This window comes from Oncorhynchus masou, chromosome 28, assembly GCF_036934945.1.
Source record: "Oncorhynchus masou masou isolate Uvic2021 chromosome 28, UVic_Omas_1.1, whole genome shotgun sequence".
In the NCBI taxonomy this organism is placed as follows: Eukaryota; Metazoa; Chordata; class Actinopteri; order Salmoniformes; family Salmonidae; genus Oncorhynchus; species Oncorhynchus masou.
In genome coordinates, this window is record NC_088239.1 from 70,439,982 (window position 1) to 70,501,772 (window position 61,791).

At 43.6% G+C, this 61,791-nt stretch overlaps 2 protein-coding genes across 4 annotated transcripts; both read left to right on the top strand.

Moving 5' to 3' along the window:
- Window positions 1-47,856: 47,856 nt before the first annotated feature.
- LOC135518169 (protein phosphatase 1 regulatory subunit 26-like) lies at window positions 47,857-57,196 on the top strand. 3 transcript variants are annotated; one of them, XM_064943115.1, is made up of 5 exons: window positions 47,857-47,947; window positions 49,378-53,127; window positions 55,403-55,523; window positions 56,431-56,486; window positions 56,637-57,196. In XM_064943115.1, the coding sequence occupies exons 2-5, from the start codon at window positions 49,418-49,420 to the stop codon at window positions 56,659-56,661; spliced, it is 3,912 nt and encodes a 1,303-aa protein (XP_064799187.1). In that variant the 5' UTR covers window positions 47,857-47,947; window positions 49,378-49,417; the 3' UTR covers window positions 56,662-57,196. The 3 variants fall into 3 exon arrangements, with proteins under 3 accessions (XP_064799187.1, XP_064799188.1, XP_064799189.1); XM_064943116.1 differs by having other exon boundaries at window positions 56,434-56,486; XM_064943117.1 differs by having other exon boundaries at window positions 49,378-52,782.
- Window positions 57,197-57,294: 98 nt separating this feature from the next.
- Window positions 57,295-59,272, top strand: LOC135518170 (small ribosomal subunit protein uS2m-like). The gene is made up of 4 exons (XM_064943119.1): window positions 57,295-57,367; window positions 57,642-57,755; window positions 57,898-58,027; window positions 58,513-59,272. Exons 1-4 carry the CDS (start codon window positions 57,343-57,345, stop codon window positions 59,063-59,065), a joined length of 822 nt encoding a protein of 273 aa, XP_064799191.1. The 5' UTR covers window positions 57,295-57,342; the 3' UTR covers window positions 59,066-59,272.
- The last annotated feature ends 2,519 nt before the right edge of the window (window positions 59,273-61,791 follow it).

Consider the following 61,791-nt stretch of genomic DNA (forward strand, 5'->3'; position numbering starts at 1 on the left):
CCCCGCACATTCCGCAAAGGCGGAAGTGTTGCTGACATTTACGATAGCAAATTTCTTTTGAGCTTCTAGTCATGAAATCTACTCAGCCTACTCAATCACTGTTTATAGCTACTGTTTATAGGCCTCCTGGGCCATATACAGCATTCCTCGAAAAGTTCCCTGAATTCCTATCGGATCTTGTAGTCATGGCAGATAATATTCACATTTTTGGTGACTTTAATATTCGCATGAAAAGTCCACAGACGCAGTAACAAAGGCTTTATAAGCCATCATTGACTCCGGACCTACTCACAGCCACAGTCATACTCTGGACCTAGTTTTGTCCCGTGGAATAAATGTTGTGGATCTTAATGTTGTGGATCTGTCGGCAAACCATTTTATTTTATGGAATCGCAACAAATAATCTGCTCAGACGCCAACCAAGGATCATCAAAAGCCGTGCTATAAATTCTCGGACAACCTAAGAATTCCTAGATGTCCTTCCAGCCTCCCTCCACCTACCCAAGGAGGTCAGAGTAAAAAAATAAGTTAACCACCTAACTGAGGAACTCAATTTAACCTAGATGTACCCTAGATACAGTCGCACCCCTAAAAACAAAAACATTTTTCATAAGAAACTAGCTCCCTGTTATGCAGAAAATACCCGAGCTCTGAAGCAAGTTCCAGAAAATTGGAACGGAAAGGGCGCAACACTAAACTGGAAGTCTTCCAACTAGCTTGGAAAGACAGTACCGTGCAGTATCGAAGAGCCCTCACTGCTGCTCGATCATCCTATTTTTCCAACTTAATTGAGGAAAATAAGGACAATCCAAAATGTATTTTTGATACTGTCTCAAAGCTAACTAAAAAACAACATTCCCCCAAGAGAGGATGGCTTTCACTTCAGCAGTGATAAATTCATGAACTTCTATGACGAAACGATCATGATCATTAGAAAGCAGATTATGGACTCCTCTTTAAATCTGTGTATTTCTCCAAAGCTCAGTTGTCCTGAGTCTGCACAACACTGCCAGGACCTAGGATCAAGGGAGACACTCAAGTTTTTTAATACTATATCTCTTGACACATTGATGAAAATAGTCATGGCCTCTAAACCTTCAAGCTGCATACTGGACCCTATTACAACTAAACTACTGAAAGTGCTGCTTCCTGTGCTTGGCCCTCCTATGTTGGATATAATAAATGGCTGCAAATCCACTGGATGTGTACCATACTCACTAAAAGTGTCAGTAACAAAGCCTCTCTTGAAAAAGTCAAACCTTGACCCAGAAAATATTAAAAACTATCGGACTATATGGAATCTCCCATTCATCTCAACATTAAAAAAAAGCTGTTGCACTGCAACTCAATGTGCTACAGCTTGGTTTTAGACCACATCATAGCACTGATATTGCACTTGTGAAGGTGGTAAATTACCTTTTAATGGTGTCAGACCGAGGCTCTGCATCTGTTCTCGTGCTCCTAGACCTGAGTGCTGCATTTCATACCATCGATCACCACATTCTTTTGGAGAGATTGGAAACCCAAATTGGTCTATACGGACAAGTTCTGGCCTTGTTAATATCTTATCTGTCTGAAAGATATCAGTTTGCCTCTGTAGATGGTTTGTCCTTTGACAAATCAACTGTACATGTCGGTGTTCCTCAAGGCTCCGTTTTAGGACCACTATTGTTTTCACTATATATTTTACCTCTTTGTGATGTCATTCGGAACACAATGTCAACTTTCAATGCTATGCGGACAACACACAGCTGTACAGTTTGACTGACCATGGTGAATCCCCAAAATTGCCCTCACTAGAAGCCTGTGTTTCAGACATAAGGAAGTGGATGGCAGCAAATGTTCTACTTTTAAACTCTGAAAAAACAGAGATGCTAGTTCTAGGTCCCAAGAAACAAAGAGATCTTCTGTTGAATCTGACAATTAACCTTGATGGTTGTACAGTCGTCTTAAATTAAACTGTGAAGGACCTCAGCGTTACTATGGACCCTGATCTCTCTTTTGATGACCATATCAAGACTGTGTCAAGGACAGCTTTTTCCCATCTACGTAACATTTCAAAAATCTGGATATTTCTGTCCAAAAATGACGCAGAAAAATATATCCATGCTTTTGTCACTTCTAGATTAAACTACTGCAAAGCCATACTTTCCGGCTACCCAGATAAAGCACTACATAAACTTCAGTTAGTTTTAAACACGGCTGCTAGAATCTTGACTAGAACCAAAAAATTTGATCATAATAATCCAGTGCTAGCCTCTCTACGCTGGCTTCCTGTTAAGGCTGTGGCTGATTTCAAGGTTTTACTGCTAAACTACAAAGCATTACATAGGCTTGCCCCTACCTATCTTTTCGTTTTGGACCCGTCGTACAAACCTCCATGTACACTATGGTCACAAGTTCCTTGGTGTCCAACAAATCACCAACAAACTATCCAAACTATACCAAGACAGTCATGAAGAGGTCATGACAAACCCTTTTTCCCCTCAAGAGACTGGAAATATTTGGCATTTGTCCCCAGATCCTCAAAAGGTTCTACATCAGCACCATCGAGAGCATTCTGACCAGTTGCATCACCGCCTGGTATGGCAACTGCTCGGCATCTGATCGTAAGGCACTACGGAGGGTAGTGTGAATGGCCCAGTCCATCACTTGGGCCAAGCTACCTGCCGTCCATGACCTACATAATAGGCGGTGTCAGAGGAAAGCCCATAAAATTGTCAGAGACTGCAGTCACCCAAGTTATAGACTGTTTTCTCTGCTACTGCACGTCAATCGGTACCGGAGCACCAAGTCGAGGACCAAAAGGCTCCTCAGACAATTTACATTGACCCCCCCCCTCCCTTTTGTACACTGCTGCTACTCACTGTTTGTTTGTTACCTATGAATAGTCACTTCACCCATACCTACATGTACAGATTACCTCAACCATACTGGTGCCCCCTGTATATAGCCTTGTTATTGTTATTCTTATTGTGTTACTTTTTATTTTTTCCTTTAGTCTACTTGGTAAGTATGTTCTTCTTCTTGAACCATGCTGTCGGTTAATGGCTTGTAGTAAGTAAGTATTTCACCTTAAAGCCTACACTTGTTGTATTCAGCGCATGTGACAAATAAAATTTGATTTGATTTGATTTCCTGGTCAATAAAAAGCTATAACTAGGGCCACAAGTGTTTCCTGGTCACTAATAAGCTATCACTAGGTGTTTCCTGGTCAATAATAAACTATAACTGGGGCCCAGAGTGTTTCAATAATAAGCTAAAGCTAGGGCCCAGAGTGTTTCCTGGTCAATAATGAACTATAACTAGGGCCCAGAGTGTTTCAATAATAAGCTTTAACTAGCGCCAAGAGTGTTTCAATAATTAGCATCATCGAGGGTCCAGAGTGTTTCATGGTCTATAATAACCTGTAACTAGGGCTCAGAGTCTTTCAATTATAAGCTATAGCTAGGGCCCAACGTTTGTGCTGGTCTATAATAAGTTACAGTATAACTAGATCCCAGAGGGTTTCAATAATAAGCTTTAACTACATCCAAGAGTGTTTCCTGGTCTAGATCAGCTATAACTAGGGCCCAGATTGTTTTCTGGTCAATAATTAGATATAACTAGGACCCAGAGTGTTTCAATAATAAGCTATAACTAGGAACCAGAGTGCTTCCGGGTCTATGATAAGCTATAACTAGGAACCAGAGTGCTTCCGGGTCTGAGATAAGCTATAACTAGGAGCCAGAGTGCTTCCGGGTCTATGATAAGCTATAACTAGGAACCAGAGTGCTTCCGGGTCTATGATAAGCTATAACTAGGAACCAGAGTGCTTCCGGGTCTATGATAAGCTATAACTAGGAACCAGAGTGCTTCCGGGTCTATGATAAGCTATAACTAGGAACCAGAGTGCTTCCGGGTCTATGATAAACAATAACTAGCAACCAGAGTTCTTCCGGGTCTATAATAAGCTATAACTAGAGCCCAGAGTGTTTCCTGGTCAATATTAAGCTATAATCAGCGCCACTCCTTCCTAAGGAGGGAGGTGTCTAAATTGGATGGGGAAATGGCAGGGGTTGATGGCTGCCTCCATGTCTGAAATAAACAAGATAATGATAAGGAAATAGATACATGGAGCCACTCCAGCTCAGCCAATTAGCTTACAGATAGAGCTGTATTAGCCAATGAAAACATAACTCCCCAGGTGACTTAAATGAATGTGTTTCAGTGCCAAGTAGTGAGTAAATTCTGCAGTGAAAGTGTTTTCCCCCTTCCTTTCTCTTCCTATGTTACTTATAGGGATGCATTATAGGGATGAATCATAATCTGTGAATAGAGGATGTGTATATTGGGGTAATCGTGTATATTGGTAATGTGCCATTTGCCCTTGAGGGATGGTTATAAAACTAGTTTCTAGTTTCTGAAGTTGGGAAGTGAATCAGTCAGTTGCATTCATATTCAGAAACCTCGGTCTACTCTGTTTGTTTGTATCGGGGGACTTGATACTGTGTGATATGTGTCAGGGCCAGTAAATGAATGGATTGTCATGGTAATCAAACATGACTCCTCAGATACATCCCAAATGCCTCTCTATTCCTTATATAGTGCAATACTTTTTTTTACCAGAGCCCCTATGGGCCCTGATCGAAAGAAGTGCACTAAATAGGGAATAGGGTTCCATTTGGGACACATCCCTCATTTCAGTTCCACTCAGCCTGCTCCAGGGAGAGAGAGAAGCCATCCCAGCGTCCTCTCTTATTTACATATTTTTTAGATGGATCACTGACACACACCATACCTGAATAACAACTGAGAGAATTCTTCAAATGGATCATATACACGCCAGGGCTTGGGTTGGATGTTAACAAAATAATGGAGGTTACTATACTGTAGGTCTAGTTTTAAAGGCACTTTTAAAGGGGAAAGATCCATAGGGGGTGTCATGTTTTATGTGTGAGGATAAGAAATGGATGTGAAATGGAGGGATTGTCTCCTTTTTTGTACTTCTGAGATTACATAAGTATATAAAGCAGGAAGTCACATTGATGTACAGTATGCCCCAGAAATTGAGAATGGCTGACAACTTTCAACAATTTCCTACTACTCCTTCAAAAGGTCACTGTCCTTATTAAATCTAAACAACTTACGTTTTCCGTTGCATATATTGGTATATTAGGGGATTGTTCCTGCATTATCTTTGTGTGTGCAAGCCCTGTGGAATAATTGATGCTTGCAGTAAACAGATATAGAATACCACCACTACCATCAATGTTGTCTATCTCAGGATCCCTCTTGGATGCAGACATCAGAACGAAGCCACGGGGCAAAACCCATTAACCTTGTCATTACCTTCTCCTCCTCCCTGAGAGAGCGACAGAGACAGGGGGGGGGGAGAATAGCTCTTCCTCTCTTCCTCTGAGATAGCTGGGCAAGCTTGAGAGAGGAGAGAACAGAAGAGAGAACTCCATCTGTGGATCGGGGGGCCTTCAGGCCAGAGTAGCCTGAGGGAATGAGAGAGGCAAAGGAGGAGAGAGGAGAAGAGATTGAGTACAGAGGAGAGCGAGTAGAAAGAATGGGAAATGTGAAAGGGAGAGATGGGAGCAGAAGTGGTGCAGTAATGATGGCCATAACTAGATAACTTCACTACGGTTTTCCATTCACTATGGTTTTCCATTGTAGATTTCAGTAGTTCCCTTTGAATGGTTACTGCCAGTTCCACAGTAACGAAATTACGCTGAGACTTTGATTTTTCACTTAAAATGTATGCCAGGCAAAAACCATTGATTTCAAAGTTTAGGAAATGATACAATATGCGCAAGGACTACTATTAACAAAGAAAGTTTTACAAAAACACATTTACTGGAAGAACTAGGCTGATACAGAGTTCTGTAAAATCTCCCTCAGTTTGTTATGTGACCACGTGTTAAATATCTGCTCTGAATGAAGATTGAAACATGTATACAGAAAGAATGGGGTGTCAGATGTGCCATGACAACTTGAGTTTGAAAAAATCTATTTTGGTTATTGAACTACAGTAAGTGAAGTGAATTTACACCCGGTTATAGAATTGCGGTAACGGAATATTATCATTGGTCCCTGATCTGCACAACACAGAAATGCATCATGATGGATATGAATGTCATCCTCTTCATGGTGAAGTATCCTAAACAGGTTCACACAGGTAGAAATATGCAATATCCTTCTTTGCATATTTTGGAATTATTCTACATACTGGCAATTATTTTAATGACCAAACAAAGACCAAATTTGGTTGGTCCGAACCGGACCAAATCTGAAGCAATCACAGTCTATGTTTTCCAAATTTGGACATCAAAGTACAGCATACTAGAGCTCAGTAGAGTAGAGTACAGCACAGCACAGTAGAGTAGAGTTCAGTTAAGTATATTACAGTATAGTTTAGCAAAGTAAAGTACATTAAAGTGTACTCAACTCTAGTGTGCTCTACTGTGTACTGTATTAAACTCCACTCCACTCTATTCTATTGTGCAGTACACTACAGGACTGTACTGTACTGAACTATACTACCTTTATTTACTGTACTGTACTGTACTGTACTGCACTGTACTACCTTTATTTACTGTAGGATTGGAAAGCTGCCGCAGTCATCCCCCTCTTCAAAGGGGGAGACACCCTGGACCCAAACTGTTACAGACCTACAGTGGGGCAAAAAAGTATTTAGTCAGCCGCCAATTGTGCAAGTTCTCCCACTTAAAAAGATGAGAGAGGCCTGTAATTTTCATCATAGGTACATTTCAACTATGACAGACAAATTATGGTGGCAAATAAGTATTTGGTCACCTACAAACAAGCAAGATTTCTGGCTCTCACAGACCTGTAACTTCTTCTTTAAGAGGCTCCTCTGTCCTCCACTCGTTACCTGTATTAATGGCACCTGTTTGAACTTGTTATCAGTATAAAACACACCTGTCCACAACCTCGAACAGTCACACTCCAAACTCCACTATAGCCAAGACCAATGAGCTGTCAAAGGACACCAGAAACAAAATTGTAGACCTGCACCAGGCTGGGAAGACTGAATCTGCAATAGGTAAGCAGCTTGGTTTGAAGAAATCAACTGTGGGAGCAATTATTAGGAAATTGAAGACATACAAGACCACTGATAATCTCCCTCGATCTGGGGCTCCACGCAAGATCTCACCCCGTGGGGTCAAAATGATCACAAGAACGGTGAGCAAAAATCCCAGAACCACACGGGGGGACCAAGTGAATGACCTGCAGAGAGCTGGGACCAAAGTAACAAAGCCTACCATCAGTAACACACTACGCCGCCAGGAACTCAAATCCTGCAGTGCCAGACGTGTCCCCCTGCTTAAGCCAGTACATGTCCAGGCCCGTCTGAAGTTTGCTAGAGAGCATTTGGATGATCCAGAAGAAGATTGGGAGAATGTCATATGGTCAGATGAAACCAAAATAGAACTTTTTGGTAAAAACTCAACTCGTCGTGTTTGGAGGACAAAGAATGCTGAGTTGCATCCAAAGAACACCATACCTATTGTGAAGCATGGGGGTGGAAACATCATGCTTTGGGGCTTTTTTTCTGCAAAGGGACCAGGACGACTGATCCGTGTAAAGGAAAGAATGAATGGGGCCATGTATCGTGAGATTTTGAGTGAAAACCTCCTTCCATCAGCAAGGGCATTGAAGATGAAACGTGGTTGGGTCTTTCAGCATGACAATGATCCCAAACACACCGCCCGGGCAACGAAGGAGTGGCTTCGTAAGAAGCATTTCAAGGTCCAGATCTCAACCCCATAGAAAATCTTTGGAGGGAGTTGAAAGTCTGTGTGGCCCAGCAACAGCCCCAAAACATCACTGCTCTAGAGGAGATCTGCATGGAGGAATGGGCCAAAATACCAGCAACAGCGTGTGAAAACCTTGTGAAGACTTACAGAAAACGTTTGACCTCTCAATGCCAACAAAGGGTATATAACAAAGTATTGAGAAAAACCTTTCTTATTGATCAAATACTTATTTTCCACCATAATTTGCAAATAAATTCATTAAAAATCATACAATGTGATTTTCTGGATTTTTTTTCTCTCATTTTGTCCGTCATAGTTGAAGTGTACCTATGATGAAAATTACAGGCATCTCTCATCTTTTTAAGTGGGAGAACTTGCACAATTGGTGGCTGACTAAATACTTTTTTGCCCAGTGTATATCCATCCTGCCGTGCCTATCTAAGGTCTTCGAAAGCCAAGTCAACAAACAGGTCACTGACCACCTCGAATTCCACCGTACCTTCTCCGCTGTGCAATCTGGTTTCCGAGCCAGTCACGGATGCACCTCAGCCACGCTCAAGGTACTAATTGATATCATAACCGCCATCGATAAAAGACAGTACTGTGCAGCCGTCATCATCGACCTTGCCAAGGCTTTTGACTCTGTCAATCACCATATTCTTATCGGCAGACTCAGTAGCCTCGGTTTTTCTGAAGACTGCCTTGCCTGGTTCACCAATTACTTTGCAGACAGAGTTCAGTGTGTCAAATCGGAGGGCATGCTGTCCAGTCCTCTTGCAGTCTCTATGGGGGTGCCACAGGGTTCAATTCTGGGGCCGACTCTTTTCTCTGTATATATCAATGATGTTGCTCTTGCTGCGGGCGATTCCCTGATCCACCTCTACGCAGACGACACAATTCTGTATACTTCCGGCCCGTCCTTGGACACTGTGCTATCTAACCTCCAAACGAGCTTCAATGCCATACAACACTCCTTCCGTGGTCTCCAACTGCTCTTAAATGCTAGTAAAACCAAATGCATGCTTTTCAACCGTTCGCTGCCTGCACCCGCACGCCCGACTAGCATCACCACCCTGGATGGTTCCGACCTAGAATATGTGGACATCTATAAGTACCTAGGTGTCTGGCTAGACTGTAAACTCTCCTTCCAGACTCATATCAAACATCTCCAATCTAAAATAAAATCTAGAGTCGGCTTTCTATTCCGCAACAAAGCCTCCTTGTGGGCATTGGGCCTAAGGGAGAGGTGCGAGTAGTATGCACCAGATCTCCAGTGCTCACCTACAGCTCGGTTCAACCTGTGCCTGCACTCTGTATGGATCGGGCTAAAGTGGTCATCCAGCCTGGAGGAGTGGTGCCAAGGCTGCGCACCAGAGCTCCAGTGCTCCCCCGCAGCCTGGTCCATCCGGTGCCTCCTCCATGCAACAGGTCTCCTGTAGGTCTCCCCAGCCTGGTGGGTCCTGTGGCAGCCCCACGCACCAGGCTGTCTCTCCGTCTCCTCCCTCCAGGTTCTCTCTCCAGGACAGAGCCGCCCGTCTGTCCTGAGCTGTCGGAGCCGCCCGTCAGTCAGGAGCTGCCGGAGGCGGCCGTCAGTCAGGTGCTGCCGGAGCCACCCGTCAGTCAGAAGCTGCAGGAGCCGCACGTCTGTCTTGAGCTGCCGGAGCCGCCCGTCTGTCTTGAGCTGCCGGAGCCGCCCGTCTGTCCAACAGTGCAATAATATCTAACAATACACACAAAAAGTAAAAGTAAAAGAAAGGAATTTAGGAATTATAGAAATATTAGGATGATTGAAAATGTATATACAGTATATACGCCTTAATTTCAACAACAATATAGCATTGTAGCTTTCATTTGACACCCAATGTGTCATGCTCCTATGAACTTTGCATGTTTGTGCTCATGGGTCCTTTAACATGGAAATGTTACTACTTTATTTCTGTTTGTGCTCCAATGCTATTCATAAAACCATTCATGGATATCTCGAGCAAATAGCTCTGGTCTAGAGTGTTCGTGCAGCTTGAGCCCAACATTGGCAAGCTGCACTAACGCCCTGGACCAGAGCTGTTGAGCCCAGTGGTTCACAAACGGTTGCGTGATCAGCCTGCTGTCTCCATCTATACCCCCTTGACAAATATATGTCTGCTGTACTGATGACACCTTTGCTCAGTTCAATAGAGTTCACTAGCCACAGTAGACTTCTGCCTGTGCACTTCTGCCCTTAGTTCCAATAACACTGCTCTAAGCCTTTTCTCTGTATAGCTAAGCAGGTGTAAACTCCACTTCTGTACTGTGAACTGCTTCTCGGTTTTAATTGTTCTTGGATACAATGAATCCTGCAGTGCTTTTCTGTTCAGATTAACGGTTCTCTACCCCTGCAATATACTGTACTCTATGTCACGTTGGCATGAAGGATCGGGAGACAGACGCAGGAATACGAAATAGTTTTTTTTATTTAGCCCAAATTACGGCGTGCCGTGTAAACGCACGGGGACGAAGACCAAACAAACACGTAACAAAAACAAACCCAAATATAAGTTCGAGGAGTACCTCGAATACATAACACGAGCACAATGATTAACACACGGGATGAGACCCGTAATCATCTGCGCAATCGACAAGGGCACAAAAGCCCAAAACACAAAGCACAGGTACACTTTAATTAAGTAATTTTTCCAACAATTGTTTACAGACAGATTATTTCACTTATCATTCACTGTATCACAATTCCAGTGGGTCAGAAGTTTACATACACTAAGTTGACTGTGCCTTTAAACAGCTTAGAAAATTCCAGAAAATTATGTCATGGCTTTAGAAACAAATCAAATCAAATTAATTTATATAGCCCTTCTTACATCAGCTGATATCTCAAAGTGCTGTACAGAAACCCGGCCTAAAACCCAAACAGCAAGCAATGCAGTTTTAGAAGCACGGTGGCTAGGAAAAACTCCCTAGAAAGGCCAAAACCTAGGAAGAAACCGAGAGGAACCAGGCTATGAGACGTGGCCAGTCCTCTTCTGGCTGTGCCGGGTGGAGATTATAACAGAACATGGCCAAGACGTTCCAATGTTCATAAATGACCAGCATGGTCAAATAATAATGATCACAGTATTTGTCGAGGGTGCAGCAAGTCACACATAAGCCCCCCGACACATAAACTACTGCGGAATAAATACTGGAAGCTGAGACAGGAGGGTTCAGGAGACACTGTGGCCCCATCCGATGATATCCCTGGACAGGGCCAAACAGGAAGGATATAACCCCACCCACTTTGCCAAAGCACAGCCCCCACACCACTAGAGGGATATCTTCAACCACCAACTTAACATCCTGAAACAAGGCCGAGTATAGCCCACAAAGATCTCCACCACAGCACAACCCAAGGGAAGTTTCTGATAGGCATCATTTGAATCAATTGGAGGTGTACCTGTGGATGTGTTTCAAGGCCTACCTTCAAACTCAGCGCCTCTTTGCTTGACATCATGGGAAAATCAAAAGGAATTAGCCAAGAACTCCAAGTTAGCCAAGAATTAGCCAAGAAAAAAATTGTAGACCTCCACAAGTCTGGTTCATCCTTGGCAGTAATTTCCAAATGCCTGAAGATACCACGTTCATCTGTACGCAAGTATAAACACCATGAGACCACACAGCCATCATACCGCTCAGGAAGGAGATGCGGTCTGTCTCCTAGAGATGAACGTACTTTGGTGCGAAAAGTGCAAATCAATCCCAGAACAACAGCAAAGGACCTTGTGAAGATGCTGGAGGAAACAGGTACAAAAGTATCTATATCCACAGTAAAACGAGTCCTATATCGACATAAACTGAAAGGCCACTCATTAAGGAAGATGCCACTGCTCCAAAACTGCCATATAAAAGCCAGACTACGGTTTGCAACTGCACATGGGGATAATGATCGTACTTTTTGGACTTATGTCCTCTGGTCTGATGAAACAAAAATAGAACTGTTTAGCCATAATGACCAACTTTATGTTTGGAGAAAAGGGGGATGCTTGCAAGCCGAAGAACACCATCCCAACCTAGAAGGACGGGGGTGGCAGCATCATGTTGTTGGGATGCTCTGCTGCGGGAGGGACTGATGCACTTCACAAAATAGATGGCATCATGAGGCAGGTTAATTACGTGGATATATTGAAGCAACATCTCAAGACATCAGTCTGGAAGTTAAAGCCTGGTCGCAAATGGGTTTTCCAAATGGACAATGACCCCAAGCAGACTTCCAAAGTTGTGGCAAAATGGTTTAAGGACAACAAAGTCAAGGTATTGGAATGTCCATCACAAAGCCCTGACCTCAATCTTAAAGACAATGTGTTGGCAGAACTGAAAAAGTGTGTGTGAGCAAGGAGGCCAACAAACCTGACTCAGTTACCCCAGCTCTGTCAGGAGGAATGGGCCAAAATTCACCCAGTTTATTGTGGGAAGCTTGTGGAAGGCTACCCGAAACGTTTGACTACCTGAAACATTTAACATTTGGGAATGTGACGAAAGAAATAAAAGCTGAAATAAATCATTCTCTCTACTATAATTCTGACATTTCACATTCTTAAAATAAATTGGTAATTTACAGGGAATTTTTCTGGGATTAAATGTCAGGGATTGTGAAGAATTTAGTTTAAATGTATTTGGCTAAGGTGTATGTAAACTTCCGACTAGTACTAATTTCTCCCAAGAAATATATTTCTAACTGAGAGTTGTGTGAGAACTAGATGTAGAACACTGTTATATTGTCGATGGTGCTAGCCCTATGTGAGCGGTGTGGGGCTCAGAGTAGCAGTAGCATGGTCTCCCGTGCTAGCCCTATGTGAGCGGTGTGGGGCTCAGAGTAGCAGTAGCATGGTCTCCCTTGCTAGCCCTATGTGAGCGGTGTGGGGCTCAGAGTAGCAGTAGCATGGGCCCCCTTGCTAGCCCTATGTGAGCGATGTGGGGCTCAGAGTAGCAGTAGCACGGTCTCCCTTGCTAGCCCTATGTGAGCGGTGTGGGGCTCAGAGTAGCAGTAACATGGTGTCCCTTGCTAGCCCTATGTGAGCGGTGTGGGGCTCAGAGTAGCAGTAGCATGGTGTCCCTTGCTAGCCCTATGTGAGCGGTGTGGGGCTCAGAGTAGCAGTAACATGGTGTCCCTTGCTAGCCCTATGTGAGCGGTGTGTGGCTCAGAGTAGCAGTAGCATGGTGTCCCTTGCTAACCCTAGGGCAAGTGCATTAAAATAGTTGCTTTTTTCAGTTGCAAAAGCAGCAAGGACTTTCACAAAGCTGTGTTCAGCAATTGACAGAATTCCGAGAGCTAGCTATGTACTGTCCCACAAAATTGCTTAACATAGCAAGCCATTCGCTGAGGGCGAATTCATTAAAGAATGTTTAAGCGACTCTGCAGTAATACTTTGCCCCGACGAGAGAGAACCGTTTGAAAATGTTTCCCTGTCAAGACGAAGAGTGACACAGCGGGATTATTCGTGTCATGTTGCTCGTTAAGGTTGTGCCTTATTTATTTTCACATATTATACCAAGTGTGTATAAGTTTAGGAGCGTTGTTTTTCCACCTTCCATGAGTAACTGGTGTCTCTTTTGTCGAGGGCGTTTATTTTGGTATTGTACCTGACCTATATGTTTGTGGACTTGCATATTAAAAAACGCTACTCGGACATCTCTGCTCTCCTGCACTTGACTCCTTCACCTACCTCTAAACACAATCTCTTAACAGCGTGTTGAGGACATCGCAGATGATATGGCACAACAGTTGAAAGACAAGGTTAAGGATTTCACCTATTTCTCCTTGGCCCTGGATGTGAGCAGTGATGCAGGTGACACGGCGCAGTTGTTGATATTCTTACAAGGCATAACCACAGAGCTTGACATTACAGAGGAGCTTGCTTCAGTGCAGTCAATGAAGAGCACAACCACAGGGAAAGATTTATAGGAGGAGGTTAATAAGTGTGTTGCAAAGTTGGGCCTGAGTTTGAAAAGTTATCCAGAGTGACAACTGCCCAAACTTGACAGGAAAAACGTTGGCCTTTTGAAAAGGATACAAGATCAAGTAGCTGAGCTGAACACAGATCAGAAAATTATTTTCCTGCATTGCATTATTCATCAGGAGGTGCTCTGTAAATGTTTTCTGAAAATGAGCCATGTTGTGGATACAGTCACTAAAGTGGTAAACTTCATAAGAGCAAAATCTTTAAACCACAGGCGGTTTGTCTCACTGTTGGGAGACACAGAGTCGGGTAATGCAGATCTCCCCTACCATACAAACGTGAGATGGCTCAGTTCAGGGAAGATGCTTAAAAGGGCGGAGATTGCTGAGTTTTTGCAAATGAAAGGAAATATGTGGATTTCCCTCAACTGCAAGATAAAGAATTGTTTTCTGATTTTGCCTTCACCGTGGAGATCATGGCCCTCATGAATGAACTGAATTCCAAATTACAAGGGAAGGTCCTTTTTACACATCAGATGTACAGCCTTGTCAAAGTCTTCAAGGGAAAATTACTCCTAGCCCATCAAGTAGAAGCCAACAATCTCACCCACCTTCCGACACTACTAATCTGTTCCATATCAGATAGCCAGTGGGAGAAGCATACATCCCTGATGGGTGCTTTGAACGGTGAGTTTTGTCTTTGTTTTTGAGGATTTTAAAAGTGTTGTAAAATGACATGATTTTGGTTTCCTCTCCTTTCACCTTCAATGTGGGTAACCCTCCCACTGACCTGCAACTTAAGCTTATCGAGCTTCAGTCTGATGCAGTGATTGGAGAACTATTCAAAACACTGTCACTGATGAGGTTCTATGAATCTCTCGATGAACAAAACATTCCAAAGATTAGGAGTCATGCTCAGAAGATGTTTGTACTGTTTTGGTTAACATACAATGGGGAGAACAAGTATTTGATACACTGCCAATTTTGCAGGTTTTCATTCTTACAAAGCATGTAGAGGTCTGTAATTTTTATCATAGGTACACTTCAACTGTGAGAGATGGAATCTAAAACAAAAATCCAGAAAATCACATTGTATGATTTTTAAGTAATTAACTTGCATTTTATTGTATGACATAAGTATTTGATCACCTACCAACCTGTAAGAATTCGGCTCTCACAGACCTGATAGTTTTTCTTTAAGAAGCCCTCCTGTTCTCTACTCATTACCTGTATTAACTGTACCTGTTTGAATTCGTTACCTGTATAAAAGACACCTGTCCACACACTCAATCAAACAGACTCCAACCTCTCCACAGTGGTCAAGACCAGACAGCTGTGTAAGGACATCAGGGTGAAATTGTAGACCTGCACAAGGCTGGGATGGGCTACAGGACAATAGGCAAGCAGCTTGGTGAGAAGGCAACAACTGTTGGCGCAATTATTAGAAAATGGAAGAAGTCTGTCAATCACCCTCGGTCTGGGGCTCCATGCAAGATCTCACCTTGTGGGGTATCAATGATCATGAGGAAGGTGAGGGATCAGCCCTGAACTTCATGGCAGGACCTGGTCAATGACCTGAAGAGAGCTGGGACCACAGTCTCAAAGAAAACCATTAGTAACACACTACGCCGTCATGGATTAAAATCCTGCAGCACACGCAAGGTCCCCCTGCTCAAGCCAGCACATGTCCAGGCCCTCTGAAGTTTGCCAATGACCATCTGGATGATCCAGAGGAATAATGGGAGAAGGTCATGTGGTCTGATGAGACAAAAATAGAGCTTTTTGGTCTAAACTCCACTCGCCGTGTTTGGAGGAAGAAGAAGGACGAGTACAACTCCAAGAACACCATCCCAACCGTGAAGCATGGAGGTGGAAACACCATTCTTTGGGGATGCTTTTCTGCAAAGGGGACAGGACGACTGCACCGTATTGAGGGGAGGATAGATGGGGCCATGTATCGCAAAATCTTGGCCAACAACCTCCTTCCCTCTTGGCCAACAACCTCCTTCATTGAAGATGGGTCGTGGCTGGGTCTTCCAGCATGACAATGACCCGAAACACACAGCCAGGGCAACTAAGGAGTGGCTCCGTAAGAAGCATATCAAGGTCCTGGAGTGGCCTAGCCAGTCTCCAGACTTGAACCCAATAGAAAATATTTGGAGGGAGCTGAAAGTTCGTATTGCCCAGCGACAGCCCCGAAACCTGAAGGATCTGGAGAAGGTCTGTATGGAGGAGTGGGCCAAAATCTCTGCTGCAGTGTGTGCAAACCTGGTCAAGAACTACAGGAAACGTATCTCTGTAATTGCAAACAAAGGTTTCTGTACCAAATATTAAGTTCTGCTTTTCTGATGTATCAAATACTTATGTCATGCAATAAAATGCAAATGAATTACTTAAAAATCATACAATGTGATTTTCTGGATTTTTGTTTTAGATTCCGTCTCTCACAGTTGAAGTGTACCTATGATAAAAAATTACAGACCTCTACATGCTTTGTAAGTCGGAAAACCTGCAAAATCGGCAGTGTATCAAATACTGTATGTACTGCAGACATCTGCTATTTTTACTACTTGACAGTAATACAACTTAAAGCTCAGTATAGACTGTAGATTCCAATACATACTGTAAGGGGAAACAAAGTCCATGTTTCATGTATTACAGTATGTATGAAATTGGGAGCTATTTGAAACATGTTTATCTTGTATGCTGTATAACTGTAGTGTTTACTGTACTGTATGCTATTTTGTTTTTGTAGAACTGAAAGACGACCACAACGTGCTGGTAGAACTCGTCTATTTACAGTCGAAAAGGAGGCTGCCATTGTGCAAATGGTAGGTGAAAATAATTACATGAGACTGCGGGAAATCCAACAACAGATTATTGAAAACCCTGCCATCTTCCATCACATCATAGTGAGCTTATCAATCATAGCTAAGAAACACAATTTCAGGATGAAGCAAATCTACAAAGTCCCATTTGAAAGGAATTCCCAGAGAGTGAAGGATAAATGATACAAATATGTGCAAGTAAGTAATGTACTCGCATTACACTCCTAAAACATTAGCAATTACAGTATTTATAGTCATTTCAGAGACTCATGGAGTTGGATGCAAGTCCCATCCCCCAGGAACTCATATTCATAGATGAGGCTGGATTCAATCTTTCGAAGATGAGGAGGAGAGGAAGGAACATCATTGGTCAGCGTGCTATCATTGCGGTACCTGGCCACATTGGGGGAAATGTCACCATATGCGCAGCTATGAGCCATAATGGGGTCCTCCACTGCCATACCACCCTTGGACCATACAACACTGCCCATCTCCTTCATTTCCTGAACTCCTTAAATTACAATCTTTTTCAGTCGGAGCAGAGAGTGCCAGGTGATCCTGATCAGCAAATGCATGTTCTAATTTGGGACAACATGAGTTTCCATCAGGCTGCTCAGGTCCGCAACTGGTTCCATGACCATCCCAGGTTTACAATTCTCTATCTCCCACCGTATTCCCCATTTCTCAACCCCATTGAGGTGTTCTTTTCTGTATGGCAGTGGAACCTATGGCCCTTCTTCAGGCAATGGAGGAGGCCTGTGGTGACATTCCAGCAGAGTCCTGTCTGGGGTGGATGCATCATGCCAGAAGATATTTCCCCCACTGTCTGTCCAAGGAGAATACCGCATGTGATGTTGATGAAAATCTGTAGCCGGACCAAAACACAAGACGACTGATTTTGTTTTCACAATTGAGTTTTTGTTTCTTGATTTAGTTTTTACTGTATTTTGACAGTTTCTTTATCTATTCCGTACAAATAATCTAACATACAGTACTGTAGTACAATTAATCTAACATACAGTACTGTAGTACAATTAATCTAACATACAGTACTGTAGTACAATTAATCTAACATACAGTACTGTAGTACAAATTGGCCAATTTTTCTTCCTTTGTACATGCAAAATACACTGCTCAAAAAAATAAAGGGAACACTAAAATAACACATCCTAGATCTGAATGAATGAAATATTCTTATTAAATACCTTTTTCTTTACATATTTGAATGTGCTGACAACAAAATCACACAAAAATGATCAATGGAAATCAAATGTATCAACCCATGGAGGTCTGGATTTGGAGTCACACTCAAAATTAAAGTGGAAAACCACACTACAGGCTGATCCAACTTTGATGTAATGTCCTTAAAACAAGTCAAATGAGGCTCAGTAGTGTGTGTGGCCACCACGTGCCCTCCCTACAACGCCTGGGCATGCTCCTGATGAGGTGGCAGATGGTCTCCTGAGGGATCTCCTCCCAGACTTGGACTAAAGCATCCGCCAACTCCTGGACAGTCTGTGGTGCAACGTGATGTTGGTGGATGGAGCGAGACATGATTTCCCAGACGTGCTCAATTGGATTCAGGTCTGGGGAACGGGTGTGCTCAATTGTGCTCAATTGGGGAACGGGTATGCTCAATTGTGCTCATATGTGCTCAATTGGATTCAGGTCTGGGGAACAGTCCATAGCATCAATGCCTTCCTCTTGCAGAAACTGCTGACACACTCCAGCCACATGAGGTCTAGCATTGTCTTGCATTAGGAAGAACCCAGGGCCAACCGCACCAGCATATGGTCTCACAAGGGGTCTGAGGATCTCATCTCGGTACCTAATGGCAGTCAGGCTACCTCTGGCGAGCACATGGAAGGCCGTGCGGCCCCCCAAAGAAATGCCACCCCACACCATGACTGACCCACCGCCAAACCGGTCATGCTGGAGGATGTTGCAGGCAGCAGAACGTTCTCCACGGCGTCTCCAGACTCTGTCACGTCTGTCACATGTGCTCAGTGTGAACCTGCTTTCATCTGTGAAGAGCACAGGGCGCCAGTGGCGAATTTGCCAATCTTGGTGTTCTCTGGCAAATGCCAAACGTCCTGCACGGTGTTGGGCTGTAAGCACAACCCCCACCTGTGGACGTCGGGCCCTGATACCACCCTCATGGAGTCTGTTTCTGACCGTTTGAGCAGACACATGCACATTTGTGGCCTGCTGGGGGTCATTTTGCAGTGCTCTGGCAGTGCTCCTCCTGCTCCTCCTTGCACAAAGGCAGAGGTAGCGGTCCTGCTGCTGGGTTGTTGCCCTCCTATGGCCTCCTCCATGTCTCCTGATGTACTGGCCTGTCTCCTGGTAGCGCCTCCATGTTCTGGACACTACGCTGACAGACACAGCAAACCGTCTTGCCACAGCTCGCATTGATGTGTCATCCTGGATGAGCGGCTCTACCTGAGCCACTTGTGTGGGTTGTAGACTCCGTCTCATGCTACCACTAGAGTAAAAGCACCGCCGGCGTTCAAAAGTGACCAAAACATCAGCCAGGAAGCATAGGAACTGAGAAGTGGTCTGTGGTCACCACCTGCAGAACCACTCCTTTATTGGGGGTGTCTTGCTAATTGCCTATAATTTCCACCTGTTGTCTATTCCATTTGCACAACAGCATGTGAAATTTATTGTCATTCAGTGTTGCTTCCTAAGTGGACAGTTCGATTTCACAGAAGTGTGATTGACTTGGAGTTACATTGTGTTGTTTAAGAGTTCCCTTTATTTTTTGGAGCAGTGTATATTTACTGTATGTTTAGATTTTTGCAGTATGTGTGCTTACAGTATGCTGTTTGAAATGTATTGAGTCATATTGAAATATAAAACATACATTTTTGCATTTGTGTTCTTTTCTTGTTTGAGTACACTAACAATATACAGTATAACAACACAATCTTAGTTGTACACTAAAATAGGTTCTGATAGTCGTGTTTTGAATATGTCACATAAGTGTGATCTCGATTGTCACTAAGTTAGATTCATTTACATTTGATGTGTGAGTGTATTTCATTTGTATGCATTGTTTAATTTTGAGCAGGGAGTACATTATTTTGATTTCTGTGTTTCATTTTGCAAGATGTCTGTGGGGTTTGGGGAAATTGGCTCACTGTATTGTGTTTTGTATTTAGAGTTTTGAGTACCTGAGATGTAGTTTCAGTAAATGTGTGCTAACAATTGGGAAAAATTCTAATGAACGAAGCAAAGGCCTTTTTGCAGAGCGAAGGAGTCTGGGGTCGATGGGACCGACGTGTTGGCTAATCTACACAAGCACTACAAATCAATTTCGCTGACGCTCTCGCTCTGCACCCCTCCTCTCTTCCCCTCCTTCCTCACCTCCTAACCCTTCTCAGGTGAGCCCCTTCACCAGCCCCTTCACCAAATCTATTTCAGTGACGCTCTAGCTCGGCACCACCACAACCCTCTCCCCCCTCGCTCTCCTTCTCTTCCCCTCCTCTTCTCAGGTGAGCCCAGAGCCCCCTCTCCAGAAGCTAATTTCAGTAAATTACCCCAGACTCCCCCCTCCACTCCTCCTTGCCCCCTCCCTTCCTCCCTCCTCCTCTCTCCCCTCTCCAGCTAGCCAGGCACCCTCTCCAGAAGCTCATTTCAGAGAGTCACCCCAGAGCCATGTCCTTGGCTGGCCTGAGACTTTCTCATTATTGTTGTCTGGTGTGGATAACACATGTACCACTATGTTATTGTGTTGACACAGCTAGTCTGGAGACAATATGTTATTGGACTACATGCTATTGGACTACATGCTATTGGACTACATGCTATTGGACTACATGCTATTGGACTACATGCAATTGGACGACATGCTATTGGACTACATGCTACTGTTGCATAATTCACTGTTGTGCTTCAACTAGTGTCTTTGCCTTACTTGTTCAACTGCATTGTTTGAGCTACAGTGATTTAATATTAAATCCTAGAAGTACTGCTATACTTTTGGAAATACATTATTTAGGATTATGTATGGGGTAAAAATGAACTGTCATACTTTTTTTTAGCAATGACTGGAGTGAGGTTAAATCGTCTCTGTTCACAGATGAGGAAACATTATAACAAGAGAGAGAGGAGAATATGAGAAATGAAAAAAGAGAAGAAAAGATAGAAGGGATAGAAGAAGAGAGGCAAGGGTAATTCAGTACTCAATGAGGGCAACCTGAGAGACAGAACACTACTGTCCCCATCTGGCTGAGTTCTGAACTGCTGTGACACAATAGACCTGGCAAATCTCATATCTTTTTTTTTTTTTTGATATATAGAATAACTTATCCTACAATATCCCAGCCTGTCTGTCAGCCTGTAACTATTCTCTTTAGTCATTATTTTACTCACTCAATCTTCTCTTTACATCTCCATCTGTTAGCCTAAAACTCTTCTTCTCTTCTTTTTCTCAAACTACTAACCAAATGTTCAGGTGTAAAATCGTTATAACACAGAAATAAATTACATTTTCTTGAATCAAATAATGTTATTGTGTTAAATTCCCTGAAGCCCTCCTCGAATAAGCATCCAGCAGCTGCACGTATTTTGACGGAAAGCTTATTTTGTTGCAGCTGAATTTTGGAATCAGACCTTTTATAACACAACATTCAGACTTCTAGCTATACATCCCAGGAGTATCGGTCAGGAGGACTCCAGACCGATACACCAGACCGATACAAAGTAGATCCTAGAGCTACCTTCTGATAGGGTACAGTCTGCTGGTTTCTGTTGACACATTTGTTTAGCAGTCAAAAGGATATAATAGAGGCATTCAATTCACCCTCCAATTGCAGACATTGAACTGGTTTCTCATGGCCAGATAGAGAATACAAAAGGAAAATGGATTTGTCAGCATAAAAGCATTTTCTGTAGGTTCTGCACATGGCCTACTACTCCACTCTTTCTTTATCTCTTTAGCTCTCTCTCTCCCCTCTCCTCCATCCCCCTCTCTCTCTCTCCCTCTCGCTGCTTCTCTCACTCTGCCTATCACTCTGCCTCTATCTCTCTCTCTGCCTCTCCCCCACCCCTCTCTCTCCCCCCTATTTAATATAATTCTACAATCATAAGTATTCTGACAACCATTACTCTTTCCTTGTAGATTGTATTACATTTGCTTTTTCATTTCCCCTGCATGTTGGGTTGTTAAAGGCAGAAATAGCTAATTGTTTTAGATTTCAGTTCCCTCTTGTACCCAGTGCAGATGGTGTGAAATGGTTGTTGTATAAATAGCCTCCATGCTAGCAAAGCCTCCCTCCTCTGAAATATATGGCTGTCTGAAATGGCACCCTATTCCCTATATAGTGCACTACTTTTTGACCAGGGCCCATAGCGTTCTGGTCTAAAATAGTACACTATGTAGGAATTAGGGTGTGATTACAGAAGCAGACCTTGTTCTCTAAGTCCCTCCATTCCCCCATTGGACCTGCTTAGACCACCAAACTCTCTACTCCACTCTCTGAACCAAACAACCAGTGTGACAGCCAGTGGTACACATCCCTGTACCATAATCTGATGTACCTACAAGACAGTGCTAAATACTGTAAAGAGATTAACTCCTAGGCTACTCTAGACTATACCAATAGTCACAAATGCATGTGTTTTCTACCAAGTATTCTTCAACAAATCATTACGCTAGATAGCAGTCCTAACCGTTGCTCATTCATTGGTCCAGGTCTTTCTTGAAAAATGAAGTTTTATCTCAATGAGACTAAACTGGTAAAATTATGGTTGTTTCAAACTTGCATTCACAAGCCATGACATCAATGCTCTTACACACTGTAATGTAATACATAGTTCATTGACTGTCTGTTACCACTTTGACAAATAGTGAGAGACACAGATTTGTGTTTCTAGTCAAGTCAGATTAGGATCTCTCCTTTTCCCTGTAAGAACCTTCCAGTCAGTGATGTTTGGGGTTCTGATAAAAGACTGTTATATTTTAGTTCCAGGGGCCAATTATAGATGACAGACGCAGTAGGCTCTCAGGAAGTGCAACCCTGAAAGCCCTTTTAAAGCAGTGTCAAAGCATAACTTGGAAGTTATTGAGGTCCCCTCGCCCCTCACACACACGCTAATACATACACTTTTAGAAAAACACACACACTCAGACCCCCCACACACACACACACACTCACTCACTCTACCTCAGCCCCTCCCTCCCGGAGCATGCATATTTTATAGACAACCTTTCACTCTGATCTCATCTCTTAACCCCATGGGTTACTCTGGGTAAAAGTCACATTGACTAGGCAAACATTTTTTTCCTGGCTGCCAAGAACACAGCAGGATCCGCCATAAGCTCCCATCGATGTTAATCCTGCCATTTATACACTGTCATAAAGAAGGTATTGGACCATCGCTGGGTGTGAAATGCCACACCAGCAGAGGGTTGATATTCTCACTGACTTCTGAAATTGAATATTGACCTTGAGATGTCAATCAACATGGGAAAATGAGGAAAGATTGAAAGAAAGAGATTTATAGCTATGAAACTAGCTACAGTGAGAGAAAAAAGTATTTGATCCCCTGCTGATTTTGTACGTTTGCCCACTGACAAAGAAATGATCAGTCTATAATTTTAATGGTATATTTGAACAGTGAGAGACACAATAACAACAAAAATCCAGAAAAACGCACGTAAAAAATGTTATAAATTGATTTGCATTTTAATGAGGGAAATATGTATTTGACCCCCTCTCAATCAGAAAGATTTCTGGCTCCCAGGTGTATTTAATACAGGTAACGAGCTGAGATTAGGAGCACACTCTTAAAGGGAGTGCTCCTAATCTCATTTTGAAACCTGTATAAAAGACACCTGTCCACAGAAGCAATCAATCAATCAGATTCCAAACTCTCCACCAAGGCCAAGACCAAAGAGCTCACCAAGGATGTCAGGTTCAAGATTGTAGACCTACACAAGGCTGGAATGGGCTACAAGACCATCGCCAAGCAGCTTGGTGAGAAGGTGACAACAGTTGGTGAGATTATTCGCAAATGGAAGAAACACAAAAGAACTGTCAATCTCCCTCAGCCTGGGGCTCCATGCAAGATCTCACCTTGTGGAGTTGCAATGATCATGAGATGTAACGGGATTCGTCCTCCTCTGACGAGGGGTATGAGAGATCGGACCAATATGCAGCATGGTACGTGTTCGTCATGTTTTAATGAACAAAATCACTGAACACGAAAATACAAAATAACAAATAGAAAGACAGAAACGAAAACCGAATCAGTTCCATGTGGAACACACAGACACAGAAAACAATCACCCACGAAACACTGGTGGGAAAAGGCTACCTAAGTATGATTCTCAATCAGAGACAACTAACCGACACCTGCCTCTGATTGAGAACCATACCAGGCCAAACGCAAAATACAACATAGAAAAACAAACATAGACTGGTCACCCCAACTCAGGCCCTGACCATACTATAACAAAGACATAACAAAGGAACTAAGGTCAGAACGTGACATGAGAACGGTGAGGAATCAGCCCAGAACTACACGGGAGGATCTTGTCAATGATCTCAAGGCAGCTGGGACTATAGTCACCAAGAAAACAATTGGTAACACACTACGCCGTAAAGGACTGAAATCCTGCAGCGCCCGCAAGGTCCCCCTGCTCAAGAAAGCACATATACATGCCCGTCTGAAGTTTGCCAATGAACATCTGAATGATTCAGAGGACAACTGGGTGAAAGTGTTGTGGTCAGATGAGACCAAAATACAACTCTTTGGCATCAACTCAACTCGCCGTGTTTGGAGGAGGAGGAATGCTGCCTACGACCCTAAGAACACCATCCCCACCATCAAACATGGAGGTGGAAACATTATGCTTTGGAGGGGGGGTTTCTGCTAAGGGGACAGGACCACTTCACCGCATCAAAGGGACGATGGACGGGGCCATGTACCGTCAAATCTTGGGTGAGAAACTCCTTCCCTCAGCCAGGGCATTGAAAATGGGTCGTGGATGGGTATTCTAGCATGACAATGACCCCAAACACACGGCCAAGGCAACAAAGGAGTGGCTCAAGAAGAAGCACATTAAGGTCCTGGAGTGGCCTAGCCAGTCTCCAGACCTTAATCCCATAGAACATCTGTGGAGGGAGCTGAAGGTTCGAGTTGCCAAACGTCAGCCTCAAAACCTTAATGACTTGGAGAAGAGCTGCAAAGTGGTTGCCAACAAGGGTTTTGTGATTGCCTCTGTGATTACCAACAAGGGTTTTGTGATTGCCTCTGTGATTGCCAACAAGGGTTTTGTGATTGCCTCTGTGATTGCCAACAAGGGTTTTGTGATTGCCTCTGTGATTGCCAACAAGGGTTTTGCCACCAAGTACTAAGTCATGTTTTGCAGAGGGGCCAAATACTTATTTCCCTCATTAAAATGCAAATCAATTTATAACATTTTTTTGTTGTTGTTGTTGTTGTTATTCTGTCTCTCACTGTTCAAATTAACCTACCATTAAAATTATCGACTGATTATTTCTTTGTCAGTTGGCAAACGTACAAAATCAGCAGGGGATCAAATACTTTTTTCCCTCACTGTATGAAACTAGTTGGAAAATGCCTGATCGATTCGATTTTCAAGGGAGTTTTAGAACTGGAGGGAGGGGAGTTTTGTAATTGATTAAGTTTTTTATCACCCCTTGACCTGCCAATCCAGATATTGGGATGCTTTTCTCTCTCGAACATTAAGAGAGGGATGGGACAAATATATATGTAATAAAGGAGACAAGTGAGATCTGAGGACACACACACTACACACTACACACAGAAAAGGGCTGTCGCAGGCTAAGAGAAGCTACAGACTATAGCCTACTACAGTGGAGATGACTGAAACAGGTGTGCGTCACCTGGAGCAGGAATGGAGTGGATGTAAGCTGCTGATGCTTGACAAGCTGCAACACACTTTGCTGACAGAAACTTTGACTTCCCTTCTTTTCCAACTCCACTCTTCCTCTCTGTTAAACCACGGCATTGTTGAATACTCTATTCTGATTGGCTAGAAGGCCATTCTAGAGTGTGCATTAGCTTCAGATACAGTGCCTTGCGAAAGTATTCGGCCCCCTTGAACTTTGCGACCTTTTGCCACATTTCAGGCTTCAAACGTAAAGATATAAAACTGTTTTTTTTTTGAAGAATCAACAACGAGTGGGACAAAATCATGAAGTGGAACGACATTTATTGGATTTTCAAACTTTTTTAACAAATCAAAAACTGAAAAATTGGGCGTGCAAAATTATTCAGCCTGTCAGGATTTGGCCAGGGTTGTTCCAGTTGTTTGTCAGTAGATGTCCCCATTGTGCTTTTTGTCCCTGTGTTTTTCCCTTGACCCCCATTATTGTTTGCACCTGTGTCTTGTTTCCCCTGAGTGTATTTAAACCCTTTGTTTCCCTCAGTTCTGTGCTCTGTGTTTGTATGTTGGCACCCTGCCCTAGTGTTCTGTGTGCTCTTGTCGATTCCGGGTAACGTTCTTGTGGTATTCTGTTTTTTGTTTTAGTTTAGTTTTGACCCAGGTTCGAAACCGGGTCCTGACAGAAACACAGAGCCAAAAATGAACCCAGAGGCAGCCAGTTCCCAGGACCTTTTTGCCACGCTGTCCCACCACCAGGAGACTGTCCAACGCCACGAAGCCGCCCTGGTTCAGCAAGAGGCCTTAATGGCAAGACATTCTCATCTTCTGTCGGAGATGCTGACTTCCATTAAGCAAATGTCTGATCGACTTACCCCGGCAACAGTTCCCGTCCCAGTACCTCAAGTTCACGTACCCATGGCAGTTAACCCCCTGGCTGAACCTCGTCTTCCACCTCCCCAACGGTTCTCAGGTGATCCAAGTGCTTGTAAAGGGTTTCTCACTCAATGTTCTCTCTCCTTTGAGCTGCAACCCTCGTCGTTTCCCACCGACCGGTCTAAGATCGCATATATCATCACCCTGCTGTCGGAAAAAGCCCTGGCCTGGGCTACTGCTGTGTGGGATGCCCATAGTTCCTGCTGTGCCAGCTACTCTGCCTTTGCTGAGGAATTCAAACGAGTGTTTCAAGGCCCAAGCAGTGGTTCTGACTCAGCCAAACAGCTCCTGACTCTCCATCAAGGTTGGCGCAGCGTGACGGACTATGCCATCCAGTTCCGCACGGTAGCAGCAGCGAGTGGCTGGAACAACGAGGCGCTCACGGTGTGCTTTCTGAAAGGCCTTTCCGACACTATCCAAGATGAACTGGCCACTCGGGAACCACCGGACAATCTCGAGTCCCTGATCAAGTTGGCCTCACGCATTGACCAGCGTCTGAGAGAGAGAGAACTCAACCGTAGACCTCTAGCCCCTATCAGTCCCAGCTCCGAGCTCCCACCTTTATCATCACTGGCTCCACCGGAACCCATGCAGATTGGACGCATCTCCCAGGCTGAGAGAGACCGCCGGATGAGGGAGCGACGCTGGCTATATTGCGGCAAACCGGGCCATTTCCGTTCCACGTGTCCCGGGCTCCAGGGAAACGCTCTGTCCCGTACAGACCGGGGGGAACTGTAACGGGAAACATAACCTCCTCCCATCCGTCCAACTCCCGTCTGCTCATTCCAGTCACCCTCTCCTGGGACAACCACAAGCTTCACCTTCAAGCCTTGGTAGACTCTGGAGCCGCAGGTAACTTCATGGATGGTGTCTGGGCGAAGGAGAATGGCGTTCCCTCTGAACCTCTAAGTGACCCCATGAGGGTTACTACATTGGATGGAAGCCCTTTGGGATCTGGACTTGTCACTCATGTCACTACCTCCTTGAGACTTTCAGTTTCACAACACCAGGAATTGATGAACTTTCATTTGATCTCCTGTTCCGAGTTCCCTCTCGTCCTTGGATACCCCTGGCTTCACAGCCATAACCCTCACATCGACTGGTCTGTGGGCACTATCAAGCAGTGGGGTCCTACGTGCCAAGCTACTTGTATTTTCCAGAATTCCCGAGTTCTACTCCCGAGTCTTTAGAATCCATCGACCTGACCCGAGTTCCCGAGTGTTACCATGACCTCAAACTGGTGTTTAGCAAACAGAGGGCCACCATGCTACCACCCCATAGATCTTACGATTGCCCCATCGACCTGTTTCCGGGCACTTGCCCCCCCAGGGGTCGGATCTTTTCCCTATCTCCACCCGAACGAGCTGCTATGGATACCTACATCAAGGACTCTCTGGAAGCAGGCCTCATGCGTCCATCCACCTCCCCGGCGGGAGCAGGGTTTTTCTTTGTGGCCAAGAAAGACGGTGGGTTACGTCCTTGCATCGACTACCGGGGACTCAATGACATAACCGTCCGTAACCATTACCCGCTACCCCTTATGGCCACAGCCTTCGAGCTGCTCCAGGAAGCAGTTGTTTTCACTAAGCTTGACCTGCGGAACGCATACCATCTTGTGCGGATCAGACCTGGTGACGAGTGGAAGACCGCTTTCAACACGCCTACTGGTCACTATGAATACTTGGTGATGCCCTTCGGCCTGACCAACGCCCCAGCGGTGTTCCAAGCGCTCATAAACGATGTGCTTAGGGATATGCTTAACATATTTGTGTTCGTTTACTTGGATGACATCCTCATCTTTTCGAGCTCCCTTCAAGAACACACTAAGCATGTCAGACAAGTACTCAAACGCCTCCTGGACAGCCATCTGTACGTTAAGCCGGAAAAATGTGAATTCCATTCATCCCGAGTACAATTCCTGGGATTTGTAGTGGAACCCGGTCGAATCCAAATGGACCCTAGGAAGGTAGGGGCGGTAGCGGATTGGCCCACCCCCAAATCCGTTAAGGATGTTCAGCGTTTCCTGGGCTTCACAAACTTTTACCGCAAGTTCATCAAGAACTTCAGTTTGGTGGCAGCTCCTCTCTCAGCTTTAACCAAAGGTGGCAATGCAAGGTTTTTTTGGGGAAGAGAAGCTGAGACGGCCTTCCAAGGACTCAAGCAGCGCATCCTCTCTGCTCCCATCCTGATACTACCGACTACGGATGAACCATTTGTGGTGGAGGTAGACGCATCAGAGGTTGGTGTCGGAGCTGTCCTGTCTCAGAGGGGTGAAGACAAGAAGCTTCATCCGTGCGCTTTCTTCTCACACCGGCTTACCCCGACTGAGAGGAACTACGATGTGGGGGATCGTGAACTCCTAGCGGTTAAGATGGCATTGAAGGAATGGAGACACTGGCTCGAGGGGGCTTCTCACCCGTTTCAAGTGCTTACGGACCACAAAAATCTGGAGTATATCCAGCAGGCGAAGCGATTGAACTCTAGACAAGCTAGATGGTCTCTTTTCTTCAATCGATTCCAGTTTATCCTCACCTATCGGCCCGGGTCGAAGAATCTCAAACCGGATGCCCTGTCCCGAGTCTACGCTCCTGCCATTCGAGATGACACGGACATGCCTGTCCTTCCTGCTGCTAAGATTGTGGCTCCGATCTCGTGGCAAGTTGAGGATACCGTGAGACGTGCTCAAGCTAGCGAACCGGACCCTAAAGGAGGCCCTGCCAATCGGTTGTTTGTCCCCAAGGCAGTGAGGACTCAGGTCCTTCTGTGGGGGCACTCCTCTCGCCTCACCTGTCATCCGGGCGTAGGTCGCACCTTGGAGTTCATCCAGCGTAAGTTCTGGTGGCCTACCATAAGAGAAGACGTTGCCACTTTCGTCAATGCCTGCCCCGTGTGCTGCCAGGGCAAATCTTCTCACCTCCGCCCTCAAGGACTCCTTCACCCTTTACCTGTTCCCCACAGACCCTGGTCCCATATCTCATTGGACTTTATTACTGGACTTCCTCCATCCCATGGCAATACTACTATCCTAGTCATAATCGACAGGTTTTCAAAGGCGGCCAGGTTCGTCCCTCTGACTAAGTTACCTTCTGCCAAGGAAACGGCTGAGTTGGTAATTAATCATGTGTTCCGAGTCTTCGGCATTCCTCAAGATGTGGTTTCTGACAGAGGTCCCCAGTTCGCCTCAAGGTTTTGGAAGGCCTTCTGCCAACTCATGGGGGCTTCTGCCAGTCTATCTTCAGGGTACCATCCGGAGTCCAACGGCCAAACAGAGAGGATGAATCAAGAGCTGGAAACCACCCTCCGATGTATGACTCGTGACAACCCGTCCACATGGTCATCCTTTATTGTTTGGGCCGAATACGCGCACAACACCTTGCGCTCCTCCTCCACTGGTATGTCCCCGCACGAGTGTCAGTTTGGCTATGCTCCTCCATTGTTCCCGGACCAGGAGGCAGAAGTCAGTGTGCCTTCAGCCTTGAGATTCGTCAGACGCTGTCGGCTTATGTGGAGGAAGACCCGTCTTAATCTGATGCGTTCCTCACAGAGGTATCAACAACAAGCCAACAGACGTCGCCGTCCCGGGCCTACCCTGCGCCCCGGCCAGAGAGTCTGGCTCTCCACAAGAGACTTACCTCTACGGGTGGAGTCTCGCAAGCTGTCCCAAAAATACATCGGTCCCTTCAAGGTTGCCAGGAGAGTTAACCCAGTTTCTTATCGCCTACACTTACCCAGATCCCTTAAGATTAATCCCACATTTCATGTGTCTTTGTTAAAACCTGTTGTTTTTTCTCCCCTTGTCCCGGCAGACAGACCTCCCCCTCCGCCTCGTGTCATTGGAGGCCAGCCGGCTTATACCGTCCACCGGATACTGGATTCCCGCCGGGTGCAGCGGTCCTGGCAGTATCTGGTGGACTGGGAAGGCTACGGTCCTGAGGAGCGCTCCTGGGTTCCTGCCAAAGACATCCTGGACCCTGACCTCATTCGTCAGTTCAGGGTCCTCCACCCTGAGAGAGCTGGTAGGAACGTCAGGAGCCGTTCCTAGGGGGGGGATTCTGTCAGGATTTGGCCAGGGTTGTTCCAGTTGTTTGTCAGTAGATGTCCCCATTGTGCTTTTTGTCCCTGTGTTTTTCCCTTGACCCCCATTATTGTTTGCACCTGTGTCTTGTTTCCCCTGAGTGTATTTAAACCCTTTGTTTCCCTCAGTTCTGTGCTCTGTGTTTGTATGTTGGCACCCTGCCCTAGTGTTCTGTGTGCTCTTGTCGATTCCGGGTAACGTTCTTGTGGTATTCTGTTTTTTGTTTTAGTTTAGTTTTGACCCAGGTTCGAAACCGGGTCCTGACACAGCCCCCTTAAGTTAATACTTTGTAGCGCCACCTTTTGCTGTGATTACAGCTGTATCAGTTTTGCACATCGAGAGACTGAAATTTTTTCCCATTCCTCCTTGCAAAACAGCTCGAGCTCAGTGAGGTTGGATGGAGAGCATTTGTGAACAGCAGTTTTCAGTTCTTTCCACAGATTCTCGATTGGATTCAGGTCTGGACTTTGACTTGGCCATTCTAACACCTGGATATGTTTATTTTTCATTCCATTGTAGATTTTGCTTTATGTTTTGGATCATTGTCTTGTTGGAAGACAAATCTCCGTCCTAGTCTCAGGTCTTTTGCAGACTCCATCAGGTTTTCTTCCAGAATGGTCCTGTATTTGGCTCCATCCATCTTCCCATCCATTTTAACCATCTTCCCTGTCCCTGCTGAAGAAAAGCAGGCCCAAACCATGATGCTGCCACCACCATGTTTGACAGTGGGTATGGTGTGTTCAGGGTGATGAGCTGTGTTGCTTTTACGCCAAACATAACGTTTTGCATTGTTGCCAAAAAGTTCAATTTTGGTTTCATCTGACCAGAGCACCTTCTTCCACATGTTTGGTGTGTCTCCCAGGTGGCTTGTGGCAAACTTTAAACAACACTTTTTATGGATATCTTTAAGAAATGGCTTTCTTCTTGCCACTTCCATAAAGGCCAGATTTGTGCAATATACAACTGATTGTTGTCCTATGGACAGAGTCTCCCACCTCAGCTGTAGATCTCTGCAGTTCATCCAGAGTGATCATGGGCCTCTTGGCTGCATCTCTGATCAGTCTTCTCCTTGTATGAGCTGAAAGTTTAGAGGAACGGCCAGGTCTTGGTAGATTTGCAGTGGTCTGATACTCCTTCCATTTCAATATTATCGCTTGCACAGTGCTCCTTGGGATGTTTAAAGCTTGGGAAATCTTTTTGTATCCAAATCCGGCTTTAAACTTCTTCACAACAGTATCTCGGACCTGCCTGGTGTGTTCCTTGTTCTTCATGATGCTCTCTGCGCTTTTAACGGACCTCTGAGACTATCACAGTGCAGGTGCATTTATACGGAGACTTGATTACACACAGGTTGATTGTATTTATCATCATTAGTCATTTAGATCAACATTGGATCATTCAGAGATCCTCACTGAACTTCTGGAGAGAGTTTGCTGCACTGAAAGTGAAGGGGCTGAATAATTTTGCACGCCCAATTTTTCAGTTTTTGATTTGTTAAAAAAGTTTGAAATATCCAATAAATGTCGTTCCACTTCATGATTGTGTCCCACTTGTTGTTGATTCTTCACAAAAAATACTGTTTTATATCTTTATGTTTGAAGCCTGAAATGTGGCAAAAGGTCGCAAAGTTCAAGGGGGCCGAATACATTCGCAAGGCACTGTATATGGGCAGTTGGAAAAGACATTGGACACCTCTTAAGAAGTTCCAACAATAAGAGCCTTAATTCTGTTCTAAATCACTGCACCAAGTGGACGTCATACTTGCCACAATGTGACGAAACTAAACCATCAACCACACAAACTGAAATTGGATACATTGAAAACGCTGGAAAAGCATAGCTATCTAAACGCAGGAAAAACATAGATATCTAGCAAGCATTCATATATTTTTGCAGAGATGCCTTTTTTGTAGCATCTGATGATGTTGCAGTCAAAACACAAGTAGTGCTAGGGCTGTGAAATCCCACATTTCTCCTTTGACCAGTTGTTTTCGGCAAATAGTGTTGTTTATATTTGGTTGTCATATTGGCAAATTCCTCACATCTCTTTTACTTTCAGGGTCTAGGCTTGGATATTCCTATACCAGATTCGAATTGATTTTTAGAATGGTGGCCAACCAAGAGTATCTTGTGTGGAGTGCGACAAGGAAGATAATCATCATGGGTCATCCCATGAATGTGTTCTTCCCTGGAACTCCTTCCTACTAGGAACCTGAGGAGAGGGGGTGGAAGGATGCCCGGCGTTCAGGAAACATCACTGTTTCCCTTTAAGATGGTGTTGTTTTGACATATATTTTGGCATTTTAGTCATTTAGCAGACATTCTTATCCAGAGAAATTAGGGTTAAGTTCCTTGCACAAGGGCACATCAACAGACTTTTCCCCTAGTTGACTCTGGGATTCAAACAAGTGACGTTTCGGTTACTGGCCAAACACTCTTAACCGCTAGGCTACCTGCTGCCTCTGTGTAAAACAGAGGCCTCAGGCTGCCATTGTGAGTCACAGAAGACGAGGATGCTACAGTATCTTTGTATCTAAAGAGCTATCTATTGCAGCGCAAACTCAAACTGACAAAATATGTTTGTTGTTTGTGAGGGATCGTTTATGGATCTTCAACATTTAAAAAAAACTTGTGATTAAACTACTACTAGTCACCCAAAATAACCAGGCTACTATTACTACTAATTATAAACACATAAGCCGACAGATGCTTTTTCATAAGTACTACTTTACAACTGCCACGTGTTTGACAACAGACATTTCTTGTCTACCTCAGCTGTGAGCAGAGGACAGGATCCCCTAGAGGCAAACTCTAACTCTCCAGGGTTTTCAGGTGTTCCACAAAGAAACTATAGAGGCACAGAAATGACCCTCGATGATGTCATCCTCTTTCTCTAATGAGTTATGATGTTCCAGCTGGAACCCTGGGGAGAGGGGTTGCCAGGGTAAAGGGGTTGCCAAGGACATGTGGGGACATATGAGGGCCAAAGCCCCGCTGGGAACCCTGTTGCTGGGCTTTGGAAACTCACAAACACTCCCACAGGCACTGAGAGACAACTGTTATGCAAAGCTCTAAGGACTAAGTGTACTTTTAAGTTTTCTCACTTTTCTTTTAAATCAAGCACCTAATAATTATATATCTGATATTAAATGATGTGTATATCTAGGTGTTACTATTGATGCACATCAGAAATGAACATTTCCCTGCAAAGGCTCTTGATAAGGTTACTTATCATGTAGAAAAGTGCTTTGAGAGCACTAGTTGACGTAAAGCAATGCAGAGGATTAATTAAAAACATAATAGGCTCTAGCCTGTCATTTTAGTTAATAACAGCATCTGGATGACAACATCTTGGATACACTGCAAAGTGCATATTTTTCTGACAAAACCCCATCAACTCAATAGTCCCTCTGGAGAGCAGAGGTTAGAGGGGGCATCTCTCTCTCTTTCTTTTGCTCTCTCTTTCCCTCTCGCCCTCCCTCTCTCTCTCTCTCCTTCCCTCTATATCTATCTCTCCCCTTCTCTCTCCCTCTCACACACACACTACCCCCTTTCCCTCTCGCCCTCCTTCTCTCTCTCTCTCTCCTTCCCTCTATATCTATCTCTCCCCTTCTCTCTCCCTCTCACACACACACTACCCCCTTTCTCTCTCTCTCTCTCTCTCTCTCTCTCTCTCTCTCTCTCTCTCTCTCTCTCTCTCTCTCTCCCTCTATTGCTCTCTCTTTCTTTCTCATTCCCTCCCTCTCCATCCCTCTTTCACTCTCTCTCCCTTTTTCTCTGTAATATTCCATTAAAATAAGTCAAACGGAGGCCTCAAGGACAGTTGGCCACAGCAGCCAACCTGCTGAGGGAGATATTAAACGTATTTTCTTCTACGATCAATATCACATTGTGGGGCAGGGAGAGGACCGAAGAGGAACAGCAAGGAAAGGGCCGTGGGGTGAAACACACATACACACACACTGTGGGGTGAAACACACACACACATATTGTGAGGTGAAACTGCCCTCTTGTCTCTAACATCACACTGTCCTCACAGCCAGCCAAGGGTCACTTTGTGTGTGTGTGTGTGTGTGTGTGTGTGTGTGTGTGTGTGTGTGTGTGTGTGTGTGTGTGTGTGTGTGTGTGTGTGTGTGTGTGTGTGTGTGTGTGTGTGTGTGTGTGTGTGTGTGTGTGTGTGTGTGTGTGTGCAGTAATTTGTTTCTGCAAACATTGACCAAATAAAGGGAACTTCACTAAATCAGCTCTTCTCACATCTGTCTCTAGGTGACCTGACCTACAACGAAGTCATCTGTCCACCAGAGAGGAAAATAAATGTATATTTTTTTGCTCGATGTGCGAACTCATTAATTCACTCACTAACGGCCATCAAGCCTCTTCAAGGACATCCTTGTCAATGAAAGATGATAAGTCGACAGCAGCAAGAATTGTATCATTAATCATTATGTCACTTTTACTTTGAATTAATGAATCATTCATTAATTATTAATACTGGAGGCTTGCGATCATGGTAAATATTCTTCCTGTGGTGTCACACTAACAAAGAATAGAGGTTGGAACAATTTGCGTGTTGCATTCTTATAAACACTGCAACTTAGCTGCTTTCAGTGTTGTGAACATGCTTTTTAGTATTGGCAACAGTGCCTTTGAAATCCATCCTGATCTATTGTTCTGTTTAGATTGAAAGGAAAAGGATGAACTAGAGCACACCAAGGATCTATGCTTGACATCTCAACCCTACAACCGTTTGACATTTCCTCCAAGGCTCTACTCCTACTCAAGGCCCCACTCTCATTCCCACACTCCATCTCTCCCCTGCCCTTCACACTCCTTCCTCTTCTTATATCACATCTCTCTCTCTCTCTCCCTCTCCATTCTCTCTCTCTCTATCTCTCTCTCTATCAGTTTGTGGCATGTCTTCCCTCTCCCTCCAAAGGTTCTCGCCATCATATCTCTCTTTCCCTCTTTCCATCCTCCCTCTATCCCCACCCCTCTCAGGCTGTTGTCTCTCCCTCTCTCCCCTCTCCTCCCTCGCTTCCGTGTGTTCTCATTACATGTCATTCTCCTGGCTCCACCACCAGCCAACCACAGCCAACCCTGAGAGAGGGCTATATTATTCACAAAGCTACAACTGAAAACACTGGAAACACAGTTATTAGCATATACCAACTGTAGTGACCGACTGACTCCTTAGAACCTCATCTCCTCAGCCAGAGCAGGGGAAAATGCTCATTTGACTCAAATCATCATTGTGCTGCTCGAGGCGCAATAAAGCAAGTCCTTTATATCCTGGCCAAAGACAACTATCAATTATGAATTGATATAAGTTGCCAAACAAAACACATTTGTTTGAATGGTGAAGTCTGAGCATCTGGTCCTATTCTGTGTAACTGACAGACAATAAAAATAGAAATACACTTTGCAGCAATGTTTGCAGATATTTTGATTGTGAGAAAAGACGTGTATGAAAATGTGTGGTCACACCAACTAATTAGATTTTGGGGCCAAACTTTTGTTAGCGGCTCCAGACTAATTACTGTTCCATGTATGCATGTGTTAATTGAAAGTATAATTACAAAGTGTATTAATAAGGAAAGTGATCATGTTTAAGAATTAACGCTAAAGTTAAGCGTTAAGCGTAAAGTTAAGAAATGTGAATGCTTACTTTATTTGTCCTAATTATTGAGGTATTTTTATGTTTCCTGGTTGGAGAGTATGACCGCAATTGGAGATGCGTTTGAGAATGGCATTTTTAAACTGTGTAGTGGTTCGTACACCTGTTAATTGTCCCAGGGCCAGGGGGAGAATAATTGGAAAATATTGAAATGTGTAACTATTAGGGGAACCCTGGACCCGTTGATTAGGCCAATTTATGGGGGCTTTCTCCTCAAGAAATGCTGGCGGCTATGACGGAAGCCAAACGTGAATTGGATTGGGGGTGTGGTTTAATGTGTGTGTTTCTTGCGTCTGTCCTTGCCACCATCAAGACACACCCATCTGTCAGAAACTTGTCCTCAGCTGTTTCACCCCACTCAGCCACAACAAACAAACCTTGTGCAGGTTGAGTTCATTAACTACATGCAGATGTAATGTGAGATGACGATGGAAGCTTTGAATAGGTCAGTAGGCTACAGAGTAATATGAGAAGAATGCAATTGCTGAATTTATGTAGATATTCTAAACCAAGTGTTTTGATAACTTTCAAATGTAGTAACAGGTCCATATAGAATAAACAAACTTTTACATTATACCATAGAAGCAGTGTTCTGATAATATAACAATGTGCACCTTTCATCTTTCATTGTCATACCCAGCCGATACAGGTACTGTGCCTATCGGCACTTTGTCTGGTGGTAATGGGCCTACCTTGGCAAACATGTCAGAGTGGTCATACCTTCCTGAGAGGTGTTCCTTATTACAATAGGATTTCCTTCATCCTGGTGCAGAATACACTGTGTTTCTCCCTCCCCATGTTGACTGATACCATTCAATTCAATAATAAAAAAGGCAATACAATTAAAAGCTGTGTCTAGTAAAATGTTAATGCCGAGTCCCATGTCTCTCTCCATTCAGAGACATCCATATCAAGCCGTCTATCATTCTGGACTTGCAAGTCTCCATGTGCTGGCTCCATACATGTTTCTGTGAACACATACACACATAGTCACTGTTCTATTACCAATGGCAGTTAGGATACGTAATATCTGAAACACAAAAAGGTACTATGTTGAAGTTTGAACAGATCAGACAAAACCTACCCAATTATGGTCTCCCCATTAAACAACTGAGGCTGCCGTCTGGCAAAAGCATCTCCAGTCCTTCTGTAGAAATAGGCAGAGTTGAGGGAGAGTTCATCAGTGACACATGGAATGAAAAGGTTGTTGCTATTACTGGACATTTGTGCTGTACTGTATTATAGGTACAAATCTCATTGTGAATGTGTTGAGTGAATGTGTTGAGTGTCAGGTCTCTCATATCATGCATCGGTGAACACATACACACAGTCACTGTTATATTAGCAATGGCAGTTGGTATTTGACACAGAAACATATACTATGTTGAAGTTTGAACAAGTCAGATTAAACCTACCTAATTCTGTTCTCACCATCGACGACCATTGGTGAGCAGGCGGGAGGTGGGGCTGGAGGTGAGGTCTTTGCGAGAGCCCCATTGACTGACTTAGCAGCGTAGCTCAGCTCCTGGCCCCTCATCAAAGATACTGGTCGGTCACATATAAACACACACACACACACTCATACACACAGAGCACTGATTACATTATCAATGGTGGTTATGATTAGGCTGGTGGAACCAACCCAATCACTGATTCACCTTTCTATTCCACTTCAGATATCATAAAATGTGACGTGAAATAGAATGGTGAACAAATCGATTAGTCTGGTTCCAGGCTAGGTTATGCCCTGGACATTATATGCATCTAAGAAGAAGAAAATAAACAACAAAATAAACAGTTTGAAGTGGGTTATCAAAGTAATGAAGTGGGTTACCTTCTGTATTTGAACCAATGACGAACCTGTGTTGCCGGCGATAGGTGAAGGTTGCTGGTCGGATACTTGCCGACATATAGCTGACTGTTCCATTCATAGGAATACTCACAGCGAGGGCATGTCTACATGATGCTGAGAAGGGCCCCCTTGCTGGTATTCTCTATACTGCAGGTTCAGTTGAAAACTGGACATCTCTCAAACAATTGACAGCCAAGTGGTAAATTACATTTTCTTCTAAAGAAAAGAGAAAGGATTTTGCTAATGCACGTCACAACCAACATGACTACTTGGCTGGGGAATAAGCCTACTAGTTTATCAAGCCATGTATTTTTTAAAACAACTTTTCACATTTCACACAACACACATTGCCTGTCATTGTTGATGAAGCCATCTGTGTCCTCAGAGGCCTCATGATGGTGTGTCCTTTTCATAGGAGTCGAGGGAGATTGTGTCAACAACAGAGGAGGTATCACAAGGGTAACTGTGTCGCATGACACACCTTTATTCTGAGGTCTTGCCTGACAAGCTGTGAAAATAGCAAGTGAACTGTGAATTAAATTATTTTTGTAGGTCGCTAAACATGCTATGATACCCACCTTTGCATCGTGAAGAAGGCGCAGCAGCGCCTCTTCAACCTCAGGAGGCTGAAGAAATTTGGCTTGTCACCAAAAGCACTCACAAACTTCTACAGATGCACAATCGAGAGCATCCTGGTGGGCTGTATCACCGACTGGTACGGCAACTGCTCCGCCCACAACCGTAAGCATCTCCAGAGGGTAGTGAGGTCTGCACAACGCATCACCGGGGGCAAACTACCTGCCCTCCAGGACACCTACACCACCCGATGTTACAGGAAGGCCATAAAGATCATCAAGGACAACAACCACCCGAGCCACTGCCTGTTCACCCCGCTATCATCCAGAAGGCGAGGTCAGTACAGGTGCATCAAAGCTGGGACCGTGAGACTGAAAAACAGCTTCTATCTCAAGGCCATCAGACTGTTAAACAGCCACCACTAACATTGAGTGGCTGCTGCCAACACACTGACTCAACTCCAGCCACTTTAATAATGGGAATTGATGGGAAATGATGTAAATATATCACTAGCCACTTTAAACAATGCTACCTAATATAATGTTTACATACCCTACATTATTCATCTCATATGTATACGTATATACTGTACTCTATATCATCTACTGCATCTTTATGTAATACATGTATCACTAGCCACTTTAACTCTGCCACTTTGTTCACATACTCATCTCATATGTATATACTGTACTCGATACCATCTACTGTATCTTGCCTATGTTGCTCTGTACCATCACTCATTCATATATCTTTATGTACATATTCTTTATCCCCTTACACTTGTGTGTATAAGACAGTAGTTTTGGAATTGTTAGTTAGATTACTTGTTGGTTATTACTGCATTGTCGGAACTAGAAGCACAAGCATTTCGCTACACTTGCATTAACATCTGCTAACCATGTGTATGTGACAAATAAAATTTGATTTGATTTGATTTCCTACTGGTAGGTCCCGGCATCCATTCATAACCAGGTGATCAGTCTGGCACCCAACTGCACACTTTATCGAACAGGAAAACAGGGTCAACGATTGTCATCATCCCGTTTGGAATCAAATGTTATGCTGTAGAGATGTAAACTGACTGGCTCCAGATTGGATTAAATTCAGGTCGGTGACACAGTTACACACTGCAACTGGACCCGTACAAATCAGCTGGGCTAGACAATCTGGGCACTCTCTTTCTAAAATGATCCGCCTCCATTGTTGCAACACCTATTACTAGTCTGTTCAATCTCTCTTTCGTATCGTCCAAGATTCCCAAAGATTGGAAAGCTACCGCGGTCATCCCCCTCTTCAAAGGGGGTGACACTCTATACCCAAACTGTTACAGACCTATATCCATCCTGCCCTGCCTTTCTAAAGTCTTTGAAAGCCAACTTAACAAACAGGTCACTGACCATTTCGAATCCCACCGTGCCTTCCCTGCTGTGCAATCCCGCTTTCGACTCTGTCAATCACCCCATTCTTATCGGCAGACTCAAAGCCTTGGTTTCTCAAATGACTGCCTCGCCTGGTTCACCAACTACTTCTCAAATCGGAGGGCCTGTTGTCCGGACCTCTGGTAGTCTCTTTGGGGGTGCCACAGGGTTCAATTCTCGAGCCGACACTTTTCTCTGCATATATCAACAATGTTGCTCTTGCTGCTGGTGATTCCTTGATCCACCTCTACGCAGACGACACCATTCTGTATACATCTGGCCCTTCTTTGGACACTGTGTTAACAAACCTCCAAACGAGCTTCAATGCCATACAACACTCCTTCCGTGGCCTCCAACTGCTCTTAAACGCTAGTAAAACTAACCCTGGATGGTTCCGACCTAGAATATGTGGACATCTCTAAGTACCTAGGTGTCTGGCTAGACTGTAAATTCTCCTTCCAGACTTACATTAAGCATCTCCAATCCAAAATTAAATATAGAATCGGCTTCCTATTTCGCAACAAAGCCTTCTTCACTCACGCTGCCAAACATACCCTCGTAAAACGGACAATCTTTCTGATCCTCGACTTTGGCGATGTCATTTACAAAATAGCCTCCAACACTCTACTCAGCAAACTGGATGCAGTCTGTCACAGTGCCATCCGTTTTTGTCACTAAAGCCCCATATACCACCCACCACTGTGGCCAGTATGCTCTCATCGGCTGGCCCTCGCTACATATTCGTCGCCAGACCCACTGGCTCCAGGTCATCTATTAGTCTTTGCTAGGTAAAGCTCCGCCTTATCTCAGCTCACTGTTCACGATAACAACACCCACCCATAGCACGCGCTCCAGCAGTTTTATCTCACTGGACATCCACAAAGCCAACACCTCAGTTGGCCGCCTTTCCTTCCAGTTCTCTGCTGCCAATGACTTAAACAAAATGCAAAAATCGCTGAAGTTGGAGACTTATTTCTCCCTCACTAACTTTAAGCGTCAGCTGTCAGAACAGCTTACCGGTGGCTGCAGCTGTACACAGCCCATCTGTAAATAGCCCATCCAACTACCTACCTCATCCCCATGTTTTTAGTTACTTTTTTTGCTCTTTTGCACACCAGTATTTCTACTTGCACATCATCTTCTGCATATTTATTACTCCAGTGTTAATTTGCTAAATTGTAATTACTTCGATACTATGGCCGATTTATTGCTTTACCTCCTTACACCATTTGCACACACTGTATATAGATTTTTCAATTGTGTTATTGATTGTACTTTTGTTTTTCCCACGTGTAACTCTGTATTGTTTTTTTGTGGTGCTGCTTTGCTTTATCTTGGCCAGGTCGCAGTTGTAAATGAGAACTTGTTCTCAACTGGCCTACCTGGTAAATAAAGGTGAAATAAAAATAAATAAATAACTATGACATGTTTTGCTATGGCCCTGGGTTGGTTTGAGTTTGTTTCTGCTAGTTAGTAGACTGCTGTAGTCAGACATGAGTTAGCTAGTACCACCATAGCTGCACCAAATATTTAAGAAAGTAATTGGTACGAAACAACTTTGCCATATTATGATGTAGTCAAATTAACCTTGGGAGAAGGCAATGTTGCCATTAATGTTATAAGCAAAGTTTGTAAAAAATAGCTAGAAATGCTAATGTTAGCTAGCTAAAATGTGGGGTTTCCCTCAATCTTCGTTAGCTGGCTAAAGTTATAATTATAATAATTAAGTTATAATTATAACTAACCCAACATAGACCACAGCACGAGCTAGCGAGATATTGTTGGCACGTTCTAGCACATATTTGCATATTTCCGTTAGGAAAGCGTACTCTATGAATTGCGTGTCTGTAATAACTCAATTCGTCCTAACCCATGCACTCCTTCTAAACAATGCAATTGTTTGAAACTTTGGCAAAGGGTAAAGTCTACAAAAAGTAATGATCCTTTGAACGTGTTTGGAGCGATGAAACAACTGAACTCCATTAAATTAAGTGAAGCAAAGTGGGCAGAGGGGTGATTTGCATGTGGAGCTTGGCAAAAGGGGGCACGATTTGTTGACATAATTGTAATCCAAACCCAACCTTCATTTACTTGTTGTAACAAACTGAGGTTCCAAACTTCGTTTTAGATGAGACCGACTTTATGAGCAAAATTATCCTACTTTGAAGTCAATTTTAACACTAGAAAAAATGTTTCTTACTCGTATCGATACCACATAGCTTGTTTATGTCACGTTCTGACCTTAGTTATTTTGTTATGTCTTTGTTTTAGGTTGGTCAGGGCGTGAGTTGGGTGGGTTGTCTATGTTCCTTTTTCTATGTGGTGTTTTTGTGTTTGGCCTGGTATGGTTCTCAATCAGAGGCAGGTGTCGTTAGTTGTATCTGATTGAGAATCATACTTTGGCAGCCTTTTCCCACCTGTGTGGTGTGGGTGATTATTTTCTGTTCTGTGTTTTGCTTCAGGACTGTTCGTTTGTCGTTTTATTGTTTTTGTTCAGTGTTCAGTATTCTTATTAAAACAATATGGACACTTACCACGCTGCGCATTGGTCCTCCTCTTCTTACACCCATGACGAGCGTTGCAATTTCAAAAAGGATGAGTTGGTTTTTAGGGGCAGTCGCTCTTTAAGGCACTGTTTAGCACCTTGATGGAAGTGTGAGCTATCAGTAAAATGTTTATTGCCTGAATATGTGCCAATCATGATCTTTATGATGTTAATTGCTCATTCATGTCTAATGGGATATCCCATGGTGAAATGCATTATGGGTCAAATGAATTATTAAGGTTAGGACAGTGCTTTCACTTATGTTGCTCTTTGTCCTGTTTATTAATTTGTAAATATTGTAAGTATCCTACTTTTGGTGCCTATTTATTTTCCACTTTTGCTAAGAACAGTAGATGTTTTTTAAATATTTATATCCTTCTCTGCCTCCTCACTGCTACATCCAATGTGACGGCCTCCCTCACATTGTATTGATGCAGCCCTCAATAACAAATGGGTATTCTAACACTAAGGCTCATTCTCCTGAACCTCAGTGTATGGGGATGGAGTTCACACACATAGTTAGGGGAAATGAAAAGAAGGGGCGGGGGTTGGTGCAGTGAGAGACATTGAGAAGTTTGGGATGACTGCATGTGCTGACCGTCCAACTTTTTTATTTTATTTAACCTTTATTCAACTAGGCAAGTCAGTTAAGAACAAATTCTTGCTTACAATGACGACCTACCCCGGCCAAACCCTAACCCAGACGACGCTGGGCCAATTGTGCACCGCCCTATGGGACTCCCAATCATGCTGGAAAAGCATGATCTTCATGGATGGATCCCGGTTTCAACTGTACTGGGAAGATGGCAGACAGTGTGTATGGCAATGTGTGGGCGAGCAGTTAACTGATGTCAACGTTGTGAACAGAGTGCCCCATGGTTGGGGTGGGGTTACGGTATGGGCAGGCATAAGCTACGAACAATGAACACAATTGCATTATATTGATGGCAATTTGAATGCACAGAGATACCATGAGGAGATTCTGAGGCCCATTGTCATGCCATTCATCCGCCGCCATCACCTCATGTTTTAGCATGATAATGCACGGCCCCCATGGAGCTGTACACAATTCCTGGATCTGTACACAAGGTTCTGTACACAAGCTGAAAATGTCCCAGTTCTACCATAGCCTGTATATTCACCAGTCATGTCACCTATTGAGCATGCTTGGGATGCTCTCGATCGACGATAACCAGCAACTTCACACAGCCATTGAAGAGGAGTGGGACAACATTTCACATGCCACAATCAACAGCCTGATCAACTCTACGCAAAGGAGATACTGTGTGCTGTATGAGGGAAATAGTGGTCACACCAGATCGTGACTGGTTTTCTGATCCACGCCCCTAACTTTAAAAAAAAGGTATTTGTGACCAACAGATGCATATCTGTATTCCCAGTCATGTGAAGTCCATAGATTAGGGACTCATTTATTTATTTCGATTTACTTATTTTCTTATATGAGCTGTAACTCAGTAACATTTTTGAAATTGTTTGTTGCATGTTGAGTTTATATGTTTGTTCAGTTAGATGTTCAATGTTTCTTTAAAAATATATACATTTAAAAGGAATAGTTTCACCAGATTAAATGAGAGATATGTTCACATAACAGGGTTGACCTTAAAATGAGGGACAGACATAAATTAACCACTAATCACATTAAATAAATACTCATTTTCAGAAAATAACTTTCCAGTCCAGAAAAGACTCAAAGCAATAAAATAACTAGGTCTTTACAATGATGGTGAAACTTTGAGAAATGTTGGGATTCAATTTGTTACAATCTTTCTAGAAATGACACAAGGTTGATCGAAGGGACATGTCAAAATTGCTGAAATTTGGTATTTCAGAAAGCTTTTTTTCATATTCAAAATCTGATTTATTGAATTATCTACATGGTCTGTATTAAAAGGCACTTCATAACAGGCTTCAAAACAGGCTTAAATATCAAAGAGACGCTAAAGACACTAATTTTATGGAAATGCCCAGGGAATAGGGTTCCATTTGGGACACAGGCACTCACTACTGTGATAGGATGTTGTCAATAGAGCTGCAATCTGGGATTCATGTTTCAACCAAATGGCAGCCCCTCCATTTGTTTTGTTATTCATCTAAGGGAAGGGTCTCAGGGGGAAATGAGACCCCTCTCAAATTCATAGACAGTGCTCTAGATCCAAGGGCAGTGCTAAGCTCATGAGTCATGAGGCATGTTATATTATTGAAGAATTTAAAAGACCATTAAACAGGTTGCCATTTCCCAGACTGGAGCTTTAAGGTAGTTTAAGCCTGTGTGTGAGATAGTGTCTATGCCCCAAATGGCACCCTATTCCCTACACTTTGTTAGGGAATAGGGTGCCATTTTGGACACAGTCATGATCTCACACACAGGCTTAAAATATCTTAAAGCTACAGTCTGGGATATGGGAACCTGTTTAATGGTCATTTAAATTAATTAGAGAGAAAGAGAAATTAACTGACTCCACTGAGAATCACTGTGATAGAAGCCTGCTCGAGTGAATCATAATAAAGATGGAGGGAGGAAGGGGACAGAGGGAGAGAGGGTTTGTGTCCCCATCACTCCTTCTATCCCCATAATATCTATTTTCCCCTGAAGTTTGCACTTGTTCACTTCCCTTGAAAGGAAATGACTGGCATGGGGAACTTTCTCTAGCCCATGCCTACACCAATCCAAGTTGAAGAAATTGAGACAAAAAGTATCAGTATTTTGAACCTGGGGTGTAACTGCACCTGAGGGAAAGAGAAAGAGAGAAAAGAGATGATGAGAGGGGAAAGAGGGTGAGAGAATAGAGATGACGAGGGAGAGAGGTTAGGAAATGAGAAGAGATGGTTTGTGCTTGCATACAGCATCATCTTGTGGTATTTGAAACAACTACAGATACAGCATATGTAGTATAGCTCACTTTATATATAGTATTTATATTGCTACTGTCACGTTCACCAACCTACAGTAAATGCATGGAACATAGTAGTTAATTTGTGTCCGTTTTTAAGTGAATTCCCATTACTTTCTATAAGGCTACTATTAATCATTTGAGCTGCACTACATGTATATTTGTAACTGTATTGTCTGGACCTGTAGCTTTGTATTAAACATATTTGTTGGAATAAAAGTGCCATCAACTTATAATACTATTATGAGTATTTATTTGTAACTCATTTAAGAAGGTCTAATTATTGCAAAATGTAATTAGGCCACAATATTTCGTAATATGTAAAGACATTTGTGGAATATTATTTCTAACATCATAGGCTACTTTAAAATAATTAGGCCTGATTTCTAATATGCCTGGCTGTCCATATCAATAATATTTTAATCATATAAAATGGTTTGTAGGTTAATACAAGGAGGTTAACATCAGGAGGGGCTGTTACACAAAGCTAAAGTAATACAGGAGGAGGTTAACATCAGGAGGAGCTGTTACACAAAGCTAACGTAATACAGGAGGAGGTTAGCATCAGGAGGAGCTGTTACACGAGGTTAACATCAGGAGGAGCTGTTACACAAAGCTAACGTAATACAGGAGGAGGTTAGCATCAGGAGGAGCTGTTACACAAAGCTAACGTAATACAGGAGGAGGTTAACATCAGGAGGAGGTTAACATCAGGAGGAGCTGTTACACAAAGCTAACGTAATACAGGAGGAGGTTAGCATCAGGAGGGGCTGTTACACAAAACTAACGTAATACAGGAGGAGGTTAACATCAGGAGGAGCTGTTACACAAAGCTAACGTAATACAGGAGGAGGTTAGCATCAGGAGGAGCTGTTACACAAAGCTAACGTAATACAGGAGGAGGTTAGCATCAGGAGGAGCTGTTACATAAAGCTAACGTAATACAGGAGGAGGTTAACATCAGGAGGAGGTTAACATCAGGAGGAGCTGTTACACAAAACTAACGTAATACAGGAGGAGGTTAACATCAGGAGGAGCTGTTACATAAAGCTAACGTAATACAGGAGGAGGTTAACATCAGGAGGAGGTTAACATCAGGAGGAGCTGTTACACAAAACTAACGTAATACAGGAGGAGGTTAACATCAGGAGGAGCTGTTACATAAAGCTAACGTAATACAGGAGGAGGTTAACATCAGGAGGAGCTGTTACATAAAGCTAACGTAATACAGGAGGAGGTTAACATCAGGAGGAGCTGTTACATAAAGCTAACGTAATACAGGAGGAGGTTAACATCAGGAGGAGGTTAACATCAGGAGGAGCTGTTACATAAAGCTAACGTAATACAGGAGGAGGTTAACATCAGGAGGAGCTGTTACATAAAGCTAACGTAATACAGGAGGAGGTTAACATCAGGAGGAGCTGTTACACAAAACTAACGTAATACAGGAGGAGGTTAACATCAGGAGGAGCTGTTACATAAAGCTAACGTAATACAGGAGGAGGTTAACATCAGGAGGAGGTTAACATCAGGAGGAGCTGTTACATAAAGCTAACGTAATACAGGAGGAGGTTAACATCAGGAGGAGGTTAACATCAGGAGGAGCTGTTACATAAAGCTAACGTAATACAGGAGGAGGTTAACATCAGGAGGAGCTGTTACACAAAGCTAACGTAATACAGGAGGAGGTTAACATCAGGAGGAGCTGTTACACAAAGCTAACGTAATACAGGAGGAGGTTAACATCAGGAGGAGCTGTTACATAAAGCTAACGTAATACAGGAGGAGGTTAACATCAGGAGGAGGTTAACATCAGGAGGAGCTGTTACATAAAGCTAACGTAATACAGGAGGAGGTTAACATCAGGAGGAGGTTAACATCAGGAGGAGCTGTTACATAAAGCTAACGTAATACAGGAGGAGGTTAACATCAGGAGGAGGTTAACATCAGGAGGAGCTGTTACATAAAGCTAACGTAATACAGGAGGAGGTTAACATCAGGAGGAGGTTAACATCAGGAGGAGCTGTTACATAAAGCTAACGTAATACAGGAGGAGGTTAGCATCAGGAGGAGCTGTTACATAAAGCTAACGTAATACAGGAGGAGGTTAGCATCAGGAGGGGCTGTTACACAAAACTAACGTAATACAGGAGGAGGTTAACATCAGGAGGAGCTGTTACACAAAGATAACATAGTCCTTACTGAAAGTCAGTGGTGGTCAACTTTGAGAGATAGTCTATATGTTATTTTACTGTTCCTTTAAAGAAGATGGCCAATGTGTCGCACGGACAACTGGTAAAGTACGCCAAAATATAATTGTATTCAACATTCTGGCATGTAGAGGTCGTGAGAGAACTTTCCTGATTCAAACGTTAATTTCGGCCTGACAGAATTCAATGCAATTTAATACTGCGTTTCCTGTCAAACCGAGGTGGAGACGAAGGGGTGCTCGAGATCGTGCACTGTTTGCGCGTGTCTGTTCTGTGTGTGGATGCTAAAATCTGAAGAATTACCTGGGAAATTAAATTCACGTGTAGGGCCTACGTGTAATTCAACCATAACCAGGTAAATTGAACTAAGTAGATGTGCGGATATGTCTTGTGCCGTTTGTGTTAATATTTAGAGGTTGTCGAGGTGCACAATACAAATGTTTTCTTCGCAGAAAAATGCCTGTTCTACAGCAGGCCCGCCAGTATCTTATTTCTCAATACACCGAATAGGTTCAGTGGGATATCCCCTATTTCGCCTGTTTTATACCTTTTCTATTAATATCGTAATTAGTGAGAAAAATGTTGTCGAATTACCGGTGTCCTTTGAGAATATGACAGCGTTAAGAGAGGGTTTGATGGAGCAGTGGCCAGGTAGCGGAGGAACATGGTTGCTCTGCGGTGTCTCCTAGTGATACACACCGGGCAATAGTGCAGCCCGAGCCGCTAGAGGGATACGGGCCTGCCGGGGGTGGCGTTGCGACAACCAAGGCATTGAGGTTCGGAGACAATGTCCTCAACATACGGTTTTGTTGGAAAGCAAACGTAACTATTTTTCAGCTATAGCCATATGCAGACGATGTTACTGTTACCACAGGTAAAGTTAAATGTTTGTATGGATGGTAACAAATTATTATTTTTGGATTCAGTGTTAAAAGTCGTTCTCGGCTATTATGTATGATGACGGCAAATCACATTTGGACTTGGATTGTCGTCTATTTTAACTGGCTATACAGTAAGTTACATTGACTCTTCTGTCCACGTTGTATTCGTGACCAACGATATCTGAGTTGTTGTGGTATATTATTTGATTAAACAGTAACCTAGGCTTGGTCTTCTCTGGGCTTGCAGCCCTCCCTTCTTTCTCATCTGGCTACTGCAGCCTGGGGTTTCGGCGACGTTGTTTATCACTTTACTTGGTTGATACAGAATGGCGGGTTTGAGTATCGCGCTACACATGACTGCCCCTTACACCTGCTAGCTTGATGCAGTGCATGACGTAGTCTATTTGTAGAATACCCTAATTTGGTTGAGTGTTAAATTAATAAAACGTTTATATTCTGGCAGATTTGATATTTTTTACCAATTTAGGCCAATGCCCTTACTGCATTGCTGTAGCTATACCCTGGTCTCAATTGGGATTCCCTGTATAAATAGAGGTTAAATTAAAGTATTGTAATTATCATGATACTCAGTAAATGACAATTTCAGCAGTAATGTGATGTACTTTTCAAAGGTTTTCTATTCATTTCTAGGTGCATAATCAGAAATACAAGACCAATACGGGGCATTGTGCCCATAGGGGGCACAGGGGCTGTTTCAGGTGTTTGAAAAATACAAAATTCTCCAATTTATGGAGGGGATAAGCTCCCCTCCAGACCACCTCCCTCACATACTTTGTGCCCCCTCATCCTTTGTGCCTACAGTGAAAATCTGAACAATAAAAATATTGTGATATGAATACAAAAGCTGTATTTTGACTGTCTCTTGTTTCCTTTTTTGTTTCAGATGTAAAGATGTGAATGTGGTCTGAGGCAGCTGTGATCCCATGCTTCAGCCCCCCCACCCACCCCAGCACCACACTAGAATGTACTTGAACTTGCCTCCAGTCGCGGCTTTGCACACAGAATGGAGGTCATCATGCGGTGGTCTGCCCAGAGGCTTTAGCGGTCTGCCCCTGTGCTTCAATGACTCTGACAGCGACTTGTCCACCACTGGAACACCCATCTCAGAGAAGGTCCAGATGATCATAGAGAGCCTAAGGAGCACCCAGTCCTCACTCAACATGGGCGACGAGACAGAGGGGAACCAAGTGCTATCAGGGCAACCGGTACAGGAGGCTGGAGCTCGGGGCTCCCAGGGCCAAGGCTTCAAGGTCCGGAGGGGGCCTCCTGTGGTTATGGGACCCAAGCCCAAATTCAGAGGCCCTCTTCCTCTCACGCACACTGATAACTTGCTGGCACTGCCAGAAGTTTCCTATAATATTGATTCAGAGAGTTCTGACGGCGATGACTCTGTAGATAGAGGCATCGAGGAGGCCATTCAGGAGTACCTGAAGGAAAAGGATGACCACAAACGTAAGGCTGAGCCAGAACCAGCCACTAATATTTTACAGCCACCGAAGATTCCCCGGAGGGAGGCTGCTCCAACATTTCCAGAACCTACTAAACAACATTCCGACAGCAATAAGATTTTAACTGCCAGCAACCAGGTTCTGAGAAGTGTCAAAACAGAGACACACAACACAGCACTACCCATGAAAAAATGTTTGAAAAGTAAAATACCCACCTGCAAAGAGAATCCCTTTAAGAAACTGGACACAATAAGCAACACAGCGGTGGTAAAAAAACGATCTTTGGAACAGAAGAGAGGCCCCTCTAATTCCAACCCTCTCTCTGACAAACAGAAGAGTCCTGTACTGAAAGCAGTGAAGTTGGAGGAACACTTGTCTGACAGTGACAGCAGCAGCAGTAGTGATGACGGCATTGAGGAGGCTATTCAACGTTACCAGCAGGAGAAGAAGAAAGAGAGACATGAAGGAGACCCTAAGTCCTCCAAACCCCTTCTCGTCCTCAAAGAGGAGTCAGACTCCAGCAGCAGTGATGACGGAATAGAGGAGGCCATCCGCCACTACCAGCTGGAGAAGCAGAAAGAGAAGTGTGTACCGACGCTCTCTCTCTTTCTACCCAAACAAAAGCAATTGGGTAAAGCAGCGGCTCCCCTGCACTGTTCAGAGAGCACAAGCACTCAGGCAGCAGCCATGAAAAAACACAAACTGTCTAAAAAGAAGAAACCTGAGACTAGGGATTTAAAATCATCTCTACCCTTTCAAACTCCTGGTTCCTCACTCTCTCTTATCAAGAAGAGATTAGCAGTTAGCAGCCCCAAAGGGAATGGCCTCCTCTTGTCAACTAAAGTGGAGCCGCTGCGAGAGAGGGAGCAAGAGCAGCACACCACCCCATGCCCAGCCACTCTGAATGTGAACACCACCACCACAGCTGAGCTGATGTGTGCTGAGGCCATTCTGGACATTTCTAAAGCTGTCATTAAAATGCCAGGGGCCTTTAACCCTAATTTAGCATCAGCAGGTCATATCAATATTAACAGTAGCTCCACGGAGTCCACCGCCACCACTTCTCTTATCTCCACAAACTGCCATGATGATGATAATAATAAAAGTGATGATGAGAGCTCCATTGATAGTGAGGATGGGATCGAACAGGAAATCCGGAAGTTTCTTGAGAAGAAAGCCCAAATGCACAAACTGCCATCTGGGCCCGGCTCAGATGTTGGTACTACAAGTCCAGGTGAAACCAACACAACAACAGAACCAGAGAAAAACACCAAACTGAGTCCAGCCCAGAAGAAAACACTGAGGCTGTCTGTGAAGCAGAAAATAAATCTCAAAGAGGAAGGTGGCAGCAAGAGGGGTTCCAAGGAAGGAGAGAGTTATCTCAAAATGAAAGAAGAGGCACTCCGAAAGCATTTGACCAAGCATGACCAAAGGTCAAGGTCATCTGTTTCCACCCTGAAAAAATCCCCACTGAAATCAGTGAGGACCTCAGAGAGGAGGGGGGAACCTAAGAGTGGAGACAAGAGTAGCTCACTGGACAGTGACGAAGACCTGGACACTGCAATAAAAGACTTGCTCAAGACTAAGAAGAAGTTGAAAAAGAAGACTAGAGATATGAAGTTGAAGTCAAGGAAGGGCCTTGAGGATGAGAAGCCGTTGTCTAGAAAAACAGAGTTAAAGAAGCTGGGTATGGACCATGTGCCGAAGACTACCAGCCTTTTGAAAACTGGCCTTAAAATCACTACTACTACTGCCCAGAGTAGTAACAACAACAGAAACAAAGGCACATTTAGTACAAATGTGTCACAGTATCCACAGAGCAATGAGAAGAAAGAGCCCCTCAACCAGACAGATGAGATGGACCGATCTCAAGGGAACAGGGATGTAGAAGGCCTGTCAAGAGAGACTATCCCAGTTGTTCAGATCAAGGAAGAGAGCAGTTCAGTGGACAGCGACGACAGCATCGAACAGGAGATCAGAAAGTTCCTGGCAGAAAAGGCCAAGGTTTCTAATACCACAGTGAAAACAGATGATAGAGAGGAGATCATTAATGGCAAGGGCAAAACAGCAGTCCCTCTCACGGAGAAATGCATAAAATTGGAAAATCTGCTGGCTGAAATTCCCAGGATTGATGTTGCTCAATTCCCTGACCTGCCTCGTCAGAGCAGTTGTGAGCAGAGAGGAGTTCCGGAAAGAGGAATCTTTCCAAACACACCCCCTATCCAGCCAGTGCCAGGAAACCACACCCCAGAAACAGCCAGGGGGTCGTGCCTCCTTTCAGCCCTCACCCCCAGCTCCTATCCTCCAGTGCTGGAGCCTGCCAATGGCGCTGTTTCTGGGGCTGCCAGATCAGAGAAGAGGAGGAGCTCTAGTTCAGATCCAGGAAGCGGTGATACCCACCAGAGTGCCAACTCTGAGATGGCGAGGGAGCACAGCTACAGGTCATTTCCCAGCACCAGCTACCCCTTGCCCAGGACTGACTCGGAGCAGTGGCGTAAGAGCCAAGTGATCCCCACCACTGAGACAAAAGAGAAGATCCATAACAGGAACCCATTCCAGTACAGCTCACCTAGTTTCGGTGAGAAGAGAGCCACCACTCCAGCGTATCAGTGTGTAGTACCAGCCAGTATCTATTCGCGGAGGAGGAATATTGAGCCTGCACCGGATACACCTGTCTCCACCCGTCCTGCTGCTGTACGGACTGGGAGCAGCATCAGATCACCACTGGTTCCATTCCACCGCCCCTCATCCTCGGAGACCATATCTACGTCGGCTGCCGTCTTCAGCTCCCCGTTCCCCAGCCTGACCAGGAGACCTACGGAGACAGGACCATCAGGGAGGTACTTCCTTCAGGGTCATGAGTCAGGCAGCCGCTGGGGTCAATCCCCAACCCTGACCCCGGGGCTGTCGGAGAACAGCGTGGTACACGTGGCCAAGGACAAGGCGATGTTTGTTGAACTGTTCACGAACGAGACCAACCACGTTCAGGTCAGAAGCAGGGAGGTGAAAGTGAGTGAGGGAAAGGAGGAAAGGAGGAGAGACTTGCCAGCAGGAGAGAGTGAGAGAGAAAGGGAGTGCAGGAAGACAGAGCAGATAGGAAGACGAGGAGAGGAGTGTGTAGATGAGACCGACGTCAGCGAGTCAGATGAGAGGACGAGCCCAGAACAGCAGGGCTTTCACACTTTGTAAGTGCAGGCTTTTTTTTCTTGTTTGTTAGGTCACATAGCGGCATCACATAATCTTTTTTTAAATTTTTATATTAGTTAGCGTATTGAGTGTGCCCTCCTTCCTGGTGGATGTCATGTCATGTCAAGTACATTTGTTAGTTCGTAGGTTCCAATGGTTTGTTGTTAATACACACACAAGGCCTCTTTTTATATGTTTGTACATTTTATACATCTATTTAAAAACTCTAACGCAATGTCATTGAGAATTTAAGATTAAAATGTTCCTTTTTTAATTTGTGCTCTTAGATTATTATTATTTTAAATTCTTATCATTGAAACCCTTAAGCAATATCAGCCACCGCCCTGAAACAACAAGCAGAGTGCATGAATGTTAGTACCACCCAATGCACAGCTATGTGTTGGTTGTTTCTTACAGGAAATAAGATGGTTATTTTTGTCTCACCAATGTTTCACTGACTGTTTTTGTGAAGATACAACATATGAAAATCCTATCGAAGCCCTCTTAAAGTTATCAGGCCAAAGATATAGGACTAACCACCCAAATATATTATATGAGTAATTGGTACAATAAAATATTGGGTCAAAATGATCAATTGAAGACATCATTTTACAGGGAGCAGTGAGTTAGTGTTTTGTAGCTCCATGGATGAGTGACTGAAGGGACTTATTTTTATCATGCAAATATGTCAGACTGTATTCAACTAATATTTGTGTGTGTGTTTGTTCCCCTTGCCCTCCTTGTAATTTGTCCATCGGCCAAAATCTTCCCTTTGCATTCTAATATAGTCTTCCTCTTTTTTTTTGTGGCATTAACACATTTAAACAAAAAAAGTATCATTCTATTCCATATTCATATTCTCATGACAAGCAAGTTTAAACCTTGTCATAAAGTAGGCATATATTTATGTTTGTTCTCTTAAGGGTTCTGTCAGCAGTGGTTAAAAAAGCAAAAACAACTAACCCCAGTCACAAATGCTGTTTTTACATGTGGTTTTTGTATTTTTGTTCTGTCGCTGACAATATACAAATACCTTTTAAATTCATGAGATTTTCCTCTACAATCATAGGCACATTTCCCATATCAATGGTTGATTTCCCTCTGACAAACTGTCAACAGCACACAAATCATCAAGGCTCTTTGTATTTCTTGACTTGCCATTTGGTTGTTTTTTTTGTTTGATGTTCTAGTAGTTTTCTTGAATTTTGTTACGTGAAAATATTATTTATTTTTGTTTATTGGAAAAAAGGAGGAAAAAATAACTGTACTGAACATGCTGTGCATCGCCAGTTTTCATAAATAATTAGCAAAAATTAAACTTTTCTCCCTTTTCCCTGTCAAAGGAAGAACTTTGACTGTATCTTTTAAAGTGCAACTGTAATAAAGAGTGAATTTCATCAATAGTGGTGCATCTCTTATCTAATTCAATTAAAATGTATCCTCAACAATATTCTAAACACCTTGATATTCCTCAACAAAGATGGGCCATACATGCATTACAGCTCTTCAAGGTGTTATTAGCTGCTACTCTTCAGAAGGACACTTTTCCACTGGAGAAATGTGCATTTCTGTTAAACCAACTGTCTAACTCTTGCTATATTATCCCTGTATATGACTCATTTAGCTAATGTTAAAATCCTTTCTGTCCTCTGACCTCATATTACCAAATCAGAATTACTCAGCAGTGAAGGGTTCGGCAGTACCTTGGGCCACAATACATTATATTAGACAGACAGACTGACTTGGATACATGAATGAGTAACTCAAAGGCTTCTCTCTCCTTGATCTCTCAACATTTCCCTCTGGTAACAGCATGTAAAAGTCTGGTCTGTGGCCAGCCGGCCATATCGTTTACATTTCTCTACTGTTGAGTGATATGATCGTACTGGCTTCATGGTTATCATGATGTTCATAATGTCTAATGCATAAGCAGAGTGAGGATAGGAGTATGTGTTCGACATCAATTTTGCTCAGTCGCTGATTGCCAACCCCAAATTATAGGGCGTGTTCCTCTGTCCAGGCTTAGCTGACGCATGCCAGATCTTACAATGCCTGGATAGGCATTTTACAGCACGTGAACCACATGTTATAGCTATCTGGTGTATGACGGCACAGTCGATGTCGTAGCACGCAACCATTGGTTGATGCATGCAACATCTGAGCAGGGGAATGCGACCATAATGAGTAGTCATTTATAATGCAAGGTGATGTGTAGATTAGTCTGTCTACATAAACATGCACTGATGTTTCCTCCCCTACTCTGCCTTGCCTCAGGTCTCTGTCCAGCTCCATTGACCCTGGTATCACCCTCAGCCCTTACATAGCATTGAACACAGAGGAAAGGAGCAAGAGGTTCAGATGGATGTGTAAAGCTGTTGCTGTAAATCAGCCAAAGGTACAGTGACGTACGGGGACAGTTAAGCACGTTGCACACTGTCCATACAATGCCAATCAAACACCAACCAGAAACAGATGGATAGATGTGACTAGTGCTTAATTTGAGCCGGCACCTCCCTGTTTTGGACTGTTTTGTTCTGGCAGCTGTTTGGCCGGATCCGGTACCTCTCATGGCATGAAAAATAATTGTCACTTTTTACAATGTAAAAATTCAAATGAAAGAGATCAAAGTTAATTTGAGTTACCTCTTCATTTTATTGTCCTGCCCCAACCCACCCCAAAGAAGTAATGTGAAAAAGTTGATTTTCAGCCTGGGCCTGATATTCCAAGAGTTGATTTGGGTTGGGCCAGCCCTGACTTACGGTGTGTGTAACGTTGTAACCTATGTTTGAGACCAATGCATGGCCATGGCTGTGTGAGTAGCACGCCTGTATCTCTCACAGAACTAAAATATTCCCAATGTGTAAGTGCCTCTACTCTCCTGCTCTATGCCACAAATGCGATGATAAGCATGCAATGCTTTATTATTAAGGTCATTCTTTTTTCTTATGTGTTCCAGTACCTCAGAGCTCCCTAGGGCACCCCTCTCTCCCGCTCACATTTTGTTCCGGTACCTCAGAGCTCCCTAGGGCACCCCTCTCTCCCGCTCACATTTTGTTCCGGTACCTCAGAGCTCCCTAGGGCACCCCTCTCTCACGCTCACATTTTGTTCCGGTACCTCCCGATTTTCAAATGAAGTACTGGGTGTGCCCCTATGTTTTTGTTGGAGTTTATTAGGCATTGTAATGGGCAGTGTGCAACGGGCTTTACAGTGTGTTCCAATTTGTCTGGAATAGGTTTGTGATTGAATTGGTGTTTGTTGGCTTGGTTTGTTAACAATCAATTCCTTCTGGGCTCTTTTTCAGAAGACCAAATTTGAGAAACCTGTGAAGAGAGTGCTCCAATTTCTACCTCTATCCAGGTACATTTTGTGGGCAAATCTTGTCATATTTAACCTACTTGATAACACAATAGTACAACACATAGATAAATAAAGGATTAGGCACAGACATGATTAAATTAGAAGATAAGGAGGGTTCATTGAGTGTAATGAATTATGTTTCTTCTGCAGGAAAAATAAATCAACTGGGAAGTAAAGCAACAGAAGCACAGGAAGATCTTTCAAGATTTCTTATCAAACATTTAAATGCGTATATGCCATTTAGCAAATGCTTATATCCAAAGCGACTTAGTCATGCGGATGAAAACTGTTATTGTTGGTGAAGAGGGTTTGTATGTTGTAATGTGAATTGTTTGATTCTGAATTATGTTGGTTATGTTGAAATTGCACTTGTTATTGTTCAACAATGTTTTAATTATTTATGTTTGTTTAATATTCGGATACATTAATTTTTTTATTCGGCTATGGGTTCTCAATATTCAAATTGACAGTTGTTGAAGAACGTTTTTAATTTCAATACATTTTATAGATTGACTTCTACATCACATTCATATTAATGTTAAAATATAATTGATGGAAGAAAAAAAACTGTTCTGAAAATCAACATATCCCAAAAAATGTAGATGTTACAGTATTTGGCTAGAATTTGACAATAAAATGTGTAGGCTACAAGAGAGTACAGTATGGTTCAGTAACTGTGATATTACAATTCAATAAAGTTTTTGAATGAGCGTTCAACTACATGCGTGCTCATGGGAGTTGTGGTCCAAAGGAAATTATTGACACGTGATCTAGTGCGTACAAGACATCCAATGGACTTCAACTACCAGTCGCATATTTCTTTGACCTTCAGTGGGAGGGGACAGCACGAGCAAGCATGGCAGCTGGAGTTCTTATCAAAGGTAAAAAAAAATATGTACATTATACAATCAATTCATATATTTTGGTTATGATTATGACATGAAATATATTTAGCATCTCTTTTGCTACCTTGCAAGACTGTACTGTATCCTCGTTTTTAATTGACAATTTAATTACACAACCATTGCTAACGTTAGCTAGCAGTAGCATCAAGTTGGATGGCCGTTACAATGTAATGTTTTATATGCTGTAGTTAGCTGCTGTCTTTATCGTCTGACTGCTAGCTAACTGACTATGCTGGTGGGTTTCTTGTAGGTTTGTGCGGGTTCCGCCAGCCCCGGATTGTTGCAGCCGGATACTCCTGTAGTGGACCTCTCTATGCGACTGCTACCGCAGTCAAAACACACTCTTTGCAAACTGACAGCACGGGTAGGCCGAGTTGTCAGTGACATGTACAGTTAGCTGTCTTGCAGTAGTTCATGCTATGGATATTTAACACGAATTCATAAAGCTTCTCTACAATCACAAAGAACTAACCACTTCTCGATATTATCTTTTTTTTTTTAAATAGATGTCACTGACAAGATCAAGAACTTGCCTCTTGAAACGCCAGATTTCTTTCGCTTGTCAGAACTCTTCTCATTAAAAGATCTATTCGATGCCAGAGTGCACCTTGGACACAAGAAAGGCTGCAGACACAGGTTGGATGGCTGATTTTCATAGTTCATTTGACAGTTATGTTCTCATTGTGGTTCATGTTGACCTTATCTACCATATGTACTTTACTCTTGCATCAGAATAAAGTAAAACCAGCTGGATTATCTTCATAGGGCAACATTAATACATATACATGTGTTTTTTATTAATCTTTTATTTAACTAGGCAAGTCAGTTAAGAACTTAAGAACAAATTCTTATTTTACAATGACGGCCTACCAGGGAACAGTGGGTTAACTGCCTTGTTCTGGGGCAGAAGGACCTATTTATAACTTGTCAGCTCAGGGATTCGATCCAGCAACCTTTCGGTTCCTGGCCCAACGCTCTAACCGCTAGGCTACCTGCCATCCCAAAACATGCCTTGCAGATTTCATATACAGAGACAGACAGCATACTGTAGGTATGAACAGGAGCACATTGTCACATAAACATTTATCTTGATTCTCTCTCCCTTCATCCCTCTCTACTAGACTGATGGAGCCCTATCTGTTCGGCAGTCGTCTGGGCCAGGACATCATTGACCTGGACCAGACAATGGCACACCTCCAGAGCGCCCTGAACTTCACCGCCCACATCGCCTACCGTGGCGGCATCATCCTCTTCGTCTCCCGCCGCCGACAGTTCGGCCACGTGGTGGAGAGCACGGCAGGGGACTGTGGAGAATATGCCCACACACGCTACTGGCAGGGTGGTCTGCTCACCAATGCCCCAATCCAGTACGGCCCGGGGGTCAGGCTGCCTGACCTCATCGTCTTTCTCTCAACTCTCAACAACGTCTTCCAGCAGCATGTGGGGATCCGCGATGCAGCCAAGATGAATATACCCACGGTGGGTGTGGTGGACTCTAACTGCAACCCCAGCCTGGTGACATACCCGGTGCCTGGGAATGATGACACACCAGCCGCAATGGAGCTGTACTGCCGCCTCTTCAAGATGACCATCAACAGGGCCAAGGACAAGAGGAGGCAGATGGAGCTGCTCCAGGGTCTATCACCAGCGGGCGTCACACAGGGTTCCTCGTGAGAGGCACTTGTGGAATTAACGAAGGGCCCCTTTTTGAGTTATTTGAAAATGCATTATTCAATTTTACTCCCTTGAAGTTAACCCTGAAATGATAGGATAGGTAAAATCTCTGCCTTTTGGTTAAGATCAAGTGTACTATTTGAAAGTAAGTGTTCCACTTCATTGTTTACAACAACGTAACAAATAAATTGTTATTGGTTGGGTGTATCGAAATGTATGTGTTCCTAGCTCCAACAGTGCGGTAGTATCTAATAGTTCACAGCAAAACACACATCTCAAAGTAAAATAATGGAATTAAGAAATAAAAAAAATATTATGTTCATGTCGGATTAGGGATTTATACCAAGGAAGGGTGGGTAAAGCAGGCATTTAGGTGCGGCAGGTAGCCTAGTGGTTAATCAAATGTATTTATATAGCCCTTCGTACATCAGCTGATATCTCAAAGTGCTGTACAGAAACCCAGCCTAAAACCCCAAACAGCAAGCAATGCAGGTGTAGAAGCACGATGGCTAGGAAAAACTCCCTAGAAAGGCCAAAACCTAGGAAGAAACCTAGAGAGGAACCAGGCTATGTGGGGTGGCCAGTCCTCTTCTGGCTGTGCCGGGTGGAGATTACAACAGAACATGGCCAAGATGTTCAAATGTTCATAAATGACCAGCATGGTCGAATAATAATAAGGCAGAACAGTTGAAACTGGAGCAGCAGCACGGCCAGGTGGACTGGGGACAGCAAGGAGTCATGTCAGGTAGTCCTGGGGCATGGTCCTAGGGATCAGGTCCTCCGAGAGAGAGAGAGAATTAGAGAACGCACACTTAGATTCACACAGGACACCGAATTGGACAGGAGAAGTACTCCAGATATAAAAAACTGACCCCAGCCCCCCGACACATAAACTACTGCAGCATAAATACTGGAGGCTGAGACAGGAGACACTGTGGCCCCATCCGAGGACACCCACGGACAGGGCCAAACAGGTCAAATAGATCCAATCCCCGAACTGACAAGGTAAACATCTGTAGTTCTGATCCTGAACAAGACAGTTAACCCACTGTTCCTAGGCCTGTCATTGTAAATTAGAATTTGTTCTTAACTGACTTGCCTAAAGGTAAAAAAATATATGTATAGTCAAACATGGCCAAGGACTACTGCTAAAACACTGCTATATGAAGCACTGTTTTTCAGCAACAGATTTAGTGCATTTGTACAGAGTTGTTGCTCTTTGTCTAGATGTATCTGGAGAAACTGAGGTTTACAAAGTATGTAATTGCAGTGTTTGCTCCATCAAACTGATCATGTTTCCAGATTATTTCTAACATTCAGTTTGACATTGTCTGGTCAAATAAAATAAAAAAGAAGCTGTTTCTGTATCAAATGACATGAATGCACTCATACTATTTATTAAGTAAACGTTCTTTTCAATAAATTTGTGTGGTCTCCTCGTGTGCTTTTTCGAAATTCCAACTATTTCCTTGAATTGTAATACTGGGCTAAAATCTTAGTGTTCCCAGTCATATAAAATCAATGTCCGAATTCATCTAACATCCTTATCATTGTAGCAATAAAATACAAAATGGCACTGGCATGTATGGTGGCTGTTTTATGGGTTCCTGACCAATTATACTATTTTCCGCTGATCTTAACTTTTTACTTTGTACATTGTTTCTGCCATTGTTTCATATGACCGAAAAGAGCTTCTGGACATCAAAACGGTGATCACACCTCGATTTGGATGACTCAGCCGCTCAAGACATACTGCTCACCCTGGACCAGGTCCTAATCCCCGACACCCGGAAGAGGAAAAGACCGAGATGTAGAGGCTGACGTGGGGGCAGCCTGATGAAACTACCTCTACCCCCTGTTCTATTGGCGAATGTACAATCACTGGAGAACAAATGAGACAGGCTCCGTTTGAGAATGTCCTATTGTAATATCCTATGCTTCGTGGAGTCGTGGCTGAACAAGGACATGGTTCATATGAATCTAGCTGTTTTTTCTATGCATCGGCAGGACAGAACGTCAGTGTCTCGTAAACTCAAGAGCAGAGGTGTGTGTCTCTGTTAACAACAGCTGGTGCACAATCTCGAGGTTCTGCTCGAGTTAGAATATCTCATGATAAGCTGTAGACCATACTATTTACCAAGAGAGTTTTCATCAATATTTTTCGTAGCTGTATACTGATCACCACAAACCGATGCTGGCACTAAGACCGCACTCAACGATCTGTATAGGGCCATAAGCCAACAAGAAAATGCGCTCCTAGTTGGCAGTGATTTTAATACAGGAAAACTTAAATCCATTTTACCTCATTTCTACCAGCATGCCACCTGTACAACTAGCGGTAAAAAACAAGATAATCTTTACTCCACACACGCATACAAAACTCTCCCTCGCTGTCCATTTGGCAAATCTGACCATAACTCTATACTCCTGACTCCATCTCAAGTAAGGATCCGCCTCTTTTTTTCAATTTTCGCCTAAAATGACATACCCAAATCTAACTGCCTGTAGCTCAGGCACTGTAGCAAGGATATGCATATTCTTGGTACCATTTGAAAGGAAACACTGATGTTTGTGGAAATGTGAAAGGAATGTAGAAGAATATAACACATTAGATCTGGTAAAAGATCATACAAAGAAAAAACTAACCCATTTTATTTGTTTTTTTGGTACCATCGTCTTTGAAATGCAAGAGAAAGGCCATAATGTATTATTCCAGCCAAGGTGCA

Excerpts from the sequence above, each read along its gene's own strand:
- LOC135518169 (XM_064943115.1), top strand. The coding sequence starts at position 49,418 with ATGCTTCAGCCCCCCCACCCACCCCAGCACCACACTAGAATGTACTTG. Across the intron at positions 53,128-55,402 it reads CAGCAGGGCTTTCACACTTT|GTCTCTGTCCAGCTCCATTG; the intron begins GTAAGTGCAGGC and ends GCCTTGCCTCAG. Across the intron at positions 56,487-56,636 it reads CAATTTCTACCTCTATCCAG|GAAAAATAAATCAACTGGGA; the intron begins GTACATTTTGTG and ends TTTCTTCTGCAG.
- LOC135518170 (XM_064943119.1), top strand. The coding sequence starts at position 57,343 with ATGGCAGCTGGAGTTCTTATCAAAG. Across the intron at positions 57,368-57,641 it reads AGCTGGAGTTCTTATCAAAG|GTTTGTGCGGGTTCCGCCAG; the intron begins GTAAAAAAAAAT and ends GGTTTCTTGTAG. Across the intron at positions 58,028-58,512 it reads AAGAAAGGCTGCAGACACAG|ACTGATGGAGCCCTATCTGT; the intron begins GTTGGATGGCTG and ends CCTCTCTACTAG.